The sequence below is a fragment of the Corvus cornix genome, chromosome 2 (assembly GCF_000738735.6).
Source record: "Corvus cornix cornix isolate S_Up_H32 chromosome 2, ASM73873v5, whole genome shotgun sequence".
NCBI classification, from domain to species: domain Eukaryota; kingdom Metazoa; phylum Chordata; class Aves; order Passeriformes; family Corvidae; genus Corvus; species Corvus cornix.
Window position 1 is genome coordinate 129819998 of NC_046333.1, and position 72089 is coordinate 129892086.

General features: G+C 38.1%; 1 protein-coding gene across 4 annotated transcripts; it reads right to left on the reverse strand.

The window, feature by feature from the left end:
- Positions 1 to 1034: 1034 nt before the first annotated feature.
- TRIQK (triple QxxK/R motif containing) lies at positions 1035 to 58355 on the reverse strand. 4 transcript variants are annotated; one of them, XM_039549142.1, is made up of 6 exons: positions 58254 to 58354; positions 41057 to 41159; positions 40784 to 40823; positions 40488 to 40568; positions 12643 to 12728; positions 1035 to 2739 (listed from the first exon to the last, which is right to left on the reverse strand). In XM_039549142.1, the coding sequence occupies exons 2-6, from the start codon at positions 41144 to 41146 to the stop codon at positions 2626 to 2628; spliced, it is 411 nt and encodes a 136-aa protein (XP_039405076.1). In that variant the 5' UTR covers positions 41147 to 41159; positions 58254 to 58354; the 3' UTR covers positions 1035 to 2625. The 4 variants fall into 4 exon arrangements, with proteins under 4 accessions (XP_039405076.1, XP_039405077.1, XP_010403287.1 ...); XM_039549143.1 differs by lacking the exons at positions 40784 to 40823; positions 41057 to 41159 and having other exon boundaries at positions 58254 to 58355; XM_010404985.4 differs by lacking the exons at positions 40784 to 40823; positions 41057 to 41159; positions 58254 to 58354 and adding an exon at positions 57784 to 57922.
- Between the last annotated feature and the right edge of the window lie 13734 nt (positions 58356 to 72089).

Consider the following 72089-nt stretch of genomic DNA (forward strand, 5'->3'; position numbering starts at 1 on the left):
CATATTAAAAGAGAGTAAATTTAGATTAGACATTAAGAAAAAATTCTTTATTCTGAGGGTGGTGAGGCACTGGAACAGGTTGTCCAGGGACGCTGTGGATGTCCCATCCCTGGAAGTTGGACAGGGCTTTGAGCAACCCGGTCTAGTAGAAAGTGTCTCTGCCCATGGCAGGGGTTTTAGAACCAGATGATCTTTCAGGTTCATTCTAACCCAAACCATTCAATTAATTCATGATTCCATGATCTTTCCTGCAAATGAAAAGACCTAATTCAAACAAAGCCAATAGATAAACTGCAAACTGTGGGCAATATGGACTCATAAGCCACACATAGGGAAAGCTGACAGAATCTCATATATACGCACTTCAGATTTGGTCTGATTCATAGTCATGGGAAATGGAATATTCCTGTTCTAGGAACTTCATGTTCACAAATTTGACAGTAAATTGCTTGCTTTTTAACACAACCAACTGAGAGAGCAGGTTACGAGATGACCTGCATGAAGGGAGTAACTACACATCTTTCTCAGACCACACATGACCCAGAGAGCTATATGCTGACATTAAGAAAGCAATCTTCCCAGCATGTTATAGAACACAAAAACTGCTAATGCAAAGTAACAGGAGAGATGTGCAGCTTCTGCGACATGTGGTTGGGCACTGGTGAAGTGAAAGGCATGTCACATCCAAGGAGACAGCTTGTGATATGCTTTTCCCTCCACTGGAAGTTGGGCTATGTGTCAGATAATGCTTCACCATAAATTCAACATGTTGCGAGATGTTTGGTCAAGTGTGCGACTAGCACTGGACTATAAGTCATATGCATGCATAAATGTTAGGATTTTGTAACAGTCATAATTAGAAAATGAGATATATTTGCATATATATGTTTCTCTTTCATATATTTTTTGGAAGACTGTTGTACTCTGAATTTCTAGAGGCGCTGTTTTGCATTGCATAAAGTGAATGAAGACGATGACACATATGAAGTGGATCCTTAGAGACTCATAATGTATATGGTCATAGTTACTGTATGTTTTAAAAATTAACTGTATTGATCCAAGTTTCTTAAGTGCTGATAATGGTACTGTGTCAATTTAAAAGAAATATATTTTCCATTATAATATTTGCTGCGATTTGTATTCCTTTGTCTTCAAAATCGCTATAAGAAATCTTAGGTATCTAAGGAACACGACAGTAAATATCTCAGCTGCAATTAAACCTAACATTCAGCTCTGAAGCTGATACCAAAGGCAAAGTCAAGCTAGTTCACTAACTCCAGTATTATGAAAACTTTTCTGGAAGTCAGTCAGCCTAAATTCCTTGCCACATTCAGCACCAAGGGCTCTACGTGTTTCTTGATATCAAACTCAGAGAAGGACTGACCATATTTTTAAGAGGATCAAAACGGAGTCTTTACATCCACAAGCTGAGTTATATACCAAACTCAAAGCAGAACAGGATAAAGCCAGAATTTTAAAGCTCCCTGCAGCTGCTCTGACACACCAAATTCTTCAAGTGGCTTCTGGCTATCAAAAGGAACAAAAATGCTATCTACAGTGCCTAATTTGAAAGGTAATTTGCAAGAACTGGAGGATGTAATGGAGCCAAGAGTTACCAATTATTAGTACACTGGAAAAAAAAGTGTTTTCTTATTACTTACAATCTCTCACATTAGTTTGATGATTAAAATGACTGTATAGCTGGAAAGAAGTGTTTTTATACAACATGCCCCTAGCAGGTAGAGCAAGTTGATACCAAAAGAATCAGGAAGAGCATAATTAAAATACAATTTTGACTTTATATTAATAGTAGACCAATACACTAATTAAAACCAACATCGACTAAACTTTCTATTTACACTAGTTCAGACAGCACAGGAGGCAAAGAACTGTGTTTCAGAAGCATATGTGAATGTTAGAGCTTCTGTCATCCAGGTGCCATTTCTAACAGAACACATGTGTGCTGAACAGTTGGCAAAAGAATGAAAAAGATTACTGCAGATACATGGGCACACAGAATCTGGAATGACAGAAAATTAAGTCCATATAGAAGGTGACAGACTGCTTGTAAGAAGGTATTTTTTTCCTACAATTTCTTCCATCTTCACGCATGTGCATGCATGCACAAGAAAGATTAAAAGGGAGAGAAAGGATGAGGTGTTTTTGATATATTTTAAACACAAATGAAGAAAATACTTCTTATTTGGTATTTCTGCTTTCTTTTGGGAAAGGAAAAGGAAGCTAATTTGGTTATTAGGAAGCTCTGATTCCTAAATTTGGCCAAGGCAGACACTCCTCCTGTGAAGTCAGCATCAATACCCATGATAATAGTAGCACCTGTCTTTTGACATCAAAGTTCTCTGCCTGAGAAAAAAATAATGTAAACAATAAACTTCATCTATTGTACTGTTGCTCCTGGCTTTGGTGTTAAAAAAAAACACTTGGCCAGGCATAAGTGTTCTTATTTTGGAGACCTGGAATGTGACCAACGTGTTGCAAAACGTTCTTATGAATTCGGACTGCAAGAAATGGTATTGTTTACTGTCTTACAGTAAAGGGGACTGTGTGCTCCTATGTAGTCTTGTTGAAGCTGAAGAAATCTTGATGATAGATTCATTACATCTGCTAGTTTTCATCTGGATCCAGATCAAGGTCAACTTCATTGGAAACATTAAGATAAAAAAAAGCATAGAAAGCCAACAAAAATACCAGTATAGCTGCAAGGACAAGGGCAACTTCCTGTAGAAACAAAAGAAAACAAAAACCTGTTAGAAATAGTACCATATTTTCAGATTAATCATGACTAAATATTACTTGCCTTCTATAATGCACATCAAAATAACATCACACATATAAAATTGCATCAGGCATTGATGTTTTAATGATTTCTCTACTGTGGTTACCATGAATCCATTCACTTAATGAAGATTTTGGTGAGTCTGCTGTACCATCAGAAAGAGGCTATTTAGCTTAAAAATCTTTAGTCTGACCTAGAAATAGGAGCTTTATATCTTATTATCCTATTCCTTCTTTTTTAAAGGAAAAGACAGAATTCACAAACCACAGTTTTGAACACAAATTTAAGTTATGAATTTACACTGTGAATTTTGATGTTTTCTAGCAATATGTTACTGCTTTTTGCCAACAAATTTGTAATTTTTTAATGAAGCAAACACAGTATGGTGGAAGTCAATGAAAATTGCTACCTCTACCTCCCAACCTCCTGGCATGCAGTACAATATGGAACTACAAACTCCTTCAGAATTGGATCAAACTTTTCTTTCTTCCGCTCTGCAATAAGGCAAAAAGCACAACAATTTGCACTTGCCTCTCTTCCCATAAAATATTGCAACTTGCTGCATCTTCCTTAATTAACATAAAAGAGACTTCCAAAGTATACATGATTTATAGCAGCTTTCAGAAGCAGAAAAATGTTTTTGTACTACACATACTCATTAAGTGGCTGCCTATCATCTTAAGGCTGGACTCTGTAAAAATATAATAAATTATTTTATGATCATCCTCTTTATTTTCTTTCCTATATTTCTTTCCTTTATATTTCTTTCAAAGACACAGTATTTCACATTTTAAAGTTTTTATTTTTCTGTAAGGCACAGCACACTTCCTATAGTGTTGACTCTTGTTTTGCTAGACAATGAAAGATGAAACTTGAGAAAATTCCTTCTGTCCCTTCAGCTCACAGAAAGTGTGACTCTACAGCTAACATCTACTGCTTCACTCCTGACCATCACAATGTATTTTTAAGAGTGTGCACTCAAGATGCTCCAAACATTAGTACAGTCCAAACCTCACTCTCCCTCTAAAGAAAGAAGCCAAACTTCCCCTCCAATTCTCAGCTTCATGTTAAGCTATAAAACAACTACATCGGAACAATCCCAAAGTACATTTAAAATGAGAAGAAAAAAAGTTCCGTGATTTTATGACAACTGATATGAATTGGTACAGAAGATGTCACATCAAACCTACTCTGTCAGTGGGACTGAAAGGAGATGCCTACACTGAACCAAGACAAGACACCATTTACTGTCCAAGGACAGAATCTGGCCCTCTTTGGTCTAAGATTCATTGTGTCCTTTAAGACAAGCCAGGTGAATTCTTCCCAAAAATCACCATTTCTTCCCTTAGACTAGAAGGGAGTGCCGATGGTATCTCTGGTGTGCACTGTGGGATTAATCCTACCCAGCATCTCTACATTGGTGGTGGCTTTGTACCAGCATTGTGTGTCCACTGACATGAAGGAGTTAAAACTGTGCATTTCATTTTTTAGCCCATAATCTGGCATTCTTCTTTGGAACAGCATTTCATTTGCATTTACATGAATGCATTATATAGTTTATCAGAATGTTGGATCAATAATTCAACATATGCCATCTAATAAATTTTGAAATACTACTGCCTAGTTGGCATATGTTCTATAGGAGCATATTCTTTATTCTATAGAAACCTTTGCTTTATATTTTATATGGATGATTGAGATGTACTTTAAATTTGTTTTACCACATTAAAATTGCTCCTGCAAATTTGCTGAGGCTGTTGGCTACAGATTTCAGCTACATTTTCCTCTTAGAATTGTACCATCCTCTGAACTTCATCCTCCTGATTCAAATGATTTGATTTTAAAAAAAAGTACATCTAATTCACTAATATATTAAAGGAAAGTGATTTTTGCTTTGTTGCAGTTGCAACACGTCAGTATCTCACAAAAGGGCATGGCAGCATCAGACAGGTTTCATTTATTTCCTTGTATCCACAGCTGTGCTCCCAGACCCATCTGGCCACACAGCTACTAATCTTAAGAGGATGTAATAAACAAGTGACATACAACTGCAGGCTCCATCTGCTCAGGAGAGTGGACAACAAAACCGTACAATGCAGGAACCATTCACACTTGACACAGAGAGCAAATTCATTCCAGTATTAAAAAGTTTTTCCCTTGTTTGGATGCCACACTTCCCACGCTTTCTGCTTTACAATAGCTTTACCTTTCCCCTCCCTTCTCCCCAGTCTCCCTTACAAAATGCTGTGGTAGCAGCAGCAAACTTTTGAGGAACCTGCATTAAAGATTTATTTCAAAGGAAGTGGAATTGGGAAAATCCTGAGTTTTATTCTCAGGCTGGCCAGTAACTGCTGGAGAGCAGCAGTTCTTCAGTTCCTCTGCCTTAGTTTCACAATGAGTAACACTGTGATAACAATACTATTTTCCTTGCACAGCCATTGGGAACTGGGTGGCTGGATCAGTATTTATTATTCCTGGGAATGAAAAATCTTAATGAAACCCCCAGGTTGGAGAATTATGCAAGAATCTTAATTTTGAGTTACTGAAAAAGGCAGAGTAACAAAAATCTAAAATAAATGGCCTAACAAAGTACATCTGGCTCTCAGCTAGGGATATGCAGTCTCTTAAGAATTGCATCCAGTTTATGAACTTTTATAAACATAAAGTTTGCAAGGTAAATAGCAAATGAGATCCTACACCACTATACTGTATTTGCAACAACAGATATATATTGTCATTTTGTTTTATACTTTTCAGGCTTTGCTATTTGTATTTTAAGTCATGCATAGAAATGAAATGCTAAAATACTCCCCGCTTGGCATATATAGCTCCCTTTCTCTTGCACTTTATGGATCATCCCCGTCATCTTCTGAAAAATCCATTTACGCAAAGGATTTCACCATGAATAATTAAAGAATATAGAAAAAGTCCTATAGAAATAAAATGATCAGAGGGTTTTTTTTCTCTTTTCTTTTATATCATGGTACAGAACACTAGGAAACAACATCCCTCCTCTCAAATCCCAAAGTACAGTCAAAGAAGCCTTTAAAAAGGAACAGAATTTTCTATTTTATTCTCTTACATTTACAATAACATATGTAGAACCCTACCAATTTCAGTTTAAGTTTTACAGAAACTTTTCATAAAGGAAATGCATACCATTACAGCATAATGTAGATTTAATTCTCCTATCATTTTTTGTCAGTTTTATGTCCCTCATGCCAAAATACTTGGATTATGTCCTCAAATTCACCCTGATGGAGCAAGTGGCAGAGCTGGGATCTAAACAAGATTGATCAGAAGATGGGGTGAGGAAAAAATGTAAGCTATGATAACACAAATCTGGACACTGTGTATGGCAGCATCATACCCTACACATATAGAGAAATATAATTCTTCCAGGAAATTTCAGGGCGATTTTACATGTTTTTTAATTGTCCTTCAAAGAGAATCACACCTTTTTTACCTGAAACCTGCTTAAAACTAAGTGAAAGAGTACCACAAATTGCTCTCTTTGAAATGCTAAACTATTCCTAGCTCTTTCTGAAAAGAGACGGAAAGAAAATCAAGCTGACCAAGGACACCTGTAAAAATAAATATATATTAACTTGAAAATCTTTTTATCTCATATAGTTTTTAACTAAACGCTTAAGGTGGATATTCACTGCGCCCATTTTTTAGAGTTTTAACTAAACCATATTTAAAAATAAATGTTTACTTCCTTAATGCAGGACATTCTACAGCTAACAGAAGGCAGCAAAAGTAATTTATGAACTTTTATCCACACTTTTTCAGTTCTAATTTTTTACTGTAGGTGGAAGAGAGATCTTCTTCAGGTGGAACAGAGATCATTGTTATCTCAAATAATGAGAACAAGGTACTATTAGAGAGTCATCAAAAACACTCGGCTATATGCCTACAAAGCAACAGGATTCATTTTAATACAGCTAAATGCAAAATAATATATACAGGTATCAAAGATGAAGACAGTACTTATAAAGTGCAGTACTCTGCCTTGAAAAACTATGATTCTAAGAAGGTCTCTGGATTTCATGAGTAGCTACTCCATCAGCGTGATTTCTGGATGTACAAAGGTGGAGGAATTTCCAGCAGGGAGATGACCAGTATTTATTTTATCATAGAGAAGAATGAGAGGTAGTTTGGTTACAGCATATAATTATATACACCTTATTTGAGTAAAGCATTTCATAGTGTGAGGTCCTTCTATCCTGTTTACAAGAAACTTTCAAGGCCCAGCTCCATTTAGGTAAGTTCAGCCTTGAACTAAGATGCCATTTTCTAGGAGCAAGAATGATTGAACATTCTTCGGGAAAATACGGACTTCCATAGCTGTGAGTCTTTTATCAACTGATCTCTCTCCAAAAAGTACAATTTTATTTAGCAATTGTGAAGAATACTTCAACTCGGGCTTGTGTGAAAAGAAGGACCTGGCTGCCAGCCTTGGAGTCAGCAAACTCAGCTCTCCTAGCTGTTCCTCTCCTTCAGGGCCATAGGAAAACTCAGATTACTTCCACAGTCAATGTTATATTCTGAACCCCTGAAGTATCAGGTTACTAAAAGTAATAGCATCCTATGTTTAACTGCTCAGACTTTTTTATATAGCATAAAAAGTTTCCTGATGTAGAAATTTTCCTCCAATTGTATTGATTTCATTTCTGGGACTTGAGGTTTTGCTGTTGTTGATTATTCTTTGAAGGGTTACAGATTTGTCCTAAGTAGAGACATAAGAAGGCTTGAGAAAGATGAGCTACTGCTCCAAGCTGGTTCAGAAAATCCTCCTAAGATTTTACTTGGTGCATCTTCTTCACACCTCAAACCACCATGATTACAATACACGTGTTCAGGTCAGTCAAGGGTCTGATTTTGTTCTTTACTTTGTATGTGTTGTTTCTCCTCCCTTTCATTTCAAGGTCAGGGGTCAAAGCCTGACCACTGGGATAACTGGGAACATCACACTTTATTCACTGGTGGCACATTAAGCTGCTCTGCACTTTGTGAGACACGTAAGTTGTTTGAAGACCCAGTATTTTGGTCATTAGAAAGTGCTTGGACTTTGCAGAAAGTCTTTGGATGAAATTTTATGATCTGTAACATATAGAAGTGCAGATCAAATAATCTAATAGTCTCTTGTGGCCTTAATTTCTGCAAAGCTATGAAACTGTATCTTGGCAAATATAGTTGACTAATTTAGCAGATTATGAACAGCATGAAATCGGAGAATACCCCTTGCCAAAATACACTAGGAATGTCTTTTTATCTGTATCTGTATCTAACTTGTTCCAGATGAGATAAACTCTCCATAGTGAGGTAGCTAATTACACAACAGATTAAGCAGATATGCAAAAGAATGACAGACAGTAAGCTCTCACTTTGTCTAGGAAACATTTTTTCCTTAGCTGAATTGATGTACTATGTTGCTAATTCTCTACGGATTGATATTCTGCAGTCAGTTATGTCTTTGCAAGTACTTTGCAAATACTACTTTTAAGATTTTTGCCTACCTTTCAAGAACACAGAAAACTTCATCACTTGTCCCACAGACCACTGATTTGTTCTTGCAGCCTGTGAAAAAAATCTCTCCCCAAGAACTCCCATTACTTTCGGTCTCTGCATACCAAACTCCAGCTATCTGGGGGCAAAGCTTCCACACTTCTCAAACCATTTTCTGCTTGTCACCCTCCTGCTGGCACATCTTCCTCATCCACTGAGAGCAGAGCCAGCACCAGTGGTAGAAAGGCCTTCCTGCTCTACTTCGTAAGGAGGAGCAGCTGGACAACAAAACGACCCAAAGAAAGTTCAGAGGCTCCCTTTTTGGTACTGCTACAAAGAATTTTGTCTTATCCAAACACCAGGAGACAAACAGCATACTGCTTTCTCTTGGAGTCGTTTCTTAAGACAGGGGTCCTGCTTTTCCAAGAGACACAATGTATTTTGGCACTGTCTACATTAGTGTCACATATACAAACAGAGCCAGTACAATAGCTCTGCTAAAATATTTAATCTTTAAACATGTTTAAAGAGCAAATATGACACACCAAACACGAGCATGGTCACCCTGCTTGAACTAACTTTTGATAGTTATTAGTGCTCAGCTGCTTCTCTGACATTATCAACACAGATAAAAATCCCTCATTGGGGAAATTAAAAAGTACTAAATGCCAGTGACTGAAAGAAACTTTGTTACTTTAAACCTTGCATTAAAATGACAAGGCAATCAAAGTTTGACAAGACAAGCTAATTAGTATGCCAGCGATGAAAATTGAAGAATCTCCAGGGGATTGGTTCTGAAAAGTTTTATGTCATTTATAGGGCCTTTTTTTAAGCTAATGTTGTCAGCTCTCATGGTGAAATACACAACATTTGAATTTCATTATCCTCGTAGAAATTAAGGACTAAAATCCCTTCATTATTTTCTAGTTATCTTTTTTTCCACCCTAAATTCTACACTAAGTCTTAGTTTATAGCAAGACATTTAAGTTCTTCAGGACACTAATGCAAAGCAACCCTAGAGTTACCAATGACATTAAAAAGCCTATTGTTTTAAGAGGCTGTATGGTGCTTAGTGTGTTAGCTTATTGTGTACTTCACAGAACTACAAAAATATTCCCCTTTCCCAGAGAGTTTATACTTTTACATTTATTCTTTCTCTACAATATTTTTATTGACTTTAACTTAGCTTTTTATAATAAAAGGTTTATTTTGTAATGCTGCATACTGCATCATGTACTGAATAGCTATGTATATAAACAAATAAAATACATTCCAAATACACGTATGTGTCTGGTTTCTTCTCAAACATTTACAAGAACTTTGGACTTTTATTTTTATTTATTATTTATTTATATTTAAACTGCCTACTGATTACAGCATTGTAGTTTTATCTCTTTTTTTTTTCCTCTCAACACAGATTGAAGTCAATCAGCTGCTACAGCACAGAATAAGGGCCTACATAATAAAAAAGACTAAAATCCCAACCTTTGGAAGGTGAATCATGTTGCTTATTACAATCACTCATCACAGGGATAAGGAGGAGCTCTTAAGAGACAGAGAGGAGTGGAATTGGGTTTCTGCTTGGTGTGGCAGGCAAACTCCCTCCTGACCTACCTACCTCACCTCTCCAGGTGCCCTTCAACAATAGATATGAGGCCCTGGAATTTGATGACCAGGGAGATGAGAATGTGAATGAAGATCCATCCAGGTTGGAGGGGTTGTGTAGGGCAGGGCAACCTACCCCCCAGATCAAAACCTCCTCAATTAAGAAAAAAAGGAGGGTAGTAGTCATTGGTGACTCCCTTTTGAGAGGAATGGAGGGCCCAATATGCCAACTGGACCCAGCCCATATGGAGGTGTGTTGCCTTCCTGTAAGGACATGTAAGGGAAATCACCAAGAAACTTCCCAGCTTGGCATGGCCCACTGACTATTGCCCACTGGTTTTCCAGGTGGACACAGACAAAGTCCCAGCAAGACTATGGATGATCAAGAGGGACCTCAGGGCCTTGGGACAACTGATCAAGGGATCTGAAGAACAAATTGTGTTCTCTTCTGTCCTGCCAGTTGCTGTCACACCAAACAGACGCTGTTAAGAATTATTTCAAAAATTATCCAGAAAACAATGGAGTATTTAGGATAGGTGTGGAGGATGAACGTAAAAAAAGGTGGCACTTGGACAGCTGGAGGATCTTAACACTGGACTGAACAAAACATGCTGTGCCTGAAGAGAGTGATATAGGTTATGGGGCTTCACAACTAAGCAGCCTCTCCGGGGGTAAGGAAGGTGATTTCCCTGCAGACACTCCAGGAGCATCTGCTGTCCATGGTGAAGCTCTGCTGCTGGAGGGATTGAGCAGGGTGAAGAGCTGTCACCGCAAGATGGGAAGAGGTGCACCTTTACCCCAAGACATTAAATACGTCTCGCTTCCATGCTGTGCACTGCAGGGTCTGTCAGCAGAAGTGCAGAGTTTATTCTACAGAAATTGCCCATGTTCTGGTAGAAGCATTGTAACATTTAGTAAGCCTGAGGTTGTTGGCATTAAGCAGGCTCAGTGAGAAAGATGTAGTCAAAAGCCCTGCTTTCCTTCCCCTACAAGCAAATCCCCAAAGGGAAAGGTGCCCAACTTACCTTCCTTTTTGCTTCAGCTCTGTCAGCTTTTCTCAGCAATTTGGAAGCAAAACAAATTACTGTGATCTACTTGGGGATGATCCAGTTTGTTTTTTTTAAGGTTCAGAAGCACAAAAAAATATTACAGCCAGAAGAAAATATTTTAAAGATTTTTTTTTTTAAGGCAGAGGCAGAATTGCAAACCTGAGACATCACACAGTGCAACCAGCAGAACCCCAGGAACACACCCTCATGACCTGGAGAGCACGTGTGCACCTTGATGGCAGATGTCCTTTATTCACTAATACTCAGTTCTTCATTACATATATGATTACACATATGCTTTCCCATTCACCCTCATTTTTAGGAAAGAATTACTTAAGAAAATAAGGAAATGAAACAGGTTTTGAAGGACCAAATCTCATACTCTTCTCACTTGTGAAAGACATGCAAAAAACTTGTACATTTTAAAAGAATTAGGCTGTACACTAAGTCTCCAAGTAGAACATCACTTTTAAAAGGTCACGTCATTGAAAGAAAAATGAAAAGAAAAAGGAAAATTTAATAAGGAAGAAAAAGGAATTCAAAAGGTTAATAATCTATCCTTTAAACAAAAAAGGCAATCTACTTTTTCTCATTAAAACCTGACACACAGCACTAACTGAGGAGATTATGTTGTGAAAACATACTGCATCGCATGGTAATGCTTGATCGAGATCAGCAATCAGGAGCAAAAAGAAAGCACTGTTTCGTGATTATAATAGCAAATTCTGGAAGACAACCAAATACATCATCTGGCAGCCTAACAGCTGTTACAGCTTGGTAGTAATACCTTGGCATTTGCTATAAGCTATAACTTGAAAAAATTGATTTCTCATCTGCCAGAAACAAGAAAATGTTCTCCTTTTAACATTTCTGAAGTTTCTTTCACTAGAATATCCAAGTAATGGATCCACTTTTTTATTTATCTCAGGTTTTACTCCTGCTGCTAAGTTAACAGTGTATCAGTTAGACTAAAAAAATAAGTTTGAGGAAAAAAAATACTGGAGGCAACATAAATAATGTGTGTTCAGATAGATCCCATTTTGATGACACACTGGGTAGTAGATAACAGAAAATATTTCTAATTGCCCTCCTTGCTTATATTCACAGCTGTGATCAAAAGTAATTGCTATACTTCATACCTGCCTGAAAAGGGTACATTTTCAAAATAAAGTTTAGTACCTTTCCATATGTTTTGCTGTTAGCTAAGCCTTCTTTTTCCAAGTCAGAGGCAGTATACAAGGATACAGACTGAGACAATAATGCTGAGAATTAACAATACTTAAACCCAGTCTTCAAATTACTACTGGTATAGGATCAGAAGAAGAACTCTGGAGATGTTTATTGTAATTTGTCTAACTGTATGAAATAGTTAAAGAACTTGTTCTGTGTGTAGACAGGCTCCCCAAAACCATCAATTTTCTAAGCACAGTACTTTAAACCTTAAAGTACACATGCATCATAACAAGGACATAGACTATGTAAAATCTTTCAGCACTTCAAATATTAAAGTCATTTTAGGGTTAAGTAAAAGCAATTCATCATAAATATTTTAGATTCTAGCATTCTACTTAGATTTTGAAGTGTCATAAACAATATCTCTCAGAAGTCAATATTCACACAGTACATCTATGGGGAAAAGAAACAAACAAAGGTGGTTTGAGCTATCAAAGAGGTCTCTACCTTTACGCCTAGTGCAGTTTTCTTGGCCTCTGCTTTTAATCTTGTAGCTCTTAACATAGGCCTGGTTTTCTTATAATCTTGTTTCCCTAGAGAAAAAAGCATATTTAATGAAAACGCAGCAAAAAGAACATAAAGAAAGTGAGCATTTATTTCAGTTGAAAAGTCAGGTTTAACACATTAAAAACATCCCACACTCCAGCATTTTAAACAACAGCTACTCTGTAACACAGGGACTCAATCTGTGAAACAACCATCCTTAACACAAACAGTGATAGCACAAGATCCAACAAATCAGTGTAGAACCTGTTACTCCACAGTGACATCAAAATACAACTATGGATACATATCCACTGGAACAATGTTTAATAAATTGCTCCATAGGAATCAGCCAGCAAATACATAGATTAAGGGTGGATGATGTTTTTCCCTCTCATTGAAATCAAAAGTTTTCATTAGAATTTTTCTTGGTTAGTCATCTCTAATGCATATACATAAATGTGCAATACAAGACATTCTGGTGAATGTAAACATTTATAATTCTGAACTGGAACATTATTTGCAGGCATCAGAACTCAGAGATATGGAGATCAGTCTAAGTAAACACTAATAACACCATTGCTTGACACCATCTGCTTGTAGAAACACATTACACAAAATCTTCTAGAACTTTCTACAAGTTACAGGGACTACCTCTTGCAGTCACAGAGGGCAGTCCAGGGCTTGACTACTGTGAGTCCGGATGAACTGAGTTCAGAGGAGGACATGTAATTATTCAAAAATGGTAGAAATGGTATAAATCATTTATCTCAACTAAATAACAAAGCATAAAACACTCGGTATCCCTCAGGGATATTTCTGCTGTCTGAAAGGCAGTATTGTATTATGAACTATTAACCATACCTTATTTAAGTTAACAGGTGTCAAGGTACAGATACAGTCACAAAAGGAGAAGAAAAAGAGGAATCTGTGAAGAAAGTGCTCCAAGGGATAGAGCCTCAGTACAACTGCTTTGGTTTTTTTAAAAAGTCCTTTTCATTTTTTCACTCCTAATGCATACATATCTTTTTTTTTTTTTATGCCTAATTCCAAAGCCAAGCTTTAATGTGTAAAGCAGAGTGTCTGGCCTTTTTCAGATCACTAAGTTTACCTATTTGTACATTAGCTTTCATTACTGCTACAGTCAATTAATTTAACCTTTCCTCTATAACTTTGTCCAGTGGTTTTGTATACAAAAATCCCATTTGTCCAAGCAGATGTGATTTTACATTCATAATCAATAATGCAAACTTCTCATTTTATGGCCACCTTCAAAACTGGGATATTATAGTGTAGTGATGAAATTCTGAAACATGAATGTCTTCTCCAGTGATATACTGGATTCATGGAAACACACTTCTGACTTCATCTACTGTTTGTATCACCCTGCTCGTACTCAATACAAAGATCATCTGTGTAGCATACTGTGAATGTTGATTACAAATTTGCTTTCATTATATAATCTCTCCTCAGTCCTATGGATTATATATTGTGAAGGTCTCCATATTATTCTTTGGTCAGATACTATTCATAAAAGACTTGAAATAACTTAAAATACTCAATGACAAATGGAAAAATAACTGAAACCATATGTATTAGGAACAAAAAAAAAAAAAAGGCAGCATATAGCCAAGGAAACTTAGAGGATAGAGTAAAGAAAGGATGACAGAAAGATGATTTATGTCAGATGCTCCAATATATTCATCTAGCCAATACATCTTTTAAGCAGGACAGGACCACTGCAGCATTATTTTTCAGAAGTCAGTAATATCTGATAATAGGATGCATCAGGAGCACAGTAAGTTTTTAGAACATTTAAGGAAAGAATTGCAGAAACCACAAAAATGGCTAAGTCATGAGATTAAGCCAGCCAGAGAGAGAATGTGTTTCTGCTCCCTAAAGTCCTGCACTCATACTTTTGCCATGAAATAGTTAAAAGTTCTTTCAGAATTTCCATTACAAATGGCAGAAGTTTATTACTCATAAAAATACACTCCAGGCTGAAATTTGGCATAGACACACCCTAGCCTTGAATTTTTTTGTTTGTTTGTTGGGAGCCAACTTTCATAAGTCATGCAGCTGTTCTTACTTACTTGTGAACAAACTATAGAAATGTATCAATCTGAAATGTTTTAAGCATGAAAAATATCTTAGTTTGGAACTATATAACTGACAAGCACTAATTTCAATCTCATTTCTCATAATTCAGGTTTGCTGCTCTTCCATCAGGGGTAAATGAAACAAGACGGTCAGAGATTTCCCTTCCAGTGATGCAACAGCATTAGATAATGAAAACTAGAAAGCTTGGTAAGGTCCTTTAGGAATGGGACACAAGTGAGCTAGTAAAACCTACCTCCCTTTCCTCCCATTGCCCATTCTCCCTCCTCTTCTCCACAGCTCAAGTGTGAAGGTGACACAAGCAGGGGAAAATACTGCACAGAAGACCCAGTCTGTGAAATACATCTATGGGCAGGACCATGTTTATTCATCCAAATGAGAAAGCTTATTGGTACTCTTTCCCTTGGTTTCAGGCACCCTGCTGCTCCTTATTCCAGTATCATGGCAACAGCTAAGACTGGATTCTACTTATCTAGAGAGTATTTCCAGATTTATATGAAGTCTGATATGAATCACTTACTCTCCTATAACAAACAGGCTATTTCAATGATGACTCTAGAGCTGGTAGTTCTCCAAATCCATGCACCTGCCATTAATTTACCACTCTCCTTGCTAAACGTAATAGCCAAAAGGAAGAAAATATGGTAGGGAAACAGTCTGAGTCCACCAAGTGCAAAAGTTTAAAAAGGGCATCTGTGGACTTCTTTGTAATGAAAACCAGATTCAGAAATTGTACTAGAAGACTCTTAAAACATGTGAACTTTCTGAGGCCTTGGGAAAGACATCTGAACTACAGGACTATAAAGAACAATGAAATGCAAAGCTCCTGCCACATGAATACTAATCATTACCACCTGGAAAACAAGCAGAAAAAAATAATACAGGCTCCCTGCAGCCTCCCTTCTTTTGGGCTTGCAAATTCAACCAGTTGGGATAAGTATATTCACACTCTCAATGTCTTCTAGTTTTATCTCCCTTGTCCTGCAAGCCGTCTTGTACATTTATCTGTCAGAGTCATCAGTTTAAGCTATTTCTTCTTCTCAAGAAGTGATCATCAAAGCCAGTTGTGACAGACTCATCAGACAAAGCCCCATTTGTCTGCTTTATCCAATGCCTATCTGAGACACCAAGTTCTCCTGATGGAATATATAAAGGCAAGAAGAAGCCAAAAAGAACTGGAAGATGTCCAGACTAAATCTTACTTTTCGTATTGCTTAAACAAAATCCTTACCTCTTTGACTAGTCATTATTGTTACCATTTGTCAGCTCTTCTCTCAAACTCTAAACTTTAGTGCCAGTTTTCCTTATTTTTTTTTTTATAACTACCCCAATTTATTTATTTATTTTTGAACAAATGTACCACTTCTTTCCTTTTTCAGGTCCATCATTTCCTTTCCATTTTTAAGGCCAAAGAAGTACTCCATGACAAGACTAAACTATTTATACTGACTACAGCTCTCTACTTCCTGACAGTCCCTCCAAAGATTATTTTACTAGATGTAGGATTAGAAAAGGGTGACCATAAGGGTGACATACAGGGAGCTTTTTAGCTACTAAAACAGCTATATTGTGAAAAATGACAAAGGGTGGATCCTTCAGAGTGGGTATTAGGGATTCATACAATATGCAACATGAGTTTTTCTTCATGTAACTAGGAATAAATATCTATAAATTTTGCAAGATTTTTTTTATTTAACTCTGCTTACAAAGGAAATTGAGATCTCATACATCTTCTATTCAATAATTTTAATAACATATTAGAGATGAACTGATCTTGTATATTCAGTATTCTTTTTAATTAAAACCTCCAATGACATGATGATAAATGCAAAACTTAACTAAATAATATGTATGAGCTAGACAAGTTCATTAAGTTCTGGGTTAATTTTTTTTAGTCTACAGAAATACTGCGACACTGCCAGGTAGTATGCACAACACTGTACTTCTGCATGCATACCAAGCTCCTTTATACATGTAACTGAGAATGCAGCATGTTGATGAACACTGTATTTCAGAAAACTGACTACATTTACGATTGTGTTTAAAGATGTTGCTGTTTAAGACACAACCTGAAAAAATCTACAGAATAACTTCATGAGAAAAATAATTGTATTTCCAACCCTTCTAGATATTTACTCTTTCATTCTAACAATAGCTCATTACTGGAATTGAATAACAGACTAAAAACTGCCTCTCTGCTTTTCAATTCATCAGGCTTAAGCAGAAACAGGACTGCATCTTTGGCCTTTGTTGATGCTGCTGTCCAAGCTTATTATCATATGAATATCTAGTTATTGTTTTATAAATGTTCACATTTCAGGAGCTCCCTGCTTTCTTTTCTCTCAGCAGACTTTACAATATCCACCTTCATTATCATCATGTGGCAGCATTGCTCTTCGCCTGCATTTGCTACTTTAAAAATTAATGCACTGCTATTTTCTGAATACTGTACTGCGTAAGCTGCTTATGAGTACATTATGCTATCAAGCAAGCACATGCAGAAAAGCTTCCTAAACTGTTATTCTTTCAATGAAAATACAGCTGGTTCTGCTTCAAAGGCACTTCTTTTCACCTGCAAATGGACTTGCTTCTACACTTATTCCTCAATTCATTGTCTTTTATTTGTGTCTGCAAATCTTTAATTGCCTTTAATTAGAAAGAAGTAAATTCAGTGCTTTAATCTTGCAAATACATTCAATCATAATTCTGTCTGGGATGAATACCAAGTTCTATTCACTAACTGATCTTTATAACAAAGGTATATAAATTTATTGTCCGTTTATATAGACCACACCAATTAAGCCACAATGGAAAACCAAATAGATAAGAGTCAAAATATTTGAAATGAGAAATGTGCAATCTAAATTTAATTACTCAGACAAATAATTTAAAGATGAGTTATTTACAGCATGCCAAAAAACCTGACAGATAGTAAAATTTTTTAATCAACACTACAGATTTAAAATTCCTTTCAACACTTTCACTGTAATTTGTAACAACCAGCAAACTGCTGTCCTGAATCTTTCTGTACTGGTATTATATCCATACTCAAAACATTAGTAAGACATTTTCCATACATTAGCAATCCATTTCACATGTTAAAGTACTGTTTAAGGTGCAATAAAACTACAACTAGAGGGTAAATTTTAGTTACCAGTAGTAGTTTAACTAAAGTACCTTACTGTAACTGATACTGAAAATGAAACTAAAATATATACATAGCTAATTAGAAACTAGAGACAGATTGTGGAAAGATTTACTGACAAACTGCAAGTGTGAAATCACACACCCAGTTAAGCTGAAATCAATTTGTTTATTATGATTATTGATATGAATTAGTGAAGGTTCCAGGAACTCTTCACAAAACCCCACAGAACAAACATAGAACAGGAAAATGGACCTCTGGTCTTTTCAGGGTTTCCACAGTCTGACTTCAAGCATCCCGTCCTCTTCCCTGCAGTAACAGGGGTAGGGAGAATTAGATCTCGCTGGCAGGGACAAAGGCCCAAGATGGAGGAAGGTTCAGTCATGCTGTCCCTCCACAACCTCCTTATATGAAAGACACAGAAGGTCACACCCATTAAACCTGATTTCAGTTTTAGGTGATTGCTAGTTTAGGTCTCTCTTTACTTCTCATAGACAGATTTCACCAAAGAGTGAGTGACAGCAGTCTAGCATAGACTAAAGTACTCCCTGGTGCTGCCTGTTTTACTGTCAACAAAAACTAGAAATGTTCAGAACCCAAGTCAGTTGAAGCACTGGCTTCAACTCTAAGGTTAAGCAGAATAAATATGAACCAAGGAAATAGCTCTAAGGGACAAGTGGTGAAGAAGTATCAGTCCCTACATGACTTTATCTTGATTCAAGACATTTGCAGGCATGGTCAAATTACCTTTGAAGTAATTATCTTGAGTATTACTAGTACTATAGAGAGAAAATCATAGAGCCATGAAGGGACTGTAAATTGCACTGAAAACCACAGTCTGAATTCCATCCCTGCTCAGCTGTGACATGGTGGCTCCCAAGCCAGTTAGCTGTGCCTGTGCTACAGAGCCACTGCACTGAAGATGCACACTGCTTCTTCAGAACAGCTCCTGTATACCAGCTATGGTTCTGCTTTAAGCTACAGTCTTGGGGTACAGGTTAGGTTAGAAGACATTTCTGGGGGTCTTCTGCTCAGAACAGAGCCAATTTTTAAACTGTATTCAACCTGAAAAGCAAGGGAACTAGTATAGCTGAGCTTATCCAGTTAAGTTTGGAGTATTTCCAAAGGTAGAGATTCCACAACCTCCCTGAGAAACCCTTCCCAATATTTGAACATCCCTCTGGTAAAAATATTTTTCACCTACCTACTGAGAATTTTCATGTTCTAACTTGCTGTTCCTACCATTGTGCACCTTTGAGAAAAGTTAGGCTTCACCATGCCAGTAGCCTCCTATTAAGTATTTGTACATGGCAGTAACATCTCAGCTGAGCTTTCTCTTCTTAAAGCTGAAAAGACAGCTCTCTCAGCCTCCTCTTGTACATCCTGTGCTCCAGATGGACATCCTGACCCTTCACTGGACTTACTCCAGTATGTCCACATTCTCCTTGTTTTCTTGTGGATGAGCATGGCACTTGCCTTTTTCAACCATAAGGGAACCACTTCTGTGGAACCAGCTAAATGGCTGACAACTGAGGGAGAATTTAGCCATAAAATCATATTGCCTGAAATACCTTAATGAAATACCTTGCAATGGAACTAAAGTGCACCAAAGGAATTCAGTAGGGTCTGTAAACAGCTAGTAAATGGACTAAAAGCTTCAAATCAGTTTGCACTATCAGCAATTTTCTATCAAACTTTAGAGTAGTTTGTTTTTTAGTAGGAGGGAAGACAAACATTTATTTTCTTACATGCCCTGGGACTCCAAAACTGAGCTCTATAATCTCATACATAGTAGTACAACTTTTCTTTAAGTGCCTTTCTAAACACCAGCAAGTTAGGTGTCTGGCATGGGGAAAGAAGTGTTTTCTAAAGTGATTTGTAACAACATCAAAAAACAAAGAAGTACCTACTCACCTGCCTCCTAAGGTGCAATAACAAGTATTTAATTCTGTGATCTTTGAGAAATTTTAAACCAGTCATTGTATATTCACTGAATAACAGAACTTCAACCCAGTGAAACTCTGTGAAATTCTACTCTCACACACCACATCTTCAACATGCCTGCTTCATTCTGGAAGTAACTATTTATTTAGGATTTTGAGGAACCTCAGAAAAACAAAATTCCATATGAATTTCAGGCCTAACTTCAGTAAAAGTCGGTTGGTAAACCACACATCAGCAACGGTTTTATAACCTATGTCTGAGAATTGGCAACACAGCCCTAGCTCACATCTTTGGAAACTAGATCAAGCTCTCAAGTGTTTATTATTGGGTTTTGTGTTATTAGCGTCACACAGATAAATTCAATGACTATTCTCTTCCTGAGAAGCAGAAGTGAGATTTTCTTATTTTTAATTGCTGTGATTCCAGAGGGAGTTTTTGGAGTCTTAGGTTAACAGTAAGATTTTTACATGTCTTATACCTACACAAGAGTGTGTCTGTACTCACAAAAGGCATGAAAACCCCCCACGGCCTCTCTATTTCATTCAGGTTTAATGGCAGCTCAAATCACTGACCATTTTTCAATCTTGAGAGACGGAACAGCTTGACACTAATAATACATTTGCAAAGGACACATCATCATTTAACACAACATTAAGTGCTCAGGGACAACTTTTTACCGTAGACACAATGTGCTCTGAGCTCAGGGTTGACATTTAATGCTACAAAGATAATCCAGCCAGTCATTCATGAGGGGTAAATTAATTTTCAAGCAACTATATTTCAGCTTTAAGCCAACAAGAAGGATGAAGAATGAAGGGTGAATAACTTCATTTTATGCTGCATGCGAGATTTAAAAACCCCAAAATATAATGCATTCTTAAGTACGTCAAATATATACACATTTAATTATTGCCATCTTTCCCTGATTCCAAACCAGAAGTCTGGTAATATTTGTTAAATATAATATTCTGACTGGAAGCAGAAAATCCCTCAGAATTTTCTATCAGTTGCCATGAAAAGCAGCATTTCATTAAAAAAAGGTTTACATTTAAAATTTGTATTCCACTTACTTTGATTTTAACAAGATTCTTCTTTTAAGGAATATTTTAAAAAATCTATAAAAGTATTAAAGAAAATAAATTCAGGAAACCAGTTATCAATAATGTACAGAACAAAAAGTATCAGCAATACTTTAAATCAGCTAATTATTCAGGTAATTTTTTTCAATACCTGTACAATATACTCAACTGCAAGACTATAATAAAAGATCTGAATAACAGCACTAAAAATATTGATGCTTACTAGTACTATTTGATAGGCAGTCCTTTTTCATGCCTTTCAGTGCTAAACTATCTGTTGCAATCTTGTGCTTGCTTAAGTCCAACAGGTGCATGCCTATAGCCATTAAAAAGTAGTGGCTCCATGTAAAAGGAGCCACACAACGGCAGCTCCCCAATTAACCTTTCCAACAATCTCGTTAACATTTCCTACTCAAACAGACAACTGTGAAAACCTTAAATACCTTTCTTAAAAATAAATTAACACAATTCATTTGAAACAGATCACTGAGTGGGTGTTTCGTTTTTCTTCTCCACCTACAAAATACATACATATATTATTTGTATGTGCATGTTGTTTTGAGTACACTTTTACTACTTTGCTATGGAACAACTGCTCGCAGTTACACTTTCATATAAACAACCTTATTTTAGTATAAATTCTGAAAATGAAAAAAACCAAACCAAAATGACTACTGCAGAGAGAGAATATTTACAAGAGCACGTAGTAAGACAACAAGAGAGAATGGCTCCAAACTGAGAGAGAGTAGGTTTAGATTAAATATTAGAAAAAAATGTCTCTACTGTGAGGGTGGTGAGACACCGGAACAGGTTGCCCAGAGAAGCTGTGGATGCCCCATTCCTGGAAGTGTTTAAGGTCAGGTTGGATTGAGCACTAAGTAACCTCATCTGCTGAGAGGTGTCCCTGCCCATGGCAGGGGCTGGAACAAGATGAGGTCCCTTCCAACACAAAGCATTCTATGATTCTGTGAAGTATTCACTATTAATGCAATTAAAAGCCATATTTTTATCAAGCATTTGATGAGATGATTTTTGGGCAACAGAAACTATCATACTATTTCTTTGATGTTAAGAGGTGTGAAAAAGGCAGCATAGGTGTGGTAACAGAGACACACACAACACAGAGTCTTTCTGCCTCAGACTCAGGCTGCACCCAGCTGCAATTTGGCTTACACTGATTTTATTAAGGGTTGGCTGCAAATAGAGGAAATGTGATATATCCCCCCCAAAATGTGGAAACAGATCTTATTGGTATCTTTTATGTACATATTTTTCTTAGACATTCAATCAGTCTGCCTGTGACTCTACTCACTGTTAGAAATCCTTTCTCGAAGATTATGGCATAAGCATTTCTTACACTTATTCAGTTTATAGGTTGAATATTTACACCACAGTTAAGAAACCTGTCCTTTTTCTAGTGGATTATATTCTATTTTTCCAAGCCATTTCACTGATTTCTCAAATTTAATTTGCATTTGCCTCTCATACTGGTATAATTTGCAGACTAAATTCATCATCCCACTGGCAATTGAAATACTGGCTCCAGGACAGGATACTGTGTATTCACTAGTAACTACTGAGAACAGCTTTCATATCAGTTGGGTACCCATCTTGCAGTACCTTCCTATTCATACATCTCAAGTTTGTTTACCAGAATACATTGACAAGGTCAAGGTGAATGGCACCTCTTCCTCTTCCCCATCAATGGAAAGTTTGCTACTCTGTCAGAGAAGAAAATTGAACTGATTTGACAAAACACATTGGCTATTGCTTATCTCCTTGTTGGACTGTGGGTCCTTACAAGAAACTGTCCCTATCCTGAAGAGCTTACTGTGAAGGATGAGGAAGCTGAATTCAATAATTTATGAATATTATATATTCCATCTGTTTGTTTGTTATTGTGATGTTGGCTTTATAATTACCAGAGGTTAGCTCCAATAAACGCTGGCCTGTGCTTAGGCAGGAAGGTAGGAAAATACTAATAGTTCTCCACTGAGAGCACTTAAAGACAACAAAGGAAAATATAGAGACTGATGACCAGGCCATCGCATTCAGTTGCCCACAATAAAGCATATCCATATAACAGATGTTCCACAAAATATCTTCTCTGCTCTTCTTATACATAGCCAGAAATGTCTCCCATTGTCTTACATTAATTATTGTCTTTTGACCTTGAACAGAACAGGAGCAACTAAAATCACAGGAGAAGTCAGATACCCACTGCGTTATGTTTTTAGGAAAAAATTCAACACACATGTATATGATTCTAGCACTAGGATCAAAAGGATCCTGGTCAAAAGGATGCCACCTTCCTTCTTCCCTCACTGAAGAAAATCTGTTCAGCAGCCCTAGCCCATCTGAGCTATCAAGAAATTCTTCCAGACCACCTCTCTGGCATTAAGCAGGACCAAACCAACCACTGCCAGAAAAATGTATTCAATATCAGTAACTTGAAATTTATTCCTAATTACTCTGGTATCATGCTACTGCCAGACCACACCACTAACTCATTCCCAAAAATGGCTGCTCTATAAGCACCATAATATCACCAAGTACTGTAGCAACACTTTTAAACCTTCTGGATAAAGAGTCACTGCTGTTTCAGGAGAGGAGGATGTCTGTCTTTCTGCTGTAATTCACATCACACTACCTGACACATTCAACCTTATTAGTTGACTGGGACCAGTCCCTGGGGGATGACACAGTGGCACTGTGGCAGCACATGAATCTGAAGTCATCCATTCTCCGATGTCTAATGCTACTTCACAAGCACCCTCCAAGGAGCCACAGACATTCCCAACAATACCTCACCAACCTTTCTGCTGCGGGGCTTTGCTTAAAGGAGGGATGGTGACAATTAGTCCAGGAAGGGAATGACACAACCTGTCACCCACAGCTGCTTCTTCCCCAACAGAAACAGAGAGGCCTTGGAGGTGGCACAGAAAACCTAAGCAACTTGGGCACCAGATGAGACCATATGAAACATAGTACAGGACTTTCACCACAAATACCATATCACATCTGTTTCTATCAGCTTCAGTTTTCTGTTCTCACACACAATAGGTTGGTACTATTTGAACAGTATTAAAGCATATATCTGATTTTACAAAAAACAAACAAAGCCTTGCAGTAAACAAAGAACATCAACAAAGTCACATGATGAACCAGGGACAGAGCCCCAGAGACAGTACAGCTCAGGAGAAGCTGGGGTCACTTCTCTGTAGCACCTGCTTTGTTGAGCTGAAATCCCTTTTAACATTAACCCGAAACTTTGCTGCCAAATTTACGTTAAGTCACCACTGGTCACGACTTGCTAAAGAAAAGCCTTCCAGGTCTGAACCAAACAAAGCCTGGACTGGAGCTAGAACCTGTAGGGAACAGACTAAATTTATGGATTTAGTTCAAGTGTGGGATTCATGTTATTCACCTAGGAGCAGAAGGCCTGCAAGAGCTGAGGAGGATATCCTATGAATAATCACAACCACATTTGGAAAGCCAAAGGAAGAAAATATCCGAGTGAGGAGACCTGCAAGAAGTCAGGCACCATAAGAATGGCACAACTGTGATCCTGAATGCCTTAACTTCTGATCCAGTGTATAATGCTTTTCTCAGAATTGAAAATAGAATGCTGTCTGCCAAGATGCAGTAATTTCTTACTAGTAAGTCATATCATTGTGGACCAGCTGTATATAACCAGGCCATCCCAAAATACAAGTTGCAATTCATTAATTCTGCCTAAGTAAAAGGCTTCCAGTAATACTGACAGCATTTGCAGTTCTCACTTCAATGAAGCACATTGCAAAGGATGCTTCGTCAGACCTACATATCACTGTCACTCCAGAAGTCAATGCACTGACAGTCGTAGCAGAGGTGGATGTTACAGGATACTGTGAAAGTGATTATGTAAGATAGAAAAGCAGATTTTTGGAGTCGCACTCCAGCAATGCAGAAGTCAGAAGCTTTTAATGGAATTAGCCAAGAAGGGAACATCTCTTGTACACATCACCATTATCCCTTGGGATCCTAAAAATTACTTGTGAGGAATAATCTCTCCAACTCACTCATAATTTTAGCATGCCTAAGAACTACATATCTTCAGTTCGCCTGTAATTTGAACTTCTTTCCTTCAACAGAAACACCACCTGACAGGTATTAACTAAAAGTGAATGACAGCAATAGCAGCTTATTTAAAAGTGCAAAGGAAATGCATATTTATGAGCACCCAGAGTAATGGTTTATGGACCTGAGAACTAAAGGTGTAATAATGTCTTGCAGGCATTTCAGGAGACACAATTTTACCTTCAAGAGCCAAACCAGGCTTCTGTCAGTGATGAGATGGGTGTTAATAGGATAGAGGAGCCTGGCTAACTTTTAAATTTATCTTTAATTTTTCAGACCTACTATTTCATCCTTTTCCCTTTCTGAATGCTCACATAAAAGCAACTACACAAGTGTGCATAGTAAAATAATGGCGTCTTACTCCTAACTTTGGGACTGGGCTTACTGCCTGACAGGTGAATGTCTGGAATCCTTCACAAATACTGCAATCTAAAATACATAGTGAAGAATAACTAGGCTTTACTTCAAACCTTCTCTTTAGAAATATAAATTTGTCAAGTAATTTATATGCTGCATTCTTTCAAATAGCCGACATCAGAGTGATGGTAATGATTTTATCTGAGACCTTTGGATTTTATTTCACCATTTGCATCAGCATCACTGCTTTGTTGATATTTTAATGAATAAAATCAGTTAGTTTCAGTAATAGCCTTACTTTGAACATCACTACTTTATAAATGAATTAAATAGTGAAAAGCATGTATTAGGGCAATCTATTCAAAGAATCAAGGGTCGCTCCCAGTATCCTTTTTTCCAAATCTTTATTCCACAGGATGGTCTTTTAAGTATAATGCCTCTTGTAGGAAACATACAAAAGATGGAGACACTATTGAGGAAAAAATTCTTCCATCTGGAAAACTATTTGATTAGATCAGATAAAGCATGGAGCTGTCTTCTATTCCTGAACCTTCCATAAAATTACTGTATGACCTTGGGAAATCTCTTTTCCTTGCAAGACTTTGGTACTCATCAAAAACTCTTGAGATCCTGGTCTAATGGTATAATAGAAGTAAAAAACAATCATGAATGTTATCTATTAGAGATGATTCTCTGATGGCCTACATTAATTTCTTTTTAAAGATTTTAAAATTACATTTACAAATATAATGAGAAATAATTAAACAAGTACCTGAAAAAGTAACTGAATCTGCTACTGACCCTTAAATTCAATTTCTTATTCATTAAAAATGTGTGTTAAATATTTATAAATCCATGGACAAAGCAATTTCAGTTTCTGGAATTAAAAGCATACAAAATAAAACAATTAAAGGGAAAACTAATTTTTAGCTATGCTATGTTCCTCACAAAGTGTATGTGGACATTGCTCTGATCACAAAGGTCCTATGTGCCACCCCCTGCCTTCCCTTGATGAAGTCCTTCTGTCTAGTCACCTAGACACCTAGTCACCCCATGACACAGGACACAGAACATCAGCCATGCACCATTAGGTGACCAGTGACTTGGTCGTAGTTCAGCTCCATCTCCTGTGAGGGTCCTGATGCAAACCATCAGCACAGAGAACCCCCATCTCCCAGGTGGGCTCCCAGCAGACAGGACAGGCATTGATCTACACAGATGAGAGTATATTTGTAAACTCTCTGAATGGTCCTCTATTGACATTTCTCAATCTGATGCATTCTATTCTTTAAACACACCCCAGAAAGGACACTTTCATTGTACATAACATGCAGAGTGAAAAATTGTCAGTACATTTCTTTTTCACAGTAATTTTTCAGTTCCTTGCAACCTAAAGGTTTGTCTCACATTTGGAGAGAAATGTTTTTCTGAATGTCTCATTTCACAGATAGATAGATAGATAGATAGATAGATAGATAGATAGATAGATAGATGTAAGAACACAGAACAACAACAAAAAAAGCCACACACCCTCCCTATGGCCTGTTTTTCAACAGCTGCATTCCTCAGAAGAGACACGTCACTTTTAGTAACAACACAGTCCTTGTGACAGACATGCTTCTCCTAGAGCCAAAAAAAAGCCAGTGAATCTCACTATGCCAAGTTCTAAGAATTTAGCAAAGGGTTTTTGCAAATGCAGAACAGAGGACACTGGATTATTAAAACAGTATTACTACAACATTTGAGTCCAACCACTGTTCAAATGGCAGCCTTAGCTGGCACATCAGTGTGATATGTCAGTGACCAACAGTCCACAGACATACATGTGCCTCCATCACTTTCCACTGCAGATGTTTACTCTGCTATAACCCACTCTAGCCAATATATCAACCTATTCCAAGATTTACTGAGAACGGAGCTCTTCCAGTGTCCCCCATACTGGTGTACACTTCTAAGATCTGAGCAATTCTGCAGGGAATATTTCAGTAACTGCTGCACACCTGCATGAATTTCTTTCAAAATGTGATAAGCTAGGTTAAGATAGGTTAATAATTGGCGAATTACTGATTTTGCATATGCTGTGTAATAAATAAACAGGCAGACAAGGAAAACTCCACCTAAAGAAAGCACCTCAGCTGGTGATGTATGCAGTGGAGATAGAACATATTACCATGCCCTTATGCCACCACCTTTGGTACCTGCTGTAAACCGTTTCCAAATCTTCTTTTTTACTTACTAAATAAAATATGTTCCCAGGTTCCTTGTCAACCTACAGACACTATGTGTCTTTCTTTTCTGTCACTCCCTGGAGATGAGCTAATTGCTAGATGTATGTGGTATGAACTCCTTTTAGTTTCCTACCGAGACTTTTTGATGACAAAATGCCTGTGTCACATCCTATTCCTACCAGTGGGACATGCTGTAACAGCTAAGGCCAACGGGTAACACAGGCAAGTCCTGTCAAAGACTTACAACTGGGGATCCTCTGATAAACTGTACACTATACTTACTACTAGACTGCTAAGTACTGCACTTCTGTAATACAAAGAACAAAAAGGACAGCAACACCAAATGTACATTCAACATTTATTGGAAAGTCCCCAAAACAAACAAAAAAAAATGATGCTGTGGAAATATTGTGATAGCTTCACCACACTGTGTTGAGAGCACAGGCACTGAAAAACAAAGTTTAATGTTATGATCAAAATGTGTCCCTTTTCCCTTATCTCTCTCCTTTCAGCATGAATTTCATGTTCTCTCCAAAAAAAAAAAAAAAAAGGAAAAAGCCTGTGAAATTCAAGATTATGTTGTCATTTCTCCTGAAATCTTGATTTTGGTAAAAATATTCAGTATTAATTTTTCCACAAGTAAAACTTCAGTCAGAAAGTTATGGTAATCCTTCCAAATGCATTCTCTAGCTATAAATACCTCAGAAAGCTGCTCCACTTCACAGTGAAACTTTGTCCATATGGAACATATGACTAGAAAGGACTTGGTGAACTACTGAAATCCAGTGCTTTGCTGGAGAAGACACATGTATCATTCTGTTTTCTTCAAAACTGATCATAGAAAAGGATCAGTTGGAAAACAAGTTAGAGCTTTCAGTTTGGGTTTTTGGGTTTTTTTTTCTTTAGCCTACATTACCCAAGAAGTTCAATCTCCTATTAGTAAGAAACCACCTTCTATTTCCTGTTACATTTCTTTATGGACAATTTATACAGTTACGGACTGGATATATATGGACCGTTTCTTTCCCACGTGTTTACTTGGGAAGTTCCAAAAGGAACCATATTTGACTTAATTCGTGTTCAGCTGTGCTAAACAAGGCTTTTCTTGGTCTTCCCTAGTAGCTCTTTCAGCACTTCTTTCACTTTCAATTCATCTTTCTTAAACATAGATGAGCAAAACAGTACTCAGTACTTCAAACTCACTGTCCCCAGTGCCCTATTTAATGGCTTTAGTATTTTTTATTATTACTTTAAATACATAAAAGGAAAAAGTACACTTTTTTTGTGACCATGCGTAATCACTAGAAACAAGGGAACCTTTCCACTAAGATTTCCAGCTGATTCTATCACTGGTTGTGAATTAGCTGTCCATCAAAGTGCATAGTTCTTTGATACCACTTTGACCATAGACAAAAAATGGTGAAGAAACATAATTAGCTTACCCAGCATCTAAATGTTATTCCTTTTTTCTTCACACTTATGGATTGGATTTTGCTCCCAGTTACAAGGATGAGTATCTGAAATAACTGCTAAATTCAGTAGTGTGATACCTATCCCAAATTTCCACCACAAGAAAATCCAACCTTCCTACTCATAGTCGCTTGACTACAGGAAGTGTTTCTCTTCAGAATAAAAATTATCTGAAAGGTAGCTGAACAAAGCAAAAAACACTAAACTATGCTTCTAATTTCTCTTTTTTCATCAGTGACAGAAATAAGATGAGGAAGACAATCCTCTGTGAGATACATTTTTTCTGCTTTTTTAAGAGTCAAAATGTTTTATTCTTCCTCTCTGAGGAATACATGAAAGCACTTCCCTCTTTGTCCTTCTCACAATGATTACTCATTAGAATTTGATAATTTTCTCTACACACGAGTTATACTTCCTTCTTCCATTACACCATTTGGATAGAAGCTCTTTCATGGAATATATGTGCTATAAGGTCTGTGGTTTTCCAAGCTGCCTATCAAGACACACAGAGCCTCCTGTATTACAGACATGAGTCTGACTTTCTTGTAACTCTACCAAATGTTTCCATCTGGTATTGTACTTAACAGGTGGATTTTCTGAGACACTTCACACTATGAAGTATGTTAAGGATTGTACCTTCAGTTCTATTTGATTTGCAATTTATTCAATGTTTCTCTGTGCATTCTAGTTTGCACGGTCCTCATCTATTCCAGAGAAGAGAAGACTGCAGCCTATATTTTCTGTAAAAGTATTTCTTCACAGACAACCCTACTAGTCATTTCACTCCACTTCTTTCCACCGTTCAGTATGCAAAACACCACTGTACTGTACCTGAACATTATGGAAAAGGCTGTGCCAAAAAAGAACTGCATTCAGGTTTTGTTGTGCCTTCCAGACGTGTGAAAGGCAACCTCATTGCTCACTGAAGACAGCGTAAAATACCTCTAAAAATACATGGATTTAAACTATTGTAGTTATTATTCATAAAGTAACTCAACCTGCAGGCCTGATCAGACCTACAGAGGCTACTGGATTGAAATCAAAACTGATTCTGAGAAGCTGAGGGAAACCTACACAGGGCACGAATCCTTTTTATGCTTCCTAATCTGTTCAATCTGCGTGTTATATGGAATAAAGACTTCTTAAACTCAGCTGACATGTGGCTTGGCTTTGCAAAGTGTTCAACAGCAACACTGGCTTATGGCACTTGCTGGCCTGAGTTTTGCCACACATTTCAGTGCCTGCAGTGTGCTGTCCTGGCTTTGATGTGTATTAGCTTAGTTTGTGCATGCAGCCAGATGATGAAGCAGATCAGGGAGTTCATTCAACTCACAAACTGCTCAGCACATCTTTTACTTCAAGCTGGATCAAAATGGCATACAAACAGCTGTGCCATCCCAGATGATGGTGAACTATACACTGCGACAGGAACAAGGAGAGAGAGGTAGGTGTTGTTAAAGATCACTTTGTAATGTTGACCTGTACCCTCTGCATATCTGGTTGCAGGTACACCAATATATTAGACAACGTAAATAGGAACTGGAATTCAAGGGTATGCTCACTCCAGTTGTTACAACAATCCCTGACACAGTTTATGCCCACCGTCGCTCTCTCCCAAGTAATTCCTACGCATGGCTCAAGAGGGAACTGAAAATTGCTCGGAGCAATTTTCCATAAGGAGTGTGCAAGCAGCCAGTCTGTTTTATGGACAAAACAGTTTAACTGTAACATTTTTCGATGCCAGTTGACCTATGTGCCAGAAAGCAGTACAATGCTTGCTTAAGCTACAAACACAGATGTGAATCACCAGCCCAAACTCTCACCCTTCACCTGCTAGAACAGAAACCTGTAGAGATTATTCTTACACATCTCCACTCTATGCCTGCAAAAGGCCCCACTTACATTCTACTTTCACTTGAAACTTCTCCCTGCTCTTCAGTTCACAGTGACCGCAGGTCCCCCAGGCCAGGTCTGAACTGACAGCTGCAGACTCATTCTGCCTGTGATGTGAACTGGTAAGGCGCAAGCAGGAGATCCATTGCTACAGTACAGAGCATCATGGCCAAGTTAATTAGAGCTGATAAGAGACAGGACAACACAAGCACTGTGCTCAAGACGCCCAAAGCTGAAGGGTTTAACACACACTGTGAGCTCAGACTTATTCAAAACGGCATCAGTAAATCTGGGCCACGCTCCTATCAGTATGCTGTAACCTTGAGCTGAAGGGACCATGTCTAATGCTGAGACACTGTTTCATTCCATATGCTAGTTCATTATCCAGCTCCTCTCTGTTTTGACTGCCAACAAATAATGATGTTTTTCAACACTTCTCCACTAGGAACTGAATGCACAAACATCACATCATAAATGCCACCCAACATCTGCCAGGCAGTTACCATCTTCCCATGACTATCACCTAGGCTGAACCTGAGCAAGTGATTTACTGACAATCTGTGTCACATCCTCTTACCTATCACACCCTAGATCATCCAAACACCAATGCTTATGAATGGCCCACAGGTATTCAGTTAAAATACCACAGGAAAATTATTTCTAACAAAACCCCCATGCGTTCTAAAATTACTGTTACTTAGTTAATGAAAAATCAAATATTGCAACTGAGGATATCAGTTTTGCTACAAATCTTACAGCATGAATGCAAATATGCTGATAATGATGAGATATTCACATAAAATAAATGAAGGAAAAGCCAGGCTTTTCCACCTTTCCTATTTAACAGGCAGTCAAAATTCTTGAAAATACTATTGTTTACTATATGAGTTATTCTTGAACAGTATCAGTAGCTTAGCTAAGCAGAATTCCCTCAGTCGGTCCCATAGTAAATAGGGTATCTATGCAACTGAGATAATGACAAGGACCAGATTTCAAGTAAAGTATTTCAGAAATTAAGCAACACATTAGTGACTTGCATATATTATCTGTAAATTTATTAACTGAAACCAGAGTGCTCAATCAGGGCAAATTATTTGTTTTCCCACATTCCACTTACTGTAGAGCTCGTTGTTCACTTCATGGTGCTTTTCCATACTGTTTCAACTACTACAGGAATGAAAAATCTCAAAATAACTTTTAATGTGTGAATACTTTCAATAGTGCTTATTTTAATCAGCCTTTACCATCAAGTAAGAGCAAAGGTTAGTCACATGATGTTTGAGATTTCTGTAATTGTAATTCAAATCAAGTAACATCTAATAGCAAAAGCCTTTTCTTATTTTCATTCTAGCAGTTTGATCTTCCTAACACCATTCTCCTTCTGCCCTGTAAGTTCTTTTCTTATCCAACATTTAAAGCCTGCAAGCAATGTGTAGAGCCGAGCAGACAATCCCACAAATAGTTCAAGACCTTGAAAAGCACAATGTAGCCAGTTCCTAGCTTTCTTCCAAAATAAGGCATACTACAAGCAAAAGCTTCCACCAAAAAGAAAAATATTTTTAATAGAATCCAGTTACAGAAATCCATGACAACATGCAATTAATGGACTGCATGATAGCAATCACCAACGTGACTCATTACATTCAACTCATTACAAATCCAGATGACTATTCTATGGTCATGCTTACACTGAACATAGGCATCTAACACATTCTTTTAAGGCCATAAATAGGTGCAACACCTGATGAACTACATCATGCACATGGTCACATCCTGAAGCATGAAATACAAAAATCCCTTCAGTTAAACCTCTTGAATTGATCCAAGGTGATTCTTACGTTTTTCTTCTCAGACCACTGCCCCTGCAATGCTTGCCAGACTCCTTGCTGCCTTCATTCCTGCTAGCCTAGACAGGGGAGGAGCAGCAGAGGTTTAAAAGATCACCACTTTACGTGGTAGGACAATGGCTGGACAAAACTTAACTGCACCCAAAAAGCCCAGCACCACTTCTCATAGCATTGTAGCTAAAGAAATGCAGTTACAACTGTGAATTATGTTCACCTTAATTATCTATCAAATAGATCTTGAGAGATGCATCTGTGCTGGGCATTTCATTCTTATGCCTGCTCCACTGCTTTGTTATGATGAAATGAGAGGAAATCAGATCTGTAGTTCGCTGCCCAACTCTCCTTGCATTTATGTTGATGTAATATTACCTACAAATATAAGCACATGCACCACACATAGAGAATGTGTATATATGAACACTGTATACATAAAAAATTATGTCTGAGATTTTTTAGAAATGGTTGTCTAAAATTAGATTTACATATTTGCATTGAGATTGGAGTACTTTGAAGTCCATCTTTCACACATGAGCTAAGATTTTCAAATCCTGGTGAAAGAATTTCTAAAAATGTTAAACTGCTCTGCCTCTGAATGTAGTCTATACATGCTTATATGTGTCTATAGCAAAAATTTTATGTATTTTGTAAAGGATTGTAAGAGCTTTTTCTCAGTTGATTTTGACTGCAGGAAGGAACTCACTGAAGAATTGATCAGAAGCTGAGAGTTAAGTACGAACACAAATATGTAGCATTGCAACAGCCCTGTAGACACCGGATACCTTACAGGAATTGCAAGTGCTTGAAATAACACCACGCTGAAAGGCAGTTCAGCAACTGGAAACATGTCAATTTCACTCTCATTTACACCTATAAGAAATTTGTAGCAACTCCACTGAGTAAAATGTTGATAGGGTTGATGAGATTAAAACAAGAGCAGACTATGAGCCTCCATCTGTATAAAAGTGCTAAACAAGTGTAGTATGAATGTATAGTAAAAGTAGTATAATCAAACAAGCTCAAAGAAACTTTTGCTGTGGAGAGAGGATGAGAGCCAAGGATTTAGATACACAACCTTTCTCCTCAGCTTCTCTTCGAGGTGTGTGAACACATTCCCGCAGTCCTCTGGATCTGCAGCCACCCCTCCCATTCTTGCTCAGACTGAGTCCATGTCTGCCCAACAAATGGAAACTAAATAATATCCACACAAATATAAGTATATATCCAGATCTACCATCACCTTTTATGCTCTAAGCCAAGGCAATAATACAAGGAATAGCTCTGCTGCGTTGGACTTAAAAAAATATGTGACCACAAACTGCATGTTCTTAAAACCCATCATCAGTCTTCACAGAACATATTTAAAAACATCCCAATCATCACAAAATGTGGATTAAATTAGTATAGCCAGACTAGGCTTTACTTCACAGCAGTGTTTTCCTCAGCTGCTCCCACTGCTTCCAAAAAGTGATTCCACTGGCACAAAATTAAAATCAAAACAGCACTAACTGACCAAAGGATGTAGTTCATTTTTCTGTGACACCAAAATTCATTCTTCATAAAACCTCCTCCCAAGAAAAGGGACTACACATGGTATCAGTGGCCTATCACTGTGAAGTATGAAACTCAGATTCCAAAACTTGCCAGCAGTCACAAATAATAGCAAAAAAGGGCATTTTTTCCTACATCTCTTTATTACATGCTTAATAGTAGATTTTTATTAGAAAAATTGAAGTGAGGAAATGTAATGTTCCATATGCAAAAAAAAAGGTTACACTAGAATTGCCTATTTCTTGGGGTTTTTTTTCACTATAAATAAACAGTAGGAGAAGACTTACCTTTTTGTCTCAACTTAGTCAGTATTTGTTTCTGTACTTTTCCCCTCTCCTCCTTTCCTATTTACAGTAAATAGGTGATTGACATTAAAATAGGGAAAAAAAATTAGACTAGTTAAAAAAATAGACCAGAGCATTTTTTTATTCCATTGGCATCTGTCCTCCTACATCTTTGCTTACGGCAGAGAAGAGAAATCTCAATGATGTAGATGTTGCCTTCTGGTTCCTTGACTTTTCTTAACAGACAAAAGATAGAGGAATTGCTGTTTTGTGACAAATAGTGAAATTTTGAAATTTTCAGTACAAATTCAGTCCAAACATTTTTTGCTGTTGCTGTTATTTCAGAAATTATATCTAAAATTTTCATGCTGATAACAAGCATTTCCTGATCCAAAACAAAACAACCACATTTCACTTCAAAGTATGCAATGTATTTAAAAGAAAAGTATAGAAATGTAACATTTTCCCTCTTTTTAAGCTGAAAAGGAAGGCTGATAATGGCCAGGTTTTTTTGAGTATGCAATGGCACTACTCAGGACAAGGAAGGTGGAGGCACACTAACTCCATAAAAACACAGAGAAGGTAAACAGTAACGGAAAACATAGAAAAGGTCAGGCGGTAGAGAGTAAAGACAACTCCTTTAGCAGTAGGGCAGGTGGAAATGGCAATCTGCCACAAGAAGGGCTTCTCTGTGGAGACAAGAAGGCAACAGGTCTATGCTCCAGCTGGCAGATGGAAGTGGGAACCCCAGAGATGTTCATGCTGCCACTAGTCCCCAAGCTTTTCTCCATCTCAGGGCTACAGTGAGAGCAAAACCTTGGCCCCAGAACGAGGCACCTTTCTTCTGGACAAGTCACCAGTCTCCACACCAAGGAATTTTTAAAAGACCCAACTTTACCCACAAAGTTTTATCTGTTAGTTCATGTGGGCAGTGCTCTCTCCACTCCTGCGCTGGCACATCAGGACTCAGGACTCCTACCCAGTCCCCTTCCCTGCCCCATTGCTCCATGTGTGCCATGCCAACGAGCACCACCTCCATCACGAAGTCACCGTGCTCACTCTACCATCTTGTGCTTTCCAAAACAAAAAGAGAATGTATTTTCATTCATAACTTTTACTCCTTCCCAGGGGATGTGAGGAGCCTTATTTGCTCCAAAGAACCCCTGGGCTACGCCTATATAAGATCCAGCTCCTAAAAGACCAAGCTGGCAAGCCAGGAGATACAGAGCAGACAATAGGCAGACCTTTGAGTCTACAAATTGAAGGTTGAATGATTGGCAAACAACCTCTCCTCATGAAAAATTATGCTAGAGCAACACAATAGTAATGGCAGCCAAAAGTATGTCTATTCCTGATTTGTAGACCAGGTTTTAGTTATACTATAATCCTCTCAGTATGCCTGCTTAGGATCCCACAATCACACAAGTCATGAACACTACCCACAAATCCTGCGGCTTCCATGCCGAGCAAGCGACACACCAGATGAAGAAGGATGGAAAATATACATGTGGAATTGTTCTGGGAACTTAAAGCACACATAACAGTAAACAAAGCAAATATGGTACAAAACCTGTTGCTATTTTCACAGCATTTGTGGAGCAAAGCTGCATAAATGCGGAAGGATGCATACTGCCTCACACCTTTCCTTAGATTCCAGCAAATTAAGCACAGCAGCACAAACAGCAGCAGGGAGAAGGAAACACTCTGCAGAAGAGCTGCCCTGTTTACTGCTGCACTACAGGTATATATTTGGGTATGTGAGCCAGAGATGAATAAGAAGTGTTAACATTACTTTTCCTCATGTGTCTTCCACAGCCTTGGCTGCTCATGGAGATTTGAACAGGGAGAGATTCCCTTGGTGCCATCCGCCCTCCTCCAGGCACAGCTGAAGCCAGTTTGAAAAGGCTGATGTGGTTGTCCCCTGTCCACTCGGGGATAGGCTTCATGAAGCCACCGCCAGTTTTGTCTGATAACTAAAAGATTGCCTCTGCTCCCCCCTGAGAAGGCAGTGCCACTGTCAGATATACTGGAGCACTAGCTTAAGTGGCACTACAGACAAATTTTGGCTGGTGGCAGGAGAGATGGCTGAAAGCCAGCTGACAGAGAAGAGCAGTATCAATCTCTGTGCTGGGGGAATCCCCTGAAAATGCTACTGAAGCAAATAGCAACAGCTAGCGGCACAGAGGCAAACAAGACACAAGTGATCCTGTTCTCCTGGAGAAGAGAAAAAGGCAAACGGCTAAACTGAAGTAATCAACAGGAACTTGAACCATGGCACAGGGCAAACATGTGGCATGCCGTATGGAAACTCAGCACAAAACAGAAAGCTTGGAACAAAATGAAATTAAAAATCTGGTTTTATTTCAAATTACTCCACTAAACATCTAACTGAAAATTGTGTTGAAGTTGATATGACTTCGTGACATGTTGTTCCTTGAAGGCTGCCATTTTCCATCAAAAAAAAGGTATGAAAAGCATTTCAATCTGGTTACCTTCTATCCAGCAAGGCTAGAAAAGCTTACAACTTACTAAGTTGTAAGCTAAAAAATAACATCACACCATTAGTCAGCAGGAGATAGCTGTTCAGCCAGCATCTATCATAATGTTTTCAACAATCCATAGATACCAAATGCCTGGAAAAGAAGGCCGGCAATCACTCCAAGCATGGATTTTGAGCTTTAAATGCATTTGATAAATTAATTTTTTTAAAGACAAGTCCTGTGCAGCCTCTCTTTCTTTACTGTTTCTAGATATAATCTACCTCAAAAAGGGTGATGAAATGTCCATCTCCAAAACAAAAGAACCTGGAGCATTAGGGCATTCTGTATTCTGAAGGATCATCTGTTGAACAGGTTCACACTAAAACATCCCTGCAGAAGTACCTAAGTTGTCAAATCTAAGTTTTAATGGATGAATGTGTTTAAAAACAAAATAAATTCTTTCTGTATAATTTCTAATAAGTACCTGAGTGAAATCAGGCCAAGAAGAGTCAAGAGGAGTTAAAATGAAGGATTTAGAGCCATCTCTCCTATGAGGAAAGGCTGAGACATCTGAGAGTGTTTACAAAGGAGAAGAGTAGGCTCAAGGACTTCATCAGTGTATATAAATACTTGAAGGGAGGGTGCAAAGAGGACAGAGCCAGGCTCTTCTCAGTGCTGCCCTGTCACAGGACTAGAAGCAATGGGCCCACACAGAAACACATAAGAAAAAAACCTTTTACTTTGAGGATAATCAAACACAGGAAGAGAGGTTGTGAAGTTCCTAACCTTGGAGAAACTTAAAAGCCATCTGAACATTGTTCTGGGCAACCAGCTCTAGGTGGCCCTGCTTGAGCAGGGCAGATGGATGAGATGATCTCCACTGGTCCCTGTCAACCTTAACCATCCTATGACAAATGGAGGAATTATTACCAGTTACGCAAAACTATATAAGAACAAAAAAAATCAGTAATGACAAAAAAAAACCCCAACTTTCATATTCATGAGGGCAATAGTGGGCAGTATTTGTCAATTATACACCTATTTGTCCTGTAATACACCTAAAGGCATAATGAGACTAGAGGGCTCACTAATGAGACTAGAGAGCTCCACTAAGCTCCGCTACCATCCGTAAAGATAGCCCAAAATGCTTACACATAAAACTCAAACACACCTGCAACACTTAAGTATAAAACCATATCAATAAATTTTCAAACTCTCCCTCTTATATTCATTAAGTTCAGAGAACTAATTTCCATTGGCAAACTCTATAGCTGTATCAGTGAATGACCAGAGTGGGAACTGAAACAATCATCATCAAAAGGCAGAGCACAGTCTATTTTAGTTCTTGTTCTCCATCCTCTAAGGAATATCACAATCACAGAAACACCTCCTAGGTTATATAGTTTATTTGCCTGCCAGCATGAGATTCTTCCCTACAATAATTTTTAACACTTGCTTTTGCCAAGTTAAGAGCAATGTATCATGTCTAAAGAAAACGAGCTTATTATGAACCCCCTCTATATTTTGCAGTACCCAATGGATGATGCTGCTGTAGTGTAACAGGGAAGGTGCCAAATTGTTCAGACAACACACCAGGCCAAAACTGTCAAGTCAGCAACATAACAGGATCCCTCTGAGTGCTGGGCCCCAGTACAAATACTCCTAATGCCTTGCTATAGTACAGTGTCCTCTCCCCTGCTCAAGGCACAGCTGATCAGTCCTGGCATCTCACAGCTTTGAGAAGTGTAACAGTGTCACACAGTAGTCATGTGCAAGAAACAGCACAAGTTGTGCAAGAGTGGGAGGTATTGAGCCTCCTACTTAAATGAAGCTTTATACCTGCCCTGGTCTCTCCAGGGGTCCTGCTGGTCACCACTCCTTCACTCTGCAGAGGATTTCAAAAAACAACTCCAACCATGGTCACCTGAAAGTGTTCAGAAAAAACCAAAAAAAGCAACTCTAAAGGTGGTGGTTGAAAAACAAGTGACCATGACAAAAAACAAGTGGAGAAAATGCCAAAAAACTGCTACAATCATCCTCTATCCAAGCACCCAGTTACACAGGATGAGTTGTCCCAAAAAGAAGCTGCAGGGCTCCCGTTTCTCACCAAACACGTTTGGGTGAAATATTTGTGGTGTCACCTTCTACTGGGCAACAGTTTCGTTGCAAGGTTTTCTATACAAAACCTAAAAAACCCAAAAGCAGAGAGTTCATATTTTTAAACATTTTTCTATTGTATCTGCTTCTCATCCATAAAGGCACTCACAAGCTTTCAGCTATGTTTCTCATAGAATGAGCCAAGGAAATCAGCCACACAAACTACCCAAGATTAGGAAACATAGACCACTCCATAGCTATCTAAACCAAATTAAATACAAAATAATCCCTTACTTACAACTTGATGAGAAGTTGAAAAGACCACTAAAACAGTTACATTAAAATAATCAGGCAGCACTAAAAAAATTAAGACATGACAAAAATACGACTGCTCACATAATCCTAGTTCTTTCACCATGAGAATGCACATTCCAAACAACTTTTTTTTTCCCCAGACAATTGTTGTTCTCTGCATACTTAAACAGATGTGTGTGCTTAGCAACTGTAAAAGTAATTTACTTAAATAACTGACTGCAGATTAAGGTATTTCATTTTATATACAAACTTTTAAAATACTGTGAATTTTATATTATTTAACATACAGAGACAGAATCCTCATATATGGATTTCAAAAATAACTCACCTTTGCATTTAAGCAAAGAAAGAGGGATTTGAGTTTGCTATCTAAGTATCTATGTGAAGGTACACGTGTGCATGTACATACTTTGTATACATGTTACCTACATATGTAGTAGGTAGGGACAGAAAAAATCCTAAGAAAAGAAATTAATATATTCAAAATATCCATTAGTGTGAGAATAAATGCAGTTATACAATGTAAAAGTCTGTTCAGTGTATCAAAAATTGTTATGAATGAGGAAAGTATCTTGTTAGAAATGCCCATATATGAAATTAGAGACAAACAGGAAAATCAGGAAAGTTCAACCAGTTCAGAAACATTGTGAAACCACTTCACTACAGTATTTCACTAGTGTACCCAAACACAGAGCATATACTTTATCTAAAGTCACTCAAAATACTGTCTTCATAAAGCTGAATGAATTACTCAACAGCATATAGAAAATGAAGCTTTTGAATAGGAATGCTACATTTTGTTACACTAGTGGGAATTGCTGGGGGAAAAAAAAAAAAGTAGGGTTTTTTTTTTTAAGCACACAAACTTTTCTTTCAAACTCTTACCTATTTGTTTCCTGTATTGGTCAACAGGAGTCCTTGATGTAGAGGCATCTTTTCTACCCATTGTTTTCAATCCAAAAATCACTGTCAGTATCAGAAAAAAAAAAAACCAAAACAAAAACCACAACATTATTCCTAAATAAATTACCAACTAAATCAATTGCTTATAACATCAGAAAAATGGTAACAAGCAACATTTACATGATTATACACAAAGACATAAGCCTTCCCAGAGTACAATGAAACACTGGAGTTAATCATCACTATTCTGAAGACTATTAGATACATTCTAAACATACCTTTTTCTCCATTGCATGGGTTATTAACATTACAGAATGCCTGTTAGTTTGAATAAAGAAAAAAGAAAGGATTTAAACTGATTGCACTGTAATTCAGCATTTGGTACCATTGAATTACATTTCTATATAATTTATTTCTTTAGTAAACCAGGGAATGAATGTAGTATTGCGAGTTGCTCCCATTATTGGCAAATACATTTATAGCACACACAGGAGTCAAAGGCAGGACTAGGCATGTGTGCTTTCACAGGTGAAATTGCTCAGGAGACCCACCTGCAGACACAGCCCTCCAGCCATCTTGAGAAAAGGGAGGAGCAGATACCTAAAACACAGCAACCCCACACTCTCCTGCCTTCCTGCCATGGGCTCTAGATACCTGTGAATGAAAAGGAAGTGGAGAACAAAAACTGAGAGCTGGGGCTGTGTGCATTTTACACTTCTTAGCCAGGGTATTGATAGTTTAAATCACCTTCACTGCATTTAAATAACAACCATCCTAACTCTTGAATGGGCTTCTCATGTTGCACAGTCATGTTGCACACCTCCTCACAAGGTGACACTGGGATTGCACAAGGAACTGCACTATCATCCATACAAAGATGGTCTTTCTGTTATATTGATGCTTCCACACCATTCATGTAACTGAACAAGCATCATCTGAATAGTGCTCTAACAAATTCGTGATGTATCTTTTAACATGCAAAACCTTATGGTTTCATATTCATCCCTTCACAGGGCTGCCACTCAAGTGGCAGATTCTACAAACATGCTCATTTCACCTCTTTTTCCCTAGTTAAGAAATAACTGGCTGTTACAGTCACACTCAAAACACTGGGATCAAACCATTTCAGCTGGGCTGAAGACATTACTCACCACAGTGATGATAAGCCCCACCATCTGACTGCCTGTATGACACAAGAGTCCCAACATCAACACCCACACTCATGAGAAGACTGACATTTTCAAGAAGTGTCAGATTTACTGTTCAAGAACAGAAGACACACAGCAGCCAACCCCTGCCTTTTTCCAAATGGCCCTGGAGAGCACTGTGCCAAGGGCAAACTTTGGCTGAATCATCCTGGGTAGCCACAAACCATGTGCAGATTGTGCACATATGGCTGTGGAGTATCTGCAAGAGTTGTATTTTTCTGTTAGGCATAACCAGCTGTGCTACAGCAAGACGAGCTTCCCTGGTTGCTGCCAAGGCACGCTTTCTGGGAAGTGCAGCCCTGGAAGACACTGAGATGCCAAATCATGACCCAAAAAGCATGCCACGGCACTGCTGAACACTACTGCCAGCATCCCAAACTTAATGCATTCACCATTTTCTCCATAGCTTCAAACACGATTTAAAATACAGTTGCAAAAATGACACCCACCAGTTATTTGTGCATTTTAAAACCACGAAGTTTATTATTTTATATTTATTTATTCTATAGGAACTACTGGCATTTAATGTCAAGTGACAAATCCAGGCTCCTCAATTTCACGTGTGGGACACAGGGCATAAAATGAACTTGCATACTCCAAAGTCAGCAACTTTTGTTAAAATGTATTCAGGAATAATAGCAAGGTACAGAAGAGTGCCATTAATTTTTAAACTGAACTGAAAATTCAATTATAGTGTTCTAATTTTTCCATACATTACTTTGGTTGAATTCAGAGAATACTCCCTGCTTTATGTAAAACACGTAAGCAGTGAATCGTAATCGACTGGGTTGAGTTTCCCCCTCTACTGTGCTTCAGAGAAATTCTCTAAACTGGGTTGTATTTCATAACATTCACATCATAATAATTAGAATGGAAAATAAAAGTATTGTTTGAACTTTCAGCTAACTGAGGAAGTAACAGATACATTTTTGCACTGCAAAACTAGTTCTTGGCTTTTTTCTGCCACTGTTAAGAGACTGTTTTGACTTGCCTTTTGCAATTTCCATAGTCTACTAATGGTTTATAACAAAACATCAGCTGTGAAAGATGTTTGCAGTTTTAGCAATGCCAATAAAACACAAGAAGAAAACACAGGCAAAAATTATTTCCTGACTTAATATGAGCCACAGAGATACACGCATTTGCCCACGTGGCTCAGTGTCACCGACTCTCACATCTAGAACCTCGAGTCCTCTTTGTTCTTCAAAGGGATGCAGTAATCCTCACTCATTTCCACTGCTTTGATGGTTAGATAGCAAATGCCTGAGAAACCCATGGAGACATTGGCACACAGAGCCAGTGACTAATAAGACAGCTATTTGCATAGAAGATCAGCCACAATTTAGAATGTGTTGTGATAGATGTGGAAAGGGAATAACAGAACTATATTAGCACGTACGAAATTGAGATTGTTTTCAAAATTTAATTCCTTAGGGACTATGGCTCATCACCTTCTTTTGTAAAGAATCCCACATTCCCCAAGGAGGCAACTTGCCATGAGCCAGATTTAAACTAAAATATGGATTAATAAGAGGTACTATTTATTATTTATGAACCTTGCTGTAGGTTTTCAATGCAACTTTCTAACCATTTCTCGATAAAGAAAAAGCCTGAAACCTTTGTGAGTCACAAAACTAATTCTCCCCATTTAAAATAGCAGTGGTCATCCTACAATAGTTGGTCATCTTTACTATAAAAGAAATTTACATTCAGGTGTCTGAACACTTTGCTGCTTCTGACATCAGCAAATGGAGGATCCGGCTTCTCCTATATTTCTTTGCCAAACCAAAAGGATAGGCAGCATGGTGTGCTGCATGCATCCCAAGCAGCCTTCAAGTCCCTGGAGTTTTAATGATTACATAACCATTTAAAAAAACATGTAAAGGAGCTCGTTACTGCTCCTTTTACTGGCTATTCAAAATATTTGAAAAGTAATTTCAGATAATATGAAGGGAAAGTGAGCCATCCTCAACTTTCAAGCTTTTATAAAAGATGGTTTTAAGAAAACAAAGCAAGGCCCCAAAGAATGATTTTTTGTTTACTTCTGCTTCAGAGATACTACAAGATTAAAAGACATATTTGTTTTTGTGGTACCCTTCACTATTTTGTCACCCCCTTTGGCTTCCCCTCTAGTAATTCACCTTTGAAAGTGTGCACACTCACTAAAACATAAGATTTTATTCTTCCCTTCTTTTACTCCTAAGCAGTGGCTGATAGTAATTAAAACACATAATAAATTGCCTATTATCACCTCTAAATGTCAATAGCATTCTGTGAGATTAAAATGAGTCCTAAATGTCCATTCAAGGTCTGGCTACACTTTAAATCCCAATTCACTGTTCTTGATGTATACATAGCATTTTCTATGCCACTTAAAAAATAAATTCCAGCAACTACTTTAATGAAATAGAAACTTACTATGAATGACTTTAGGAATACTAATAAAAAATAAGAATAGGATCTGTACATACAGAGACTGCACTTTCTACATTATTGGTGCAATACACCAATGATTAATAACAGTGGTAAGTCTTAAAAGAATAACCCAGTGAACACTGAAAAGACCTGCCTATCTGCATGTGTACAAACTTTCTTAGCAGTGATACTTGATAGCATGTCTGCACTCTTCAACAGTAGGTGGCCTAAATATTAACAGTGGGCACATTAAAGAAATCACCAATGAAATAACTGGTTTTGTAACTGAAATATGGTTAGTCAGCTGAGAGAAAAGCAAGTAAAACTTCAGGACAGGAAAGAACCACTACAGAATGTAAAGCTACTGGACCCAGTCTTCAGCATCTGCATATATGCAGAAGTTCCTCATCTTTAATTGCAAATAGGTATCTACCCTAAAAATAACTCCTTTTTTGTTCATTTTGTTGGATGTAATGCAGATTGATCATCTGAACTCATAAACCAAGTAGTTTTTAATATGATTCAAAGATGCTGTGAAAACTTACTGATATCACTGACAGAACTGGTCTTCTCCCAGTTAACTCCATACCTGATAGTTTAATAACCAATGGATATTAAAATATTTACAAGTTACAAGAGAGCAAAAATAGCCTTTTATCCACCTCAGGTAAAAGTCAAGGAGAACATCAGATCCTCTGCAAACATCACGTTATCCCAAAGAACTGGTAGCACTACATTTAAAGTGGGAAGCCATCTGCATGTAGGTATTTTGGAAACTGTTGCTGCTGGTTATTTTAATTGGCTTTTTTGTTTTACTGCTGAAGTACAATAACTAAGGTCTATCTACACAGCAGTGGATGTAGCCTGAAGCCAGAATTGGTAAAATAATGTAGATTAATTATTTAACCATACTGTAGCCAAGAGAAAGAATTTAAAAATCTTTACTACTACTACTACCACCTTAAAAAAAACTTAACGAAACGGAAAACAAAATACATTCATATTCTTTAGGTAAATCTTACAGTAGTCTTCCATTCCTCTGGAAAGTCTCTCTCAAAGAATGAGACTATTATTTCAAAGGAAAGAGTACCCTGCCCATGGTGCTTCTTGAATAATCTCTCTCTGCTTTATTTGGGGGTTTATTTATTTTTCTGTTAATAAAAGGAATGTAATACTTCTTTACTTAATTTAGCCTTGAAAAGAGCACAGGTGATTTAAATTTAATGAAATTTAGGAAAATTAATCAAAAACACAGGATCTATAACTCCAGTCAGAACAGATATTAAAATAATTTCAACTTTCTACACAAGGACAACAAACACTGTACCACATCCCAAGATTCAAACCATATAGGAACTACAACCTTTACTCGGGCATATATCAAGCTGTTTCATAGCTTCATGTAAGCACTAGGAACAAAACATACATTGTTATTTCCCATTAGTACCCTATGCACTCCAGGGAAAGGAGCTGCTCTATTGTTTGTTAGCTATACAGAACCTACAAACCCCATGAAATTAGCTCTGCATTTATTTAACGAAAGTAATAAACAGGTTCATAGGAATTTTCAGCATATTCTCATGGATGTTTCAAAATCCTAAGGCAACATATTCTGAAAAACTAATTTCATCAACAACCCGGATCAGTTGTACTAAATTTCAGGAACATAACTGAGACACACAAACAACACAGCAGGCCATCTCCACTCCCTTTGCAATGAGTGAAGAAAGAAATGTAATGGAAAGGAATCCAAATCACCTCTGGCAATCTTGCTTTCTTGTTACGTTCCCAAACCTCTTCAGAGTGCCTAAAATTTGGTGGGATTGTTTACACCCAAATATTTGCATTTTCTCCTCCAGTGAACAGTCAACATGCTTTTCCTAAACATAAAATGTTTTTAAACATCTGAAGAGTTGAAAAGATTATCCTTAAATGTACTCATAGATAGGAGAACAGTGAAAATTTCAAGGGTGGCAAAACCTGAATAAGATTTTTTAAAAGAACTTAATATTTATGTAAAATTGCTTTCTTATGCAAAAAACAGGCTATTAAAAATGTTAAAAGGTTCCTTCCATTCCCAGGAGAGTACAGTTTGTCTCTGCTTCTACAGCATGAATATGTACTAGGCCAAAACACACTTATAAAAGCACTACTTACACAGAAGAGATCTATTTAGCAATTGGTGTTATTGATGTAAAAAAAAGTATGAAATTTTGCAGAATATTCCTAACTGTAGTGATTCTATGCACCTTACATTGAATTTTCATTATTAGGATGTTATATCTTCAGAACAAGATTCCCTACTTACTTCAGTGACAAGTAGAGCTATAGCATGTGTGAAACACATATTCAATTTCATATGAAGACAAATCCTCATCTGAACAAATTTAAAATTCCAAACATTCAAAGAGGAACTTTTTCCCCCCATTTTTGTGAAACTAAGATGGCACTGATGTGTCAAGAAAATATCCTTAAAGAAGTTCATGAAAGAAAAAAACACACACATGGTTCATTTCTGCCTTGCCACACAGTTCAAAATGTAGTACTTCACAGAGGGAAGAGTAATCTCTGCTAAAAGGGAAAATTACACAATAAATGACACCATATGCAGTATTTCAGAATAACATTCTTCAAAATAACAGAATCTGTCTAAACATTTTTGGGGGGAGTGGGAAGGACATGGGACTATGGTAGAAATCAGAGCAAAAAAGGGTAGAAAGAGAACTGACATCCAGACCACCCCAATGCCTAGAGGCGCATCTGCCAAGGATGGATACGGCTTTCACGGGAGCACCTGCAGATGCTGTACAGACACCTCTGCGGCACGAGGTATAAGGAGGACATCTCCACCACCACCACACAAAACATAGTGAAGTACATGATCTCTGCCTCAAAAGTTCATCGAGTCAAGAGCAACAACAAGAAACAATTATTTGCTCTGACTCAGTAATTGAATCATCAGCAGTGGACACTTTTGCAGTTCAGTTAAATCCGAGCAATTTTACTCCCTCTTTGATCCCCACCACATACCCCTTCAGCACTCATTTCCTTTCATAAAGTAGGGACTAATTTAAATAACAGGTATAAAGCTAGAGGTCATAGACCTTAAATTTCAAAATCAGCTTAGTCTGCCTAAGCACTTCACATTCTTAAATTTAATAGAGTCCCATGTGGTTTTACTGAAGTCTTACTCCAAAACCTCAGAGATTCTGTTTTGCCCTCCTAGGGCATTGTATTACAGCAAGGGAAGAGTGGCTTCTTTCCCTTCTTTAAATGAGAAATTAAGCCCTCTATTATCCCCTCTTTAGTTTTCAGAACCGAAAAAAATTCTATTTTTCCTAAATGTTTCTTCTTCCCTGGTACTGCCACAAGCTATAGCTTGCTATAAGCCTGAATGCTTTAATTATATACATTTGTTAATTTCTCATTTGTATATTTTCAAGCTTAGGCTCATTTTTGATGGAAATGAAATTCTGATTTCTTCCTCAAGTGAGAAGTAGTATTTAGGGATTATCCTTCCCTTTAGTACATCCATCTTAAACTACAGTTTTCAACCATCCAGAGGACAGTGTTTTACAAAGTTTTCAATATTGCAAAATAGGACAATGACCTTCATGAAAATAAATCTTGTAACTTCTAAAGTTATTCACACACACACACAAATTGGAACAAGTAATAATGCTTTTGTATATATATTGTATCATGTTTTTGTTTCTACAGTGCCTTTCTTTTCACTTGCCTTATCGTAAGACTACTAAAAATCCAAGCTTTCTGAGGGAATTATTTAAAAACTGAAACAGTTTTTTTTAACTAATATATCAAAACAAAACTGCTGGATTTTTTCCTTTCTTTTCACACTCCCGTGCTGTTTATTAAAAAAAACCCTTTTTAAAGTATATGAGGCTAAGTCTGAGCTTAATTTTTCTCCATTAATTCTAATATTGATACCTATTTTCCTTGAATATGTCTATCATTCAAGCAGAAATCCAACTCTCGGCAAATAAAATTAACTTAACTGAAAACCAGAAGAGAAAACAGCCACAAATAAGCCATGCAGGCACAAAGCTGGGAGGCAGACAGTGCCCTTCTGTAACCTATTTCACTGCAGTATAACACAATGTCCCATCACATGACTTCAAGTCACAGTAATTGCTGGAACTGGTTACCACGTTTATAGCCTAATGATTGCTTCCCTTCTTACCCTGAGCAAGCTTGCAAGAGTTGAAAGCACGCTACAAATGACAGCAGCAAATAATACTTCATTCCACATAAACCTAATCGTAACACTTCAGCAAAACTAAATTATTAGCTCCATTACTAAACCTGGTGTTCAAAAGGACTTAAAGGGTAATCTTTCCATCCAGCATTCAGAACAAATGTGCATTTTCTTCCTTTCTCTCAAGCTACTGCAGCTCAGTAAGTATTAAAGAGACTGATTTATAAATGAAGAAAAAATAGTTTAATGCCATTTTTTTTGTTTCACATGCTGTATTAGGCATTCAGGAAAGCAACTCAGCTTTAAAAAAAAAATTACCTATTCTAGTCACCAGGCAAAAGAAACATGAAGTATAGAGTTTAAATTTGATGAGTTTGGTATTTATCTTTTCCTCCATTATTCAACAGCTGATTAAAGATAGAGTAATCACAGAATCAGTCAGGTTGGAAGAGACCATCGTGGGTTATCTGGTCCAACATCCCTGGTCAAGCAGGGTCTTCCTAGAACACATGGCACAGGACAGCATCCAGATGCAGATTTTACCCACAAAGACCAGAACATAAAGCTGGCATGCATTTCAGTCTTAACACAATATATCTTTTTTTGTACTTTTTTTCTTTAAAACCGAGACAAAAACCAATAGATAACCAGTAGCTAACTTAGTGTTAACAGATAAAATGTAAAGTTCAGCCTTACAACACTTAATAATGAGCTTAATAGTCAGGTTTAGGGAACACAGACCCATAGCTGTTAGCAGCAGCATTTTCAAAGCCAAGTAAGTCCTACTCTACTGGTTTTGAAGGATTAGGCCATAACTGGGTGAAAAGTTTAATACGGTGTAAATAACATCAGCTCAGTAGCTTCCAAAGTAGTTCAAAGCAACAGGGCAAGCACACTCTCTGCAGATTTTATCTAAATTGCTCAAGACTTGGCTCTCCTGAAAACTACCTAGAGATCCCATTAAAGGCAATGATTTATAGGATAAAGAATAAAGTAATAGCTTACATGATACCATCTCTTTGGGAACTTTATATTGTATTTGGGCAAAAGGGGGAATATAAGATCATTGATATCTATCTACAATCTGAACCTTGAACAAAGATTGAATTAAAGGAATGGATCAAAATCAGGCTAAAACCTTTATATGCATCCAATGGAAAAATAAGCTTTGATAACCATCAGAAAATCTGGTAAACTGTTTCCTTGCCTCATTTTAAGGCAGAAAAAATTGTGATGCACAGCTGGGAAGAAACACAGCAAAATGAATAATCATCAACCAGCAGGAAAGTATCAGTTGAAATAGTAGAACATCATGTGAACATCTGAAGATTTTGGATGCAACCATTTGTGCAAATGTCTGATTGGGCTCTTTTCATGGCTCTTCCCACTAATGGGAATGGGGTGGGAGGAGACTGCATCCCCGTCTCTTCCCTCTGCTCCTAAACAGCATGCAGGCATGTCATAAGGAAGAGATTTTGCTTCCAGATTCATTGTCCAGAAGAATGCCAAAAGAAAGGATGACACTGAGACAAACACATTAAAGAAAAGTATTCCTTTGGATGTTGCGAGTCATTCAGTATGAGTAAAATTCTAGTTACTATAAAAATACTGGTGAAGTACAAAATTGAACACATTTTGATGAGTGGCTGCTTTAGGAGATGGCACATTTTTTTAAGATCCTAGATTCTGATGTGTTAAAGGTTGGCCTTTTCTGGCCTAAAAGATACCTCTGATGAGAGATTCCTATACCACAAACCACTTACAAATAGAATAATTATAAGTCTGCTAAAAGATGTAATTTGAAAAGCAGTTTGTGATCATTTCATCAGGAACCTAGCCTGAGATGAAACAGCAGGTGACAAACCACTCCAGTTGCTCAAACTTCCTGGGTGCATCTCTCTCAGCACTACAGATTTGCACATGCCTTTGGCTACAGTCAAGCAGAATGTGTGCTTCTGCCATGAAGTTTTATTAGGAGAAGGTGGATGCACTGCCTGAAATCTAGCCTTGTAGATGACAGACAACAAAAAACCTTCTAGAGCATACAGTAAAATGAGTTCAGATTGGTTTTCTTAAGAATACACCAACATCACAAGAAACTGCAGGTTTGTTCTCTTCCTGCTCCAATTGCCCAGTCTGGCCACTACTGTAACAACAGCTGTGCAGCTCTGAAACTAAAAGTTTAAGAAGAGCTGGGTCAACTCTGAAAATGAAGCTGTTGATTCCTCTTTTACCTTTCAAAAGACTTCATCCCATGCACTCAGCTTTAAAGCTGTCCCAGTTGTTTCCACACTGATCTATATATTTATTTCAATAAGGTGAGTAAATAAAAATGTCTAACAGTGTAGTACACGGGAAACATCTTTCTAGCTCTTCACTCTTTCCAGCAACGAGTGTTTAAGTGTGAAGGCTCAAAACCCAAAAAGAGACAAGTTTGGTCAGAGAGTCATTGCCCTGAGCTTTTTCCTACACACATTATTCCCTCCCCTTCAAGGTCCCCTCAAGGTACCGTACATATTCTATAGTGTCCTTCTATGGTCAGGATACAGAACTGAACCAAGCCTATACAATATACGTAACTTGTGTGCAATAAATGACAGAATACAAGTGCTTTGAATTCCTTATTCTGCATATATGGCTATGTTTTAGTACAGCATTCACATTTACATCATAATTTCCATGGCTCTATATAAAAATGCATGAAGATAAACAGGCACTCTTCCCATGCAAAACTGGAAGAATTCACCCAGAAGCTTTGCTTCGTAAATTATTTCAGATGTATTTTAATAAAGCCATAAAAGATATTAGCAAGTGTGCTGGGAACTTTAGTTTTAAATTATTATGACCTGTTACTCTAACAGAAGTTATTCATAGTCTTTAACCCCACTGGTGTACTTAAAATGAAAATAGTTTCAAGTTTTTTTCTATAGGTTTTGTCTCTGTAATAATTTTTCCAGAATACCCTTCCTGTTTAGCCTGTTGGTCTCTACCTTTGTATAAACAAAGATACCAAAATAACCCAGGCTTTCAAATTATTCTATTTTCCAGAATAAAAAGTAAGCAGCAATCTAAGAACGCTTTATTAACCTTTTCACTCCAAATTACAGAAAGATTCATTCATAAATTAAATAGCATGTCAAAAAATTCCAAGGAAAGCAACATCCACCCTTGCTTTTACCATTTTATGATCTCAGAAACAAAAAAAAAAAAAAAAAAACCCACAAAAAACAAAAAACCAGGAAACTATTCGTTGCTGCAATTCTTAGCAGTTCCATTAAAATAATACTCAAATTTGTTGAAAAAACAAATTCTAGAAAGCTTTCCATGCTGCATATATATACAACAAAATAGAAACAATGCTTTTCATGTCCTCTGCAAAGGGAAGAAATGACAAATTCAGAGAGATTCAGCTTCCCCTTGCCTAGGACACTAAACAGTACAGGCGGGCCTCTGCAGCAACCAGGTGGAAGGGAGAGCTAACAGAGCTCGCTGAGGGAAGGCAGACGTGTGGTCAGAAACACCACAGCAAGCTTGAACCCTATCTCAAACCCACCTATCAAGGGCAGTTCTACTAACAGAACGTAAGTCTGTGTCTTTCAGGACCTTCATCATGCTTTCAAATTTTTCAGGACATGTTTTCCATAGAAATAAAACTGGATGCAACACTCCAGCACTGGTCTTAACATGCTCCTACCCCTCCTCTCCTAGGCAGTACCAGCCCTTCTTGACACTGCCCTGCACTTGAATCCCCTTTGTCTACAGGACCTTCCCCACAAACCTCTAAGTCTTCCCTCAGCCACAGCTTTACAAGATAAAATATTTCCATTCTGCACACACATCCAGCATTCCTCGTTCCTCAACACACGCACACAAACTGCATTCTAACATACTCGTGTTACCATGATCTCAGCCATGCTTTAAACTTCATCCTTCCTTCATCAATCCAGAAATCACTGAACTATTCACCATTTGCCATTATTGCCTGTATGTTTACACACAGACAACTGACCAAAATGGCAAGCATATCACACCTGATGCAAATGCTGGGGGAAGTCCCCACAAGCTCTCAACCATTGACAGTGGCCTCTAGCCATTACTTCTGAGTGCTGGCAGCTCACCAGTTCTTTATCCATTTTATTGTTACTGTACAGTCCTAATTTTAAAATTAATTTTAGTTGAATAACAGTAAATCAAGGACCTAACCAAATTTAAATGTTAGCTAGATAAATAGCGTGCATTCAGTCTGACAGCCAAGACACAAAAAAAAACAAGTAATACACTGCTTCAGGTTAACTGTTTCCTTTTGGCAAGAGCATAAATAATACAAAACTGGTCTAGCTAGCAGTAAAGTAGGTGATGCAATCTTAACTAGAGGCAGTGTCACCAGCTCCACACACAATGAGAGCAACACACAGCCTACTGAACAATTTTTATGTATTTTTATGTAATACACATTACATGAAAAGATCTTTTAGGCTTGATCACTTTTAAAAGTAGACAAAACCATGGGGTCAGAGTTTATCTAGAGATGGTGATATGGTAAAGCCAAGTACAGAAATGTCCTCCACATGGACGTGGTAGAGTGACAAACTGAAAATACAGGTAATTTGAAAAAGAAAGTTTTAAACATGTTCAACTTAAAACTACAGAGGAGTCTCATCAACAAGCTGTGAGTGTCTGAGAGGCTTTAAGATGTTGGTAACCCAGGTGCTTATCTCCTGCCAGGCTTAAGGAGGCTATAAGAAAGGACAACAAAAGGGGCTATGTTCTCTGCCCAGGACCCAATTCCCAGTGCCTGCTCAGCACAAGGCACCCTAAAACAAATGTGAGTTCAGGCGAGGGAAGTGAACTGAGGTGCAGGTATTGCCAGCTCTTCCATACAGACTGCAATCTGAGGGGTGGGGAGAACCGACCAGCTGGCAGCATCTTAAACTACAGCATTTAAGGCTTCCAGAGTACATCTGCTAGAGCCATTTGTGAATAAATTTCAGCATAAGAGTTTGTAGAATTGAGAACTTCATATGTAAAGATTACAATGAAAACACAATAGATAAAAGCACAAAAAGCTACAAAGGCTGATTGATAATGAAAATGTGAGAGGGAATTATCATGGGTAAACTTAACCTTTTCTTCATTTACACCACGCAGCACAGCCGGAGAGAAAACAATCGAGACTTCGAAATCTACTACATTTTCAACCCAATCTGTTTCCCCAATATAAAAAAACAGTTCATGACATAAAAGGTTATTATTTTTTTCCACTATTTATTTTATTTCAATAGAAATATATGAGGATTAATTCAGCTTTCTGGCTAGAGGCAACTAACTACAGACAATGCAACCCCACTTTTATTTTGTTGTCTTATCTAAGACTAGAAATAACAGCATTAATAAGTGGCAACAAACTTGTGTAGAAAATGGTGTGCTTCAGCTTGCCCTCTGGATTTTAACTCTTCACTACCATGCCAAACACTAACCTACTGCCAACATTTGCTCTTTTACCCTCTCACATTTCTCCTTTCAACTGTAAGTGACTTCTCCACCATAAGTTTCTGCTGTCAGAACAGTCTTTCCCCATTTATCCAGCTCAACATCTAGTCCTGGATTTCTGCTGTACCCTTTCTTTCCTATCGCCCATGCTTCTTTACAAACACTGCTGGATTTACATTGCCTAATTCATCAGCCTTTCTTCCCAATTCTGCCTCGGTTTTGACTGTAAAACATAGTGAGTGAAGGATGATGACGAGAACAATCACAACACATGAATGAACAATATTTTGATGATGTATGAATTATCATATGTAAAACTGCAAAAAATCCCAAGACACAATAAACAGTATTGTGCAAAGCTCCACTGTCACTGCAGTGTGTTTAGAGACAGAATCAAACTTAATGCTGATTTTTAGCCCTGTGGCTAAAAAAACACAAAACAAATGAGAAACAAAGGAATTAGCACTGTCCATGTCAGGAATGCCTCAAGTATTTATTCAACCCACTGAATTACAAGGGTATCTATGCGCAGCTAGTGATACAAAATCACCTGGGATTCCACGACATTTTCCCATGACCTTCAAACATAATTCTAAAGAATAAAAATGTATCAGGAATCACACACTGTTGCAGATAATTCTGCAACATTAAAGCTGCATTAATGCAAGTCCTACATGGAAACACACACAAAAGAACTTTTTATTCTTCCGTAGCCATACCAGTGACTATCTATGTTTGTCATTACATCAAACAAGAGCTCCTTCTTCTACAGCAAACACCACAGTTTTTCTGGATCCTTCCTTCTTATTTTCTTTTCAAAAGAAAAAAAATTGTTACCTGTTCACTTTGTGTGCCAAAAAATACTTCAAGAATAAACCTGATTAATAAAGAGCTATAAGATACCTTGTGTTTCCTCATCTCCTCTACCAACTATGCTACGAGGTTTACACTGTACATAATACTGCAATGATATATTGGATCATCAGGTTTGTTAACTAAAAGCAGTTTCAGTGGCCCTATGATTGATAAACTACAGGAGTATTAAAACATTAAAAATGTTAATCTTTGTAATAATCTCCTGAAAAATTTTTGTATTAATTTAAACCATGGATCATTTTAATATTTAATCATTGCAGACTTCACTTGGAATGAGGATAGCCATTCACTGAAAAGTACTTCATTTTTTATTCTGAAAAATGATCAGCTAGTATTTATTCTGTAAATCTCTTCACATTTTTTCCTCAAGCAAATAAACCCACAAGCAAATGAAAAAATCCACAAGAGCAGAAAAATTTAAGGCACAGTTTGTGTCAGAAAACATTGACTTTCACACTCCTGTTTCCCAGGAGTAACTGCATTACAAGAGTAGTATTGTATGAGAGTCGGAGGATTGAGGGAGGCTTCTACTGCAAATGGAAATCACTGGCTTCTTTGTCTACACCTTACAACCATCTATGTTTCATTCTCTTTACATAGCTCGTAACATGTAAGCATCATAATTCATTTATTCTTCACAAGTCCTTAACAGAGTGACTCGGCTCCCCACAATATTAAACTGGTTTAGGTTTTTTAACAGGCAACCAAATTTTGTAACACTAGCCCACTCCTATCCTCTCCTGTAATTCACAGCTTGCCTTGGTTAATGCAAAATTTAGATTAATATGGAAATATCCCAAAGAAAAAATCCTAACAACTTCCTAGTTATGATAAAAATCTCACAGAAACTCTGTAATTCTAATTGTGATTAACAGTAACTAATCTTGATGGTATCAATTCATTTCAACAGGTACTTAAAATTATCTAACCAAAACTAATTCATGGTCTAGAGAAATGAATTTCACAGACAAATGCAAGTATAATATCTTCACTGTGCTGCAAAAAAATAACCCAAAGAAAACAACCCTTGTCTTGTTTTCTACATGGCATCTACTAAAACTGGACGTTTCCTGGAGCTACTGCTGTAAGGTACACTGAGCTTCAGTTGGCCTTTAGACTGGGCTGCAGGAATTTGGCTGAAATATTTGAATTAAGTAAGTCCTAAAAATACCTTGGGCAGTACCACAGGTTAATATATTAGCTTACATGACTAGACTTCATTCTGTATTTTTGACCAATAGTGAGGTAGAAGATTTTCAAACTGACACACAAACCGGCTTCCCTATGCAAAGAGGCTGCAGAGGCTACATGAGCTACATAATCACAGAACTGGCAGAAGTGAGTGTGGCATCTTTCCATACATATAAACTTACTCTGCATAGCTCAAATTCATGGAAAAAAACCACAATCAACCAAAGAGCAGCAAAAAAGGTGCTGCCTTTAGTCCTGATTTCACGAGGAAAGTATGTATCTCCTTGCATATTACCTTTCGCTAAAGTACGTTCTTACGGAAAGACGTATGGAAAAATCCTGGTCATTCAATGTGATGCAGTAATAAACTCTGGAACTCAGTTGCTTGTATCTGAAATGGAAGGCATAGTCCTGTTCACGTGACTTTAAAAAAGACACATATGTGTCTTTGTATGAAATCCAATAGAAGACTTAAAGCTAATTACATAAGGAATTTTACCACTGTTAATCTCTGCTTTAAAAATCAGACGAAGAAAACTTTCAAAACCTGTATGTCTGAAGAGCTCCCACATTTGCACTGAAAAACCACTTTCTACATTGTTTTCGCAGATACAAAATACTATTTTAAGCACAATAAGAAGTCAGTTATAGAACACTGCGGTAATCTCTTCTTGGCTACATGAATCAAATTCACAGAATTCCCAGGATTGTTGATGGACCTCTTGAGGTCGTCTACTTGTGCTCACCTACTCTTGCTCAACCATGTTTAGCTAGAAGACTATGCATAAATTATATCTGAAGTAGACTTGCACCTTTCCAACTTCCATGAAGACAGAAAAGAAATCCTAGTGAGTAAATTATATTATTTCATGACAAAAGATAATCACGTCAACAAAAAAATTGGCCAAACTTTTCTTTAAGTGAGCAGACATGTTATTTTCTGAACAATGAAGTTTGCCCCAGTCCATTTTGTACCAAAAAGTGATTCACCCAAAGATGACATGCCAAACAGCAGTACTTAAGGAATGGTTCAATTTTCCTCACATTTGTAGTATTTTGTGTATCTCTTAAATATCACTTTATATAGTTTTCCACCACAGATGTCACCTATCAGTAGCAAAAGCTGGATTAGAACGCAATGCATCTTTAATAGCAGGTATCCTTCCATTCTGACTAGCTTTTCAGGAATGAGCCTGGGCCCCAACAGGAAAGAACTCAAAACCTAAGACAGGTAATTGAATTACTGAGTGTGAAGGTGTGTACTGCATATACAGCCCCATTACACCATAAGCTCTTTCAGAGAGGGTTTCTGGTACTACTGTGAACTGTCCTTGTAACTGTGAAGGCTGATGAAGGTGGAGCAGCTTGCAAGCCACACGAACAGAGTGGCAGAGAATCCCCTGCCAACACTTCACATTTAGAAGTTTTGCAGCTCACATATTCTCACATATTTCTGTCCAGGATTTTCTGAGCACAGGCATGACCAGAGCACTCTGCAGAGAACACAAAGGAGTCCAATGTACCCGGAACACATCGCGCCTGGAAGGCAAACATTGGCAGCTCAACAACTCCGGGCTGGATCAGATTTACTACACACCCACAGCCGGTCGAACACATCCAGCAGCACTACAAGGCCCCGTCTCACTGCGCGTGGGGGGTCAGCACACACAGACTGTCCAGCTCCACACACCCGAACATCCCACACAAGACAAGGCTCCACACACACACCCAACCACACCGCACGGGCCGGCAGCGTATGAGCAGTCGTGCTCACGAAGGACAGCCGTGAGCTATCCTCGCACGGAGGCACCGCAGGCTGCGGCCACTTCGGCGCCGCTGGTGTGCCCGAGCCAAGCCTCGAACACGGCTTCACCGAGCACACCTTGGTGAGGAGTACGCTTCCCTCCAATTCGGCTGCCTGGTGAGGGTCATACTCCTCCGGGCACGGAAAAGCAGCCCTGGCAGCCGAGGGATCTCGGTGCGGTGAACCAGAACACAAGCCCCGGCCCCAGGACGACGCACCGCGCCGCCTTTCCCGCCCACGCCCAAAATGGCGGCAGCAGCGTCGACCCCCGCCCGCCCCCAGCCTCTCAGCCCGCGGTCCGGGGGCGGGGCCGCTCGGATTGACAGCGCGCTCCGGCCAATCGCGGGGACGCGCGCTTCCCGCCGGCCAATGGCAGGGCGGGCCCGCGGCGGTCAGCGGGGCGGCCGCGCGCGCCGGCGGCGCGGGCCCTCCCTGCCCGCGGGCCAATGGCGGCGCCCCCGCCGCGCGGGAGGGGCGGGGGCCGGGGCAGCGCCCGCTCGGGCCCGGCGGCCGCGGCCTCTCGCCCACCCCGGGACGCGGCGCGGTACCTCGGGCCGAGCGGCAGAGCTCCGCCTCCTCCCTCCTCTCTCGGCGGGGAGACTTCCTGTGCTAGCGGGGCTCCCGCCACCTCCTGCCCGAGCGTCCCCGCCTCCCGGTCCCGCCCGCTCTGCCCCAGCCCCGCGGTACTTGCGGTGGCGAGGTGGCTCCCGCCCGTCTATGGCCCTCGGGTGTGCAGCAGGGTTTCTCGGGGATGATGCTTTGGGGGAGGCTGAAGGCCACGGAGTGTTTCAACATAGCTCACTCACCCTCCGCTCATTTTTTACCACTGTATTTCTTGCCTGTTTCAGAAATGTCGCTCCAGACTCATAGAGCAAAAAGCACGTCGTAGAATCACAGGATGATTGGGGGTTGGAAGGGACCGTAAAGATCATCTAGTTGCAGCACCCCATCATCCTCACTCATCACAAGGCCACTTCAGTGGGAACTTTAAAAGTCATGAAAAAAAACACATGGCAAATTACGAACAGGGAATTTTTTGGCTATCTTGAGGCGGTGCTGGGTCTTCTACAACAGATAATTCCTTCACTTCTGTGCAAGAAGCAAGCCACTGACTCTCGGAACAGCTTACTGATTAGTATTGCAAGTGCATGCTTTGGTTCCTGCAAAATGGCACTTGATAACCAAGTGTAACACTCCCTTATAAAGAAAGATACACAGAAAGAGAAATATTTGCATTTGTTTACCTCTGCAACTTTGGAAGTGAAAACCATACCCAGCTGAACTTTCCCATCTTTCTAGATGACATGCATATAAAATGGAGAATAAGCCTGCAGAGAAGTTGATTAATCAGAGTTTGTGTCTTGCATGCATACCAAACCAGGGTTTTCTCCAGTCATTTCTATAGCAAGCTTAACAGATGTTTCAAATGATACAGAAGGATAACCTATCCTGATTTTGTGTGATGAGACAAAATGCTTTTTTTGTATCCTTTCATTTTGCCAAGAAATCTCACACTAAGGATATTTAGCTGCTTTGAATGTGGCAGGTCACTAGACACGACCTTACATTTTCTTCCCAAGAAATCTTGTGCCCCTCTGGAACTGGAGTTACTACAACCACTGTGGGCACCTCCTCTGATTTTTCTAACTTCTCTGTTCAGAATTTTCAACAATAATTTTATTTCATTTGTAAGCCTAATGGTAGGGCAGGAATCATATACATGTAGAATATTTTAATACTTCATTTTGGTCTTTTGATTGGTTTAATATGATTAAGTTAAACCCAAGTCATGATTATGCTCATGGATATTTAAATATAGTATTTTGTAAAAAAACAGCAATCACATTCAAACAGACGTTACATGTGATTTTTGACTGTGGAATCACAACCAAAAAAATCCCATGAAGAAATATCAGAAGCAGTGTTCTTGGCTACATTATTTTGTATTATCTGAACCACTGCTAAGGAGTTTGTCCATGTGAGTCCTAGTAGCAAAATACTTCTGGTTCTAGTTCAGTTTCACCTAATTTGACCTAATCACAAGATCCATTTCACTGCTGAGTTGTTCTTCTAAGTGATAAACCAGCGTATGCACAGCAGCCTCAATACTTAATCTGTAAAGAAGCCATAAGGAATTATGACTTCGTGAAAAAGAGCTCTATGAGCACTGAGATGTTTTCACCATTTTAGTTTCACTGTTTCATGTTTTCATTCTTAATCCTCATTTTATGGGAAAATTGTTTGTTTCCCACTGCGTTTTTTTTTCTGCAAGAAGGGATTCACGCTGGTCAAAATGGAATGGTCAGAAAGGCAGTTGACATTTAGATGATGAAGTGCTACTGACAAGCTTGCTGCGTGTTGTGGGATAAGAAGCAGCCTGGCTGGAGTGTATGTGTTCTAGGATATATTTTATGTGTTTCTTACAGGTATAAATAGAGGAGAGGTACCATTACTATTATGTGACTGTAACTGAAATGTATGTCAGTCAGAGAGGGATTTTTGTTGATCTTGCCACACCCATCAGTTTTCTGTCATATCCCTGGATCTGTTTAGTGTAAAACTAAATGTATTTTTAAATTACATAGCTTTATCTCACAATTTTTTAAAGTAAATGTATCAGCCATTGTTTTCATTGACAGTCTTTTCCTGGTTTTTCTCCTGTTTTCATTCTTTCACAAGCTCTTCAGCTTCTTCTGACAATTTGACAAGAATCTGTCCCTTTTTGTTCTCATCATGTGCAATGATTTTTAAGTTTATGATTTATGAAACTTTTTTTAACAGAAGTGTAGTTAAACCCATTGAAATAGGTTTCCTTTTTTATTTATCTTTTGCAAAGCTCCAAGAAGCAGTTCCTGAGCTTTTAGAGCTTAGTTAGTTTAGGTAAAAGGTTGGGAAATATTGCTCAGTGTCTTTGTTCCAGCTTGACAACACAGATTAAATTAACATACAGAAAACTATCTCCCCAAAGTGCAGCAACTTGTCTACTGTCTAACCTGATGTCTCCTCATGTACTCTAACCACCAAGTTAAGCTCAAAGATGTGAAACAATGTTCTTGATTATTTTTATTCTATTAATTTTGCTATCACCAAGTAAGCGTTCTGTCCCATCTCTAACCCTGAACTGTAGCCTGAGTGTTGCAAATAAAACAGCTATTTGATTGGGTCTACTATTCAGACTAACATTGAAACTTTCAGGTAATACTTTACTTCAGAACTTCTAAAAGGTACAATATCCCCCATCTAACCACAAAGCTAAAACACTCTTCGTGCTCCTGTCACTTCCGAACAATGTAATTTCTGGTGGCTTTGACAGATACAGTCTTGCTCTTCTCATATCCAACCAGAACTGCTACTGAAAGAAATAATCGCCTTAGCTCATCCCTTTATCCATGTCATTCCTCACTTTGCATCTCTCCAATGTCTCCCATCTCTATGCTGGCTCTGTACACACTTTGTCTTCGTTTTCAAATCCTTTATTCCTGTCCTGTCTTGTTGTCACTTAGCTTTTATATGTCATTGCTTGCCTCTGCCTAATAAAGAATTCTGGTTCCACTACTGGTTGTTTTTTTTTTTTTTTTTTATACAAACCCTGTTTTGCTTTCCCCACGTCACTCTCTCTCTCAAATCCATCTAAAAGAGAGGTACAGCAGGATTAGCTCCTGTTACTTATGCTGCTGTTGTGCTGTGCCTACTCCTATCATGCTTCTCCCGTACTTAATAGTTCTGCCTGTTAGCTCATGTCTAGTCTTGCATTTCAGTTCCAAGTTCTACAGCACAGATACCTTCCTCTTGCTATGTTAGGTTGGTAGTTGACACCACTGTCCCTAAAATCAGGCATTCCTAAAATCCCTGCAGCATGGCTCCCAACAACTGTCCTTACCCATGCTTCTTGCGGGGTAGAAGGGTTGTGGAGCCTATCCTCTCTCCTTCCAGCCTTCCAGCTGAAAATCTCAACATGATGTCAGTCATGATAGATGGTGCATTTTGTGACACAGCCAGCCTGCCATTAGGACAAACTCATTTCACTGAACCATCTGATGGTAATGACTTTCAGTGACAGACTGACCTAGGCTGGCTCAAGTCAGCATGCTGGAGGTGAAAGGCTTCATATTCCATTACCAGGACTTTGAGCCATCAAGTCTGCTCCATCCCACCCCTACTTAATCTGTATTGATAGACTTGGTAGCATTTTCCTAACTGCCCTCATCCATACAGATGTCTGCTGTTGTTTTGTTGATGCGGTCAATCAATACTACATTAAATGTTACCTTCAGTTTACCCTTAATTGTCTAAAGTAGCTGTGGTGTTTTCATTATTTATACAGCTATACCATTAAATTATGCATTCCAGATTAAAAGAATAAAAGACTTGTTTACATTTTTATTATTGCTCTGGCATCAACTTTTGGATTTCTGTGTAAAGAAATTAATCTCCTATCGGAGGGGGAAATGGGGAGTGACAAGCTCTAGCTCCTGTTGCCTCTGGGACGTAATTATGCTTGCAAATACAAAACCAGAAAAAATCATAAGCTTAACACAGTAGACACTCTTGAAAGTTTCATCTCAGCATGAAGCTATGTTTTAATTATTATTTTTGTCTGCATTGTTCAGATCGACAGTGCACCAACTAAAGTAAGTGCTTATCCTAGTTAATTCTTCATGAGACTTATGTCACTGGAAGATGCATTTAATTTATTTCCTTTTGCTTTCCTTAAGCTGGCATGGACTAAGTGGTTATCTATAAACATTCCACAAAGGTTTTGCTACTTTAGGGCCAGATCCAAAGCCTGTTGAGTCAATTTGAGCCATCAAAGGTCTTTGGAACACGCCCTATTACAAGACAGAAGTAAGCTGTGATTTGTTTGAAGAATAAAGAAAGGAAAAACTCGTTTATATTTTACAATATTAACAGATTTCCTCTATGATAGAGATGTTCCATTCTTATGAAGCGTATTTGGACACTTAGACATCCCCACTCACTTAAATGATAATTATATATATATATATATACACATCCACACATATCTATCTGTGCATGTCATGATTCCAACTGAAGATAGATAGCATTATAATAAAATCTTTTTCTGCTACAATTTCTGCTTGCAAATATTAATCTGTGTAACACATATAGTTGTTATACCTGAACAACTGTCATCTCTGTTGCAGAAGATTTTCCTATTTACTGATTTAATTGGGTAATTACAATGATGTATTTCATATTGGGGAAAATACCATATTTTGAAAATTCCTGTGACACTAGCTTGGTTCATTTTATTTAAAAAAGCTGACCTCCTAAGTATAAGCATAATAGTTACCTGTTACAGGATCAAACAAAAAGCTCAGCTTCCAAGAATGAATGTGGGTTTTGCAATGGCAAAATAAACCTAAGAAATGCTCTGCCTCTAAATATTAGTGTGGTCATCCAGGAAACAAAAACCTATTTACAATTTTACAAATTATTTGTAATATAATTTGGGATCCGTATTTTCCGCATTGCATGATAGTGCCCTAAATTACTAGGCTGATACAGCTCTCCTCAGTATCCCACAGAAATCTCCTCCAATTTGTATTAATAGTAAAGTATTCTATTAAGTCTGGAATTGAACTTCATTTTCTCCCACACAGATGTGTGCCTTAAGTGAAGTATACACCATCCCCCTTTCTACAGTACTGTCCCAGTAGCTAATAGGGAGTTGAACACATCAGTAGGATAAACAGAGAGCTTTTTATCCTACACCAGTTATCCAACAGCAGAATCCTTAGGACCCTCTCCTAGCAAGAGTGGGACCTGAAATCTCTTCTTTGTTTCTAGTGGAGTAGAAAGAGGGGAAGTGCTCCAACCTTTCCTTTCTTTTTTTCCCCCCGTCTCTGGGACCTTTGAATATGAAGGCCCATTTTGCTAATGAAGACTGAAGCAAAGGTATCCGTTCAGTACCTTTACCATGTCCTGGTATGTCACTGAGCACTGAGCTCACATTTTCCCGGTCTTCCTTTTGTCACCGAAACATACTTGTATGTTTTGTTCAGGATGTGCTTTGACACTGAGGTCATGGCACATGCCCTCTATCTAGAACAGTGTGTCCACATGCCAACAACCTGTCAGTAATCATTCCTAGTGGGTGATGACTCGTGCTTCAGGAAGCTTGAACCATGTTTGGGAATAATTTGGCAGAGCTGGCCAAACCAACACTGTGTGACTTTGTAGGTACTTAGTAGCACAGGTGATCAAAATGCAAGTGCCCAGGATCAGCCTTTGGCAGAGTTCATTGTACTTCTGTCTCTGTGTTACCAGTCAAGAAAGAAATCCTGAAGTCACTGTAGATCTGAAAACTTCAGCTCAGAGCCTGGCACAGATCAGAAAATCAAAATAGAATAATCATAGTTGCTTAGAATGGAACAGAGGACAGAATGAAACAGAAGTCCTTATTATACCACAGTATGTATCACTATATCTTGTCACCTTGTCTCAGGAAAGACACCTAAAACCTAAAAGCATTATAGAGGTGGGTAACAAGAATGTTCAGATTTGGCTGCTGAAAAAGAGATTAAACAGATGAACATTCTTCATCCTGGAAAAAAGATAACGTGAGAAAGTAATTTCTTGCAGAGTGTGTAAATAAGGAGCAATTGTTTGCTGCTTCCCAAATCTAAAAAAGAAGAGGACAGCAAGTGAAAAAAAAAAAAAACAAATCCAGGCAGCAGGTTAAAAACAGAGGTCTTTGCTGGACTGTGGACCTGCTTTCTTGTTTTGCTTTCTCTGTGGTGATCGGTAGACCCAGTTATCTCCTGCACTCTGCCCATCATGACTGATGCTGTGGGTTTGGGTCCTGCTAGTGAAGGCAATTCCTGCCCTGCAACTCCCTCCAGCTCCTGGCCAATGTGCCTTGTAGATGAGCCCTGCTTTTGCTCCTTTCTGACAGTAAATTCTTAATTTAGCCAGAAATTCCATACCTCAGTGTATGGTAAAACTCTATATGTATAGATTTGCATCTTGAGCGGGTAAATGTGACATTCATTTTACAAATCTTTTTTACAAAAGATTTTCTGTTAAAGTTACTGCCACCAGAGTAGCATTTATATTATAGTTAGTGGTTAAGGCTACTTGGAAATAGTTCTTCTCATTTAATGATTGTTTAATGTGGACAGAGCTAAAGTTTTATATCATTAATTTTATGGACAGTTGACAAAATGATTCAATTAAATGATTACATGATACAGACCAAATATGGCACATATAGAGATTTGTCTCACTCCTCATGACATGTATTTCAGAGAGAGTTTAGTTTGTCACAGACAGCAGTACAATGGTGTCTACATTCCCCAGATTCATAGTTTACAGTCAGAAGTGAGTGTTAGGTCATTTGATCAGATCTGTATATGCTGTGCTATGAAAACTTGTCAACTCACTGTTGTGCTGAGTTTTGCTGAGCACGGGGACACAAGTCAGAACAACATGTGTTGTACACTCTCCAAAGGAGCTGTGGAAATCCAGAGATGGAGAATTAGATGTTTTTCTGCTGTGGTTTGTTCCTATGGTTAATCTCATTTGTAATTAAGATCAAAAAAACCCAATAAATAATAGCCAAAAAGCTGTTCCTAATATCTAATCTGAATCTGTTTCATTCCCTCTTTCAGCCATTGGCTCTTCTTCTGTCTCTATCTGTCAGAAAAGTTTTCAGCATCTTTTCACTGGGAAGGTGGTTATATACTGTAATCAGACCACAGTCTAACCCTACTTTTAATAAACTGAGATTTGGGAAGTTTTGCTAAGATTTCTTACCACTAGGCATTTCCTTCATCTCTCACATAATTTTTACAGCTGTCTGCCTAATTTATCAAAATGCTTTCCAAAATACAGATGATAGAAGTGCATGATTTATTCCAAAAATGATCCCATCAGTGACAAATTCAGAATTAAAGCATGTCATTAACCCTGGGAGTTACTTTAATACATGATTTTATATCCAACAACTAAGCATGTACTTTGTCAAAGCTTTGCTTTGGCAAACTGCTTTGAATCATTTGGAAGCAGTGACCATAATAGTTTCAAAACACTGGTTTTCAGAATAAAGCTTTCCACCTTTCTAAGTATCACTTGTAATTCTTTGTTTGGCTTCATTTAAAATGGTTTAATGGTTCCAGAGCAGCGGTGGATTCTTATCACACTTTTAATTCCATCCTCAATGTTATTTGCTATTGGCCAACCTTTTTGTTCTCATTTTTTCTTATCAAAAATGAGTTTATATTCCTAACTGGAGCTTTGGCAAAAACTTTAAAGCATCTGTGGGTCATTGTCATTCCCAGAAAAACCTTATTAGAAGTGTATCTTTAATAATAGCTTTTTTTTGTGTTCACGTTCTATTTCCTAATATCTTTAATGTGTGCTCTATTGATTTGTTACTAGGAAAGTCACCCTTCACCATTTCTTCCCACAAACACAAGTGGACTGCCAAAATTCCCTAATAAGTTTAATAACAAATTAGCAATTAGAAAGCAAGTCTTTTAGCTTGACAGCCTCTGCCTACTTGATGGGATGTGCTGTGACTACAGGCACATCCCTGTAGTCTTGTGTGAGAGCAGCTTCCAGACTGTCCCTTTGACCATGTTTGCTGCTGGTCCTTTTCCACTGTTGGGAGGGATGACAGCAGAAGTGGTAGCAAGTGCTCTGCAGCCACACAGGCACCAGCTCACTCACTGTGTGTCTGGCATGCTGTTCCTGGCAAGGCTGCCTGCCCATCCCAACACCTTTTCGCTTTAGTAGTGATTGACACAAGACAGAAGGATCCTTCCTAGAAAGATCCTGGCATCACCTGTGAGGGAAAACAGATGGGATTTTTACACAGCCTGAATTCAAGAATAATGTGGATGCTTTTTCTGTCAGCACTTCAAACCACTAAAGCAAGTACAGACACAACCCATGTTTCCTGGCTGGCCATGAGTCCAAAGATGCAAGGTAATTAGGTCCTGAATTCCCCTTGACTGAGATATGGCTTTGTGGGTTTCACTCTCGCCTGTGTCTAAATGTTGTCAAACCCAGAGTTTGGACACTGAATCTTAAGAGCATGGTGATAGACAGCATTCATGGAGAGCATCCCTGTTCTCCTCCTTGTTTTGCAGTGGTAGAATAAGATTGGAGCAGTAAGAAGCTGGAACTTCCCAAACCTTGCAAATAATTGCCAAGCATTGTTCCAGTTGACTGAGACAATACTGAACAAAATGATGCAACTTTGCACTGTAGTCTATCCTATCTGCTGTATACTGAGGCTCTTCTTGATGCTGTCTTGCTTTAATGGCTGCATTGATTTTAATTTGTTTTTTTAATTTAAATTTGTATCAGAATGATCTAAATATAAGCCAAAATTACCCTAAAAGGATATTCAAGATTAGTATAGCCGAAGTGAGCCATCTTTTCAATATCTTTATTCAAATAAAACATGTACTGAAATGTATGGTAGCCAGATCTGACTGGAATTGCTTCAACACATTTTGTAAATGTATCATTACTAATACTGATAGTAATAATAATATGTTGAACTATGCATCATATAAATATACAACAAGAAAGATATTCTTTGCCTGAAAATATCTGAAAATGGGTTTCATGTAACACTACAAGCTAGCTTCCAACAACTAAAAAGTGGACACAGTTTCAGAGGGGGTCATTAGCTTCCAAGGAGCTGTTTAAAGATGTCAACATCAGCTGAGGATAAAATATGAAAAAATGCCCCATTACATAATAAGAAGCTCTTTCTTCAGCATCAGGTGTAAAAAAAGTCTTGAGTAGCTGGAAATAACTGGAACATTCATGGTTCAAGCCCAGACTGTATTTATAAATAAAAAACTGGTTTCTCAAAAGATCAGGAATTAGGATTAACTTTCTACTGGGAAATCTTTTCCAGGATAATTGAATTCTGTAGTGACAAAGAGAAAGTACATGCAAATAATTAATTAGCAATAATTCAGCATGGAGAATTATTACTTACTCTACATAATAAGGTGAAAGGTAGTATAGCTGGAAACACTTATTCTTAGTTATGAATATTTCTGTACATATTATTCTTTCACCCAGTACCTAATATCTTCATTCTTATTGATTCCAAATATTATTTGGAAATATTATTAATTCCAAAGTTATATGCAAAAATTCTCATCCTGCAAACATTTATGTATATGCTTTGTATTATACGATCTAGTGCTAAGTTAAGAAAAGTTCTAGCTTTTAGGGACTTCAGTTCTCAAACTCTTCTTTTAAAAATCAGCTTAAAATAAAAACATTTTTTTCCTTCTTAACAGACTGAACATTTTCGTGTTACCAGAATAAATAATAAATTAATGTGACAGGAGGTAGGATAAGTATGAGGACTGAAATGCTGCATTTACAGCTCTAACGTGTTTTGAGAAAAATCTGATCAAAGGCATTTTATGAACAGAAATTTTCTGTTTCCCCTTTGGGGTAAATTGTCTTTACTGTGCAAAGAGGAGTACTACTAGGAGCAGACAATCTTTTTTTGAAATATATTTTTCTAGAATGACTGCTTTACTTTTTCAGTTTCATAGCCGTTAGTCTTTTTCTAGCACTAATCATGCAAGTGATGCCATAAAGAGTAACTTTTTATATAAGTTTTAATCACATATATTTCAAATCTCAAGTAGGCTGTTCAGACAAAACACTGCTTAGAAGACCCTATTATACCATGCAGTAGTGTGTGATGAGGAGATGCTACATTTATTTTAGGAGAGAAAGAAATCTGTATTTCATTTGTTACACTGCTAACTTCACTTTAGGTAATTGCATTCAGCTTTATTATTGCCCAGAGCAATAACTGATTGTTAGTTATTGAAGTCTGAAATGATTTTTCTCATTTCCCAGGGGAATCTGGAGATTTACATGGTGCACAGCAGTAACTAATAGATATAATCTGGTCATAATGTAGCCCTATAATGTGTTATTTACTTGTTGAGAACATGGATGTTGAACATTTTAACGTTTCCTCAAGAAGTGTTGCAGATTTTACTCATGATATGTGAGCTTTAAGTGTGTACTGCTCTTATTTTCACAATGGTTGCAATGCCAGCAACCATTAGAAGGTATATAAAGCACTGGGAGCACACACCTGTACTTACCCAGCTGCACAGGAACTTGAACGCATTTTATCCTCAATTTCTAAAATGCACAGACATGAGTTAAAAATAACCTATGGTAAGTAAATTTCATCAACAAAAGGTACTCATGAGTTTGACTTGGAATACTGTGGAAAGGTTATTACATTGGGACAGAGAAAGGTTTTTATGGAGCAGAGCTTGCTTTTCTTGCTCTCCTTGGAATTATTTGTATCTATTTCAGTACCAGTGTATATGCAACCCGGAGTATTTTAAGTAGTTGTGTGCATTGTTTTATGAGTGTCTCGTGCTACTCTGTAGCCAAATGACATTGAGGGTGTGCAGCCACAAGCAAAATGTCCCTGGATGTATTCTGGAAGTATCAAATATTTTAAAGATGGGATTAGGGTGCCTGAATTTAGGCATCTAATGCTATTTTGCATGCTGTGGTGTATTAAGATCCCCTCACCAAGGACCAGCAATATAAGGCACAGAGCCTGAAGGATATTTTGCCTTCGGAAGCAGCCAAGTGAAGTACCTTAGAGCACATCATGTGCTTTGTGACACATCTTTGTAGTCAACAAACTAGCCTTCTGAAAATCTCCTGCATTTATTCAGTGCCCAGAACAAGGGACCCCAACTCAACTCTGACGTTCTTTAAGGCAGTAAAATAAACCTTAAACAGCAATTGCTTCAAACTCATTAGTTCTGTGGCACATATGTCTGTCCTTGAAGCCACATTCAGAAATGGTGTCTTAGAGAAAGAAGAAGAAACTGTTCTGTAAACTTGGGTTCATTCTGGCTGTCTTAGTTAAAATGCTCTGTTTTGAGGTTACAGTAAAATGAACTCTTAATGTTAGATAAACAAACCAGTAATATGAAGTAAAGCAATCTTAAGCTAATAATATATAATAACAATGCAAGTATGTTATGCATTATACTCAAGTAGATAAAATACCAACTGCTGATTGTATAATTGTGGTAAACATGTTTTATTAAAGTAGGTTTTCCTTTCCATCAAATATGAATGTTTTATGAAGGTTTCAAAGTATTCCTCATGGAAACATTAAGGAATCTGTTCTTCTATCAGTCCTCGGGGGATTTGTGACTGTTATTCACATTAAATCTAATGAGAATTACTGACATAAAGACGTGGTGCATCAAGAGGTATCCAGGCTCTTAATCCTTATCATCGTCATCATCCTTCTTCACAGGCTCCACCTCTTCCCAAACTGCTGCTGCTTCCATTCCTACTGCTCATTTCCTAATACAAAAACATTCCTGCTAATGTGGGAGCAAGCACCTTCTTTAGTGAGGAAGATTGCTCGAGGAAAATGCCCCTTCTTGACTAATTGTTATGTGTGCGTTCTTTCTGTGCTAGAGATAGTCCCTATTCCACACAGCCAAGATCTGGAGGCCATTTTAAAGTTTTATTGGGATCTGTATTGAATGGGAAGGGAATCAGAGCTATTTCTGCTCTCTGGATTCAACTCCAGACTGTTTATTATCAGGGTGGAAGATGAAAGGCAAGAGAGAAGGAAGAAAGCAGTAAAGTGAGGACTGCAGGAGAAAAGGAGGGGGAGTGAGAAAGGACAGGGTGGGTCTGTGCTCTGATAAAAACAAAATATACAATTAAGAGTTCAAAGCCATTCTTTCCCAAACAGCAGTGAGAAAGAGTGAAATAAATTAAATACAAGCAGTACCATCCTCCCTTGAAACACCAACACTTACTACACTCCCTCCCTTTCAAAACGCAGAGCAAACAGCCAGATCTGTGTCCTGGAGTTAAATGTTGCTTTAAATCCTACAATAGCTGTTCAACGTGAGGTGTTCAACTGACAGTACCCGCTCTATCTCAAAGCACAACCCAGAAGGAAGGTGCTTCATTTGTTCAAGTCTTCCAATGCTAGTCTAGATTCATGGCTTCATCTGCATCTGCACAAACTGTAAAGAAAATCACTTGAAGCAAAACGACCGGGTTCCAGTGGGTAGTCTTACATATTATGCTGTGATGGATCACTGCCGATAACATGTACTAAAAATGTCACATTTCACACTAAAGCCATATATCAGGTAACTCCTGCACTGGACCATCAGCCAAGGCCACATACATAATCACTAACAGATTATGTCTTGAATTTTTTTTTAAGGACTTTCGTCAAAATTAAAATGACTTAATCTCTCCAAATCTTGTAGTGCCATTCATTTTCCTATATCTTTATTCTGGTCTGTTTCACTGTTGTGCTGTGCTCTCTGCTAGGTCTTTTTCCTCTCCCCAGTCGCCTCCATGAAGTTCTTCCCTCCATTTTATCCCTGCACTTGTGGGTAACAGAAAGGTCTTGTATTAAAGAACCTTTCAAACTTTTAATGCTGGCTGTTACAGCATTACTTCTGTCCTCACTAATCCCAACTCTCACACATTGTCCCTTTGAAATTATGTCAGGGGTTTTTTAATAGTTTTTTTTTTCTCGTAAGTAAAAAATATATACAGAACTAGAAGATAAGCTTTTGAGAGCTTGTCATACAATAGCTTACCTCGTGAATTTACTTTCTCTAATTGTTGTCCTTGTACAGTTTCTCCTATAGCCACACATATGTGCATCTGGCTAGTTCAGAACAGCATTTCTCTGTCTCTAATCAAAGTCCTCTTTTCTATACTGATTACAAATCCACCATTATGTACTTGCCATAGCCCTCTGCACACCAATATTGGGTTCTCTTCTGATGAGACCCTTCCACAAGATTCATCAGGCGTGTTCCAGAAGAATTAGGTGAATATGGAACAGACAAGGAAAAGCTTTGGATGCTCATGTAAATAAGATATATTTTGTATGGCAGTGGAATAGAAGACTTGGAGTTTGGTGGGATGTATGCCCAGGGAATGGGAATGTGTGGTAGGAAAACATTTAAGCTAGATGATAAAGTTAGTCAAATAGCAAAAGGAATATGGTAATACTTTTATGAAAGAGTAATCCAATGATAACACTCACCATGGATGACTTTTATTTTATTACTAAGAAGATTTCTAACGATTTGAGAGCAGAAGGACTGGAGTACCTTTCAATGGAAGCATTTATAGCAAAAAATCTGACCTTTTTTAAGACAGGCATTAAGGAAAGGGCCTGATCATGCTTGGATAGCCTAGGTACTTGGATAATGATCCAGGAATTTTTCCTGTTCCTTGCATATTTTCATTGACGTTGAAAACATACCTGTGAATTGCTACATCCCTTTCTTGGGTGCTGTATAAACAAGTACTTCTGGCTGTATGGCTTTATGTTGCTG

Excerpts from the sequence above, each read along its gene's own strand:
- TRIQK (XM_039549142.1), bottom strand. The coding sequence starts at position 41,146 with ATGGCAGGAAGGCAGGAGAGTGTGGGGTTGCTGTGTTTTAGGTATCTG. Across the intron at positions 40,569-40,783 it reads CCCATGCAATGGAGAAAAAG|TGATTTTTGGATTGAAAACA; the intron begins GTATGTTTAGAA and ends TGATACTGACAG. Across the intron at positions 12,729-40,487 it reads CCAATACAGGAAACAAATAG|GGAAACAAGATTATAAGAAA; the intron begins GTAAGAGTTTGA and ends TTTTTTCTCTAG.